This window comes from Lithobates pipiens, unplaced genomic scaffold (genome assembly GCF_037356315.1).
Source record: "Lithobates pipiens isolate NorthernLeopardFrog02 unplaced genomic scaffold, aLitPip1_a1.2 Scaffold_1, whole genome shotgun sequence".
In the NCBI taxonomy this organism is placed as follows: domain Eukaryota; kingdom Metazoa; phylum Chordata; class Amphibia; order Anura; family Ranidae; genus Lithobates; species Lithobates pipiens.
This window is the reverse complement of record NW_027507685.1, coordinates 99,750,100-99,822,188: the sequence shown is the minus strand read 5'-3', so window position 1 is coordinate 99,822,188 and position 72,089 is coordinate 99,750,100. Positions and strand designations below refer to the sequence as shown.

General features: G+C 44.3%; 1 long non-coding RNA gene and 1 pseudogene across 1 annotated transcript; both read left to right on the top strand.

The window, feature by feature from the left end:
• Positions 1-30,569: 30,569 nt before the first annotated feature.
• LOC143958050 (uncharacterized) lies at positions 30,570-42,406 on the top strand. The gene is made up of 3 exons (XR_013270089.1): positions 30,570-30,728; positions 34,264-34,368; positions 39,845-42,406. It is a non-coding gene; the product is annotated as an uncharacterized LOC143958050 (long non-coding RNA).
• Positions 42,407-68,087: 25,681 nt separating this feature from the next.
• Positions 68,088-70,831, top strand: LOC143987290 (coiled-coil domain-containing protein 81-like; annotated as a pseudogene).
• The last annotated feature ends 1,258 nt before the right edge of the window (positions 70,832-72,089 follow it).

Here is a 72,089-nt window from a genome sequence, read left to right as displayed (position 1 = left end):
CACATGTGGTATCGCCATACTCGGGAAGAGTAGCAGAATGTATTTTGGGGTGCAATTTGTTGTATGCATATGCTTGTGTGTGAGAAATAACCTGATAATATGACAATTTTGTAAAAAAAAATAATAATAAAAAAAAAAATCTTCATTTTGCAAAGAATTGTGGAAAAAATTACAACTTAAAAAAACTCATCATGCTACTTACTTAATACCTTGGAATGTCTACTTTGTAAAAAAGGGGTCATTTGGGGGGTATTTGTACTTTCCTGACTTGTTAGTGTCTCAAGAAATGAGATGCACCTGATGTACTGAAGGCCTGATCAGATGTGATCAATTTTCAGTGATTGGCACCATAGTTTGTAGACTCTATAACTTTCACAAAGACCAAATAATATACACTAATGTGGGTTATTTTTACCAAAGATATGTAGCAGTATAAATTTTGGCCAAAATGTATGAAGAAAAATTACTAATTAGCAAAAATTTATGACAGAAACAAAGAAAAAGGCATTTTTTCACAAAATTTACGTTTTATTTTATTTATAGCACAAAAAATAAAAAACTCACTAGTGATTAAATACCACTAAAAGAAAGCTCTATTTGTGTGGAAAAAAGGACGCAAGTTTCATATGGGTACAGTGTTGCATGAAGGGGTAATTGTCATTCAAACTGTGAGAGCGCTGAAAGCTGAAAATTGGTCTGGTCAGGAAGGGGGTGTAACTGCACTGTATTGAGGTGGTTAAAGATAAAAAAAGGGGAGGCACTCACTCATCCCCCCTTTCCTGACCTGCCAGGCTGCATGCTCGGATGAGGGTGTAGTATGGATTTTGGGGGGACCCCATGCCATTTTTTTCTTTTATTTTTGTGTGGGGTTCCCTTCAAATCTAAACCAGACCCAAAGTGTTGAACTCCGCTGACAGCTGATGACTCTTCGGTTGTTAGGGACATGGCAGTCATCTTCCCGGCCTGCTTCTTAATGACCAGCTATTCACAGTTTGTTAAGGACAAAAAAAAGGGGGGGGCACTCACTTGCCCTTTGCCTTTCCTGACCTGCAGGGCTGTATGCTCGGATGAGGGTGTGGTATGGATTTTGAGGGGGGCCCCATGCCATTTTTTTTTTTATTTTTGCGTGGGGTTCCCTTCAAATCTATACCAGACCCAAAGCGTAGAACTCCGCTGACAGCTGATGACTCTTCGGTTGTTAGGGATACGGCGGCCGTCTTCCCAGCTTGCTTCTTAACATCTGGCTATTCACAGTTTGTTAAAGATTTTAAAAAAATGCATGGAAACTGCATGAAAAAATGCATACAATTTGCAAGTTCTAAAACGCAAAGCGTGCCCGGAAAACCCGTCAACCACAACCGCATAGATTTAAACCTAGGGTACGACAATATTTGGTTTTCCTGGACTTCAGCTTTAATCCGGTAACGTTGATTGTTGGCCTAGGACGACATGTACAGTTTCCTATCTCCGCAGCGAAAAATGCGATATATCAGTGAAAGGACGGAGTCTTTAGAAGAACGCGATTTTCTCTATACGGCGAGGAGAAGTGAATACAAATGCCTCTGCCGTTCTCTTGATAAGTATAGAGGAGATTTAAGAAAGGTTAAGCTTGATGGATTTGTGTCCTTTTTCCAAGCGGCAGCTTCACTTCACGGGCTCAACAACCAGAGCCAAGCGTCAATAGATCTGACAAAATAAATATACGGAATATACCGGAGACGCGGAACGCCGCGCATTCATTTTATATATATATAATCTGACACCTTCTCTTTTCATACCTTCACTCCTGGCAAACCTGTTGTTTCTTCAAGTACGTTATCAGTAAAAATTATTTTCCCTGACAAACTGCAGTGAGAACATTATTTTGTACCCTCATGCGGATTACTGCGATATTTTTGCCATCTGGCGTTTACACCTCCCATCTCTCACCCCTCCAATCTGTTGTGAAATCTCTGCTTGGCTTCCCCCTCTTCTCTGGAGCTTAAACTACAAACACGGGTTCAGCATTCCAATACTCACTTTGTATTAGGTGAAAACACCAATCAGCAGGTACAGTCTGTGCTGGGTTTCAATTATCTGCTCTGGAGTACGCTGACTGCGCTGTCCCCGTGAGCGTAGAGCGGGGGGACCAAACAATTCCCAGACAATAGATGGGAAACACACAGCCATGTGTTGTATGGGAAGTCTAATCAGACTGTGCTGGACTGGATTTACAGGAGAGCGAGAAGGAGAGAGAGAGGGAGAGAGGAGAGCGGGAGAGAGGGAGGGGGGGAGAGAGAGAGGAGAGGGTGAGAGAGAGAGGGAGGGGGAGAGGGGACAGAGAGAGGGAGAGAGAAGGGGGGAGAGGGGGTGGAGAGAGGGGACGAGAGAGAGGGGGGAGAGAGAGGGGGAGAGAGAGGGTGGGGGAGAGAGAGAGGGGGAGGGGGAGCAGAAAGAGAGGGAGAGAGAAAGGAGGGAGAGACAGAGGGAGAGAGGAGTGGATAGAGGGGGCGAGAGAGAGGGGGTGGAGAGAGAGAGGGAGAGAGAGAAAGGGGGGAGAGTGAGAGAGAGGGGGGAGAGAGGGGGAGAGATGGGGAGAGAGGGGGGCGGAGAGAGAGGGGGTGAGAGAGAGAGAGAGAGAGAGAGAAAAGGGGAGAGAGGGGGAGAGAGAGAGGGGGAGAGATGGGGCGGAGAGAGAGAGGGGGAGAGAGAGAAAGGGGGGAGAGAGAGGGGCTAAGAGAGAGAGAGGGGGAGAGAGAGAAAGGGGGGGGAGAAAGAGAGGGGGAAGGGAAAGGGAGAGAGACGAGAGGGGGAGAGGGATAGAGAGAAGGGAGAAAGGTGAGAGAGAGAGAGGGGGGTGAGAAAGAGAGAGAGAGAAAAGAAAGATAGAGAGATAAAAAGAGAAGGGTGTGAGATCTTAAGGGGAGAGGAGAGGGGGGGGGGGGGAGAGAGAGATGGGAGAAAAGAGAGAAGGAGAGAGAGAGTGGGGAGAGGGGGGAGAGGGGGAAAGAGGAGGAGAGAGAAAGAGACAAAGAGAAAATGGAGAAAAGGAAGGTAGAGAAGGAGAAAGGGGAGAGAGAGAGGAGAGGGAGAGAGAGAGAGGGGGGAAAAGAAAGAAGGAGAGAGAGGGGGGAGGAAGGGGAGAGAAAAATAGACAGAGAGAAAAGGGAGGTAGAGAAGGAGAAAGGGGAGAGAGAGAGAGAGAGACAGAGAGAGTAGAGGGGGAGAGGGAGAGAGAGTGAGAGAGAGAGAGGGGGAGAGAGAGGGGGAGAGGGAGAGAGAGGAGGGGGGAGAGAGAGAGAGGAGAGAGAGAGAGGAGGGGGAGAGCGAGTGACAGGAGGGGGAGAGAGAGTGAGAAGGGAGAGGGGGAAAAGAGAGAAGGGAGAGAGGGGGTGAGAGCGAGAGAAAAGGGAGGTAGAGAAGGAGAAAAGGGGAGAGAGAGAGAAAGGAGAAGGAGAAAGGGAGGGAGGGGGAAAAGAGAGGAGAATGGGAGTTCAAGAGAGAAGGATAAGTGGAGAGAAGGATGGAGCAGGAGAGACAGAGGAGAAAGAGGGGGCGAGGAGGAGGGAGAAACAGAGAGAGAAGGAGATACACACAGAGAAAGAGAGAAGGAGAAATGGAGAGAAGGGGAGAGCAAGAGAGAGAGAAGGAGAGAGGGAGAAGCAGAGATAAAATGGGGGAGAGAGAAGAGTTAGAGAAAGAAGGGGGAGGGGATAGAGAAGAAGAAATGGAGAGAAGGACAGGACGAGAGAGAGAAAGAGAGTAAAAAAAGAATAAAGGGAGTGAAGGAGAAAAAGGGATATAAAAGGAAAGAGGGAGAGAGACAATGAAGAAAGCGAGGGAGTAAGAGAGGGAGAGAGAGAAGGAAGATTGAGAGGGAAAGAGAGGGAGGGAGTGAGGGAAAAAGAGAGGAGAAAGAAAGAAAGAGTATTTATTTATACTTTCCTATAAACATTACTATGTAATCTGTAGTTATAATATGGACTCTCCATTGGGATACACATGAAGGGATATTATCCCGCATGTCATGCACACCAAAGTGTCCCCATTGTGAGCTCTGCATAGAACTGAAGGAGAGTCTGTGGAGCCGGCACAGCATCGCACAATACAGAGAAAAGAGGTTCCAATGAAATGAGAATATATCACAGCAATTAGCAGTCTGCATATGATTAATGATGTGTTATATGAAAGTGGAACTAAAGTTTAAAGAAAAATGCTGGCAGGCAAAGTTTTTGACACATTAAAATGTGTGTATCTCTTTTTTTTCTCTCCTTTTCTTATCTTTCTGCATTTTTTTTTTTTTTTTTTTTGTAGACTATCTGCGGAGAATGCCACAGGAGTTCTGCATAATGCATCTCCAGCATATGCACACATCATCATTGGACACAATTCCTTCCTTAATGATCCCTATATACTATAAATAGAGATATACCCCTACACCATACACTCACTGGACACTCTATTAGGTCCCCCTTAATTGTCCCAGGTTGGACCCCCTTTTGCCTTCATTCTTGGTGACCTAGATAGAACAAGGCGTTGGAAACATTCCTCAGAGATTTTGCTCCATAGTGACATGATAGCATCACACCGTTGCTGCAGATTTGTCAGCTGCACATCCATGATGCCAATTTCCTGTTCCACCACTTCCCGAAGGTGCTGTATTGGGATGAGATGTGGTGAGTCATCAGAAGATGGGGACACTGTAGTCATACAGGGATGGACATGAGATCTGGTGAGTGTGGAGGCCATTGGCCATTGGAGTCATGAGATGTGGTGATTGTGGAGGCCATTGGAGTACAGTGACCTCATTGTCCATTGGTGAGATGATTGGAGCTTTGTGACATGGTGCATTATCCTGCTGGAAGGATCCATCAGAAGATGGGGACACTGTAGTCATAAAGGGATGGACATGGTCAGCAACAGTACTCAGGTAGACCGTGGTGTTTATACAATGCTCAATTGGTACTAAGGAGCCCGAAGTGTGCCAAGAAAGTATCCCCCCACACGATTACACCACCACCACCAGCCTTAACCGGTGATACAAGGCTGGATGGATCCATGAGCCAAATTCTGACCCCACCATCTGAATGTTGCAGCTGAAATCCTGACTCATCGGACCAGGCAACCTTTTTCTAATCTTCTATTGTCCAATTTTGGTGATCCTGTGTGAATTGTAGCCTCAGTTTCCTGTTCTTAGTGGACAGGAGTGGCACTCGGTGTGGTCTTCTGCTGGTGTAGCCCTTCTGCTTCAAGGCTGGATGTGTTGTGCGTTCAGAGATGGTATTCCGTATACCTTGGGTGTAACGAGTGGTTATATGGGTTACTGTTGCCTTTCTATCATCTGGAACCAGCCTGCCCTTCTCCGCTGACATCAACAAGGCAATTTCCTCCACACAACTGCCACTCACTGGATATTTTCTCTTTCCCCCACCATTTTCTGTAAACCCGAGAGATGGTTGTGTGTGAAAATCCCAGGAATTCTCAGACCAGCCCGTCTGGCACCAACAACCATGCCACCTTCAAAGTCACCTAAATCCCCCTTCTTCCTCATTCTGATGCTCAGTTTGAACTTCAGTAACTCTTCTTTACCACGTCTAGATGCATAAATGCATTGAGTTGCTGCCATGTGATTGGCTGATTAGCCATTTGTGTTACCAAGCAATTGAACAAGTGTTCCTAATAAAGTGTCCGGTCAGTGTGTATATGTACTCTTACGGATACAATTCCTTCTCTAACGATCCCTATATAACGCACACAGAGGAACTCTATATACCTATACCATGCTTCAGTGGCGGCCGCTCATGAAGGACGCAGGGGCAACACCCCCCTAATCCATGCGCCTGGTCCCTAATCTACATGCAGGGCGCCGACACATGGATTCCAATGGGGTTTTGTTTTTGAAGCACATGATTAGAGCCTGAGATTCTAATTGGCATAAAAAAAGGGTGGGCTTTGGGTGCAAAGCACTGCGCCCTGAGCCCACCCAGTTGTGTGACATTAGCTGTGTGACATTAGCGATGAACATTCGCTAATCTCTTCCTGTTTCTCCTCCCGGGTAATCAGGAAGCGGGTCCTGAGAACCGATTGGCCAGAAGTCCTTAGACCCGATTAGCCGCGAGTCCTAAGTCCTCATTGGCCAGGAGGAGAAGCGACCGTCAGGACTCAGGAGGAGACACGGGGGGGGGGGGGGGGCACTGAAGCTGCGACCTGGATGGGGTAAGTGCAGGGCTGAGGGGGAAGCAGCGAGCGAATGCCGGGGTGTCTGGCTGGGCTGAGCACCAGCCGCTACTGCCATGCATATGTACTATTTGAAATACAATTCCATCCCTAATGATCCCTATATACTGCATATAGAAATATACCCCTATACCAGGGATCTCCAAATATCCTAAACAAAGAGCCAGTTTATTGTACTTCAACCTTTATGGCGGCCAGACTGTGGGCCATTGAGAGTAGAAAAGGTCCAGAGGGCAGTGGGAAAAAACAATGCCCCATAATTGGTGTCAGTGGGAGGAATTGTGCCCCATCATTGGTGTCATTGGGAGGAATAATGCCACATCATTGGTATCAGTGGGAGGAATTGTGCCCCATCATTGGTGTCATTGGGAGGAATAGTGCCCCATCATTGGTGTCAGTGGGAGGAATAGTGCCCCATCATTGGTGTCAGTGGGAGGAATAGTGCCCCATCATTGGTATCAGTGGGAGGAATAGTGCCCCATCATTGGTATCAGTGGAAGAATAGGGCCCCATCATTGGTGTCAGTGGGAGGAATAGTGCCCCATCATTGGTATCGGGAGGAATAGTGCCCCATCGCTGGTGTCATTGGGAGGAATAGTGCCCCATCATTGGTGTCAATCGTAGGAATAGTGGCCCATCTTTTGTATCAGTGGGAGGAATAGTGCCCCATCGCTGGTGTCATTAAGAGGAATAGTGCCCTATCATTGGTGTCAATGGTAGGAAAAGTGGCCCATCTTTTGTTCCAGTGGGAGGAATTGTGCCCCATCATTGGTATCAGTGGGAGGAATAGTGCCCCATCGTTGGTGTCATTGCGAGGAATAGTGCCCCATCATTGGTGTCATTGGGAGGAATAGTGCCCCATCATTGGTGTCATTGGGAGGAATAATGCCACATCATTGGTATCAGTGGGAGGAATAGTGCCCCATCATTGGTATCAGTGGGAGGAATAGTGCCCCATCATTGGTATCAGTGGAAGAATAGGGCCCCATCATTGGTGTCAGTGGGAGGAATAGTGCCCCATCATTGGTATCAGGGGAGGAATAGTGCCCCATCGTTGGTGTCATTGGGAGGAATAATGCCCCATCATTGGTGTCAATGGTAGAAATAGTGCCCCATCATTTGTATCAGTGGGAGGAATTGTGCCCCAACATTGGTGTTATTGGGAGGAATAGTGCACCATTATTGGTGTCATTGGGAGGAATAGTGCCCCATCATTGGTATCAGTGGGAGGAATATTGCCCCATCATTGGTGTTATTCGGAGGAATAGTGCCCCATCATTGGTGTCAATGGTAGAAATAGTGCGCCATCATTGGTATCAGTGGGAGGACTAGAGTCCCATCATTGGTGTCAGTGGGAGGAATAGTGCCCCATCATTGGTATCAGGGGAGGAATAGTGCCCCATCGTTGGTGTCATTGGGAGGAATAGTGCCCCATCATTGGTGTCAATGGTAGGAATAGTGCCTCATCATTTGTATCAGTGGGAGGAATTGTGCCCCATCATTGGTATCAGTGGGAGGAATAGTGCCCCATCGTTGGTGTCATTGGAATAGTGCCCCATCATTGGTGTCATTGGGAGGAATAGTGTCCCATCATTGGTGTCATTAGGAGGAATAGTTCCCCATCATTTGTATCAGTGGGAGAAATAGTGCCCCATTGTTGGTGTCATTTGGGAGGAATAGTGCCCCATCATTGTTATCAGTGGGAGGAATAGAGTCCCATCATTGGTGTCAATGGGAGGAATAGTGCCCCATCATTGCTGTCATTAGGAGGAATAGTGCCCCATCATTGTTATCAGTGGGAGGAATAGAGTCCCATCATTGGTGTCATTAGGAGGAATAGTGCCCCATCATTGGTGCCAGTGAGGGGAATTATACTCCATTGCTGGTATCAGTTAATTAAATAATGCTCCAAGGGCCAGATAAAAGCAAGCAAAGGGCCACATCTGGCCCCCCGGGCCGCAGTTTGGAGACCACCGCCCTATACCATACATGTCTACTGCCCCAGAACAGTCCTTCATCTTGACCCTCTGCTGTGTCCATGTCCCGGGATCGCAGCATCTACTTTATTTGAGGTTCTGCACATGCGCGGTAATGAAAGCACTGATTGCAAGAATTGGGGCCACAGGTGGGGTCACCTATTTAAAAGCAAGGTCTGGGTGGGACTTACCTGTAAAGCTGGTAGGTGAAATGCAAACCATGGGTAGAGTTATCATCACCTCAGGATCTATCACATATCCTTCGTCTTTTTTTTTCATCAGATAACGAACTCTAATACCTGTTAGGGAGCCGGGGAGATTGTTCCTTTTTTTATAAGCTAAGCCCAATGGGTTTCTGCACAGTGCCAGCCGGCCTCTTCTTGCACATATTGCTATTCCACTTTCATCTCTTCAATTTGCAGTATTTCCACCGGGAAGTCATGACTTCTAGCCTCCGTTGCCCACAATCCCCCCCGTGACCTTCTAACTGCAATTTACGGTCTCGGCTTCGGCACTATAACATGCCAGTATGGCAGCCGGCTCTGTATTTATAGTCCGAGGCGCCTATCTATATGACCGTTCGGATCCACAGCCTCGGAGCAAAAGCTGAACTCCAAGCAAACAGCTAAAATACATATAAAGGAGATGTTTTACTTGCCAAAGGATTTTCATTTCTGTCCATCCAGTCCTGAAATTGTATTAATTCTCTTGGCATTCCATTTAACATTTCATTCCATTTAACACCAGAAGCCAAAGGAGATACCTTTTCTTATTTTCCTGGTGCTAAATGACTTAGGTGCAAAAGGAAAGGGTAGAGGTGTGGGTCCATAGTGAGGGGCATGGAAGCCAAAGGAAGGGGTAGAGGTGTGGGTCCATAGTGTGGGGCATGGAAGCCAAAGGAAGGGGTAGAGGTGTGGGTCCATAGTGTGGGGCATGGAAGCCAAAGGAAGGGGTAGAGGTGTGGGTCCATAGTGTGGGGCATGGAAGCCAAAGGAAGGGGTAGAGGTGTGGGTCCATAGTGTGGGGCATGGAAGCCAAAGGAAGGGGTAGAGGTGTGGGTCCATAGTGTGGGGCATGGAAGCCAAAGGAAGGGGTAGAGGTGTGGGTCCATAGTGTGGGGCATGGAAGCCAAAGGAAGGGGTAGAGGTGTGGGTCCATAGTGTGAGGCATGGAAGCCAAAGGAAGGGGTAGAGGTGTGGGCCTGTGGTGTGAGGAAATGGAAGCCAAATGATGGGGTATAGGCGTGGGTCTGTGGTGCAGGGCATGGAAGCCAAAGGAAGGAGTAGAGAGAGGATTCGCTTAGAGAGACCTGTGTCTTGGCCTACTGAGATAAAGTCTTGGCCTCCCCAAGCATGGGGCGTGCCCATTGTCTTACCTCCCACAAAGGGAGAAATCCCCAGGAGGGGAGGCATTCATATATCACTGTAGGTTACATCTCTTCTGGCACCAGGCTAGTACTTCACATAGTCCTAGGCTTTGATATCACTCCTGTAATATTAATATGACTGGCAGAGATGTCTAACACCATCAGACAGTGACACCTGATGGTAACCAGGGGAATTGCATTGACAACACTTTTGCACTTCTGCATACTGGCAACCTCTAAGTGGCAAGGATGATTTAGTGCAAGGGACAGCTGCATAGCTATGTCCTTCTTTTGACTTTTGCCAGACATTTATTTTTATATGGAATTCTTCTTTAAGCTTAGACACAGATACTGTACCATTGTCTCAGACAAATCATTGATCGGCAATAGAAAAAAAAAATTTCTTGCAGTACCCACACACAATCATAGCATTAGAGAGATCCCAAATGGCAGATTTTTGATCACTGAAAAAAAAAAACTGCATGAATGTTGACAGTGAAAAATCGCAGCATGCTGTAAACATGCACACCCAAGCAGAGTGGGAAAAAATTGGACAGTGAAGCCTCCATGTGTGTTTTCTTTCCTAGAGCCACAACATCTGCAGTCTGTATCTGTCTACAGCCATAGACAAAAAATTGGTCGGAGCTGCATTAAAGGCACGTGGGTTTATAATCCCATAGCAATGTGTACAGGGGGCGAGATCAATCATGGAAGGTATGACAAAGCGGATAATAAATACATAGGAAATATTTCCATTACTCGCCTGAGATTTCTACATACCTTGCATGTTATTCCATGCTTACAATACAGTATATATCTGTAGTATGCTGTTTTTTTTCTCTCTTTTTACCCTTTTTTTCCTTCTTTTTTCAATTTTTTTCTCTTTTTTCCCCTGTTTTTTCTTTCCTTTTTTTCCTTTTATATTTGTTTCCTTCTTTTTTTCTTTTTTTCCCCCTTTTTTCCTTATTTTTTTCCATTTTTTTCTCTTTTGTTCTCAGTTTTTTTCTTTCCTTTTTTTTCCTTTTATATTCCTTTTATATTTGTTTCCTTCTTTTTTTCTTTTCTTTTTTCCCCATTTTTCATCTTTTTTTTCTTCTTTTTCTTTATTGTTTTTCCTTTTTCTTCCTCTCTCCCCCCCCCCCCCCCCCCCCCTGTTTTGTTTTTCCTGGGTTTTTTTCTATTTAAATTTTTTGCTGTCTTATGTGCTTTTTTTTTTTCCTTTTATAGCTCACTTTATTCACATAATTATTCACATCATTATTTCTGATGCTAGATTATAACAAACTGCCACTACTGGACTGGACTGGGGGGTTACACTCCACAAGCTGACATTCAGCTTTCTAATAAAAGCGATCAAGTGGATGTACAGCCACCCTATAATTTTCTGTGACCTCCGGAGTGTGCCAACCCAGCGCAACCCCCTCTGCCATGCTTTGGGGAATCCACTGTCCACCTACAGGCCCGAGACACCGATTTTTCCTCTTTTTTTCTTTTTTCCTTTTTTTTTCTTTTCTTTTTTATTTTTTTTTTATTTTCTCCTTTTACCCTTTTTTTCCTTTTCTTTGTTTTTCATTTTTTTCTCTTTTTTAAAAAATTTTCCTGTTTTTTTCTTTCCTTTTTTTCAGATTTTTTTTTATTTCTTTTTTTTCTCCCCTTTTATCTTCCTTTTTTCCCATTTTTCCTCCTTTTTTTCCTTTTATCTTCTTTTTCTTTACTCTTTTTCTTTTTCTTCTTCTTGTGTACTTCTCCTTTTTCCCCCCTTTTTTATTTTTCCTATTTCCTTTTTTAGCACACTTTATTCACATAAGCACATCATTATTTCTGATGCTAGATTATAACAAACTGCCACTGCAGCAGGGCGGGGGGGGGGGGGGGGGGGGGGGGGTTACACTCCACAAGCTGACTCTCAGCTTTCTAATAAAAGTGATCAGTCGGATTTACAGCCAACCGATCATTTTCTGTGACCTCCGGAGTGTGCCCACCCAATGCAAACCCCCTCCGCCATGCTTCATGGACTCCGCTGTCCCATCTGCAGGCCAGAGACGCACATGGCAGGTGCCCGGAGGGAGGGAGACCACCAAACATCCATTCACTGATCTCTCCCTAGCTAGAATGAACCTGGAAGTGTCAGCTGTAACATCAGTTCCAGTTTCTGCTATCGCTTTTTCTGGATCTGGTGGCCATGGAAGAAGCAAATGGAGCACAATCTGTGCTCCATTAGCTTCAGTGGAAGGTAGGATGGACCTCAGGGGTCTAAAAGAATAGTAAATAGAAAAGAGAATAGTAGCAACTGGTGCTCTAATGTTTTGGGGTGGGAGGCAGAAAACAAACCCCCCCGCCAGGTCCGCACTTACCCCATCCAGGTCACGGCTTCCCTGGCTTCTCCTCCTGGCTAATCTGGTCTTAAGATCCACCTCCTGTCCTGATTGTCCTGGAGGAGAAGCCAGGAGACAACACAACAGCAAATATTGATTTGCTAATATCACAAGTGGGTGGGTTTGGTGGGGGTGCAGTGCTCTGCGCCCCCGAGCCCAACCTTTTTGAAGCCAATTAGAGCCTCAGGCTCTAATCTTGCTTAAAAACAAAAACAAAAAAAAACTCATAGAAACCTATTAGTCTGGCGCCCCGCATGGAGATTAGGGGTTAGCACATGGAGATGGGGGGGGGGCACCACTGTGCCCCTTTTGGACGCTGAAAGAGAACATGTCTTAAAAACATTTTATCAAAGCCCTCTATGTTTTTGTCCCCATGTAATAATGTAATATAAAATTTTAGTGGAAGTAAAAGAAAAAAAAAAAATAATAAACTCCAAAAATGTGCTTAAAACACCTCCAAAAAATGTTTCAAAGCCTGGGTGGTCTCAGACACAACCTCTGCTTTAGGGTGGAGGTGGGGGGGGGGGGGTTGAATTAACCCCTACCTAAAGGAAACCTGTAAGCATGCCTTAAAACAGATATAAAACCCTTACTAATTGACAATTAGGGGCCTGTTTATTAAAACAGAAACAATTGTGCAAGCTCAACGAAATGTCACCGTAATTTTGCCAAGAGATTAATTTCTGTATCATCCGCTCCATCTGGTGGCCAAAAGCTTAGCTGTTTGCCTGAAAGAATAACCTTCTTCACACAAGCAGTGCTGTCGGAAAGGTTGATTGGATGGCTGTTTGGTTAAGGGGTTGCTTGCAGAGCAACCCCGTTCACTTGAATGGGTCGCGTTTGGCAGACGTCATGCCTGCCGAAAGCAACATGGGGTACAAATGTTGTCGCCAACGCAAAAGAAAGCATCACATCCCTAAAAAGTTTACCTACCCTCATTTCTAGTGTACATAAGGCTTATTCACATGTGTAGCAGGGGGGACAGGAATAACCAGGTGGTGGAGTAGTGATTTTATCGCGCCCGAGCAGCCACCTTAATACTAGCATACAGCGGCTCGTGACTTTTCACATGCCGTGGCAAGCCTTGAACTGCTTTCGGAGGGTGGCCAAAATGGCCAAGCATCAGTCATTCATGTGCAGTAACGTGTGTGCATAGCTCCACTTGACGCGTTTCATCAGAGGTGATGTCAACAGGGATACTCCTGACTTGCCATTTTCCATCCTTGCGTTTGCTACCAGGGACTATTAGAGTGGATATCCGAGCCTTTGCCAGTGAATTTGAATTCTGATTGAGCGCTTATTGACCTCCCTGAGTAAGGACGGTTGCTGATCTTCTGGTAAGCCTCCAGCGTGGAGGTGTCACTTTTGCTGTCCTTGGATCTTTCCTTACTCAGCACGGGATCTTCTATGGGACTTTTCTTTATGGAGACTTTATAAAATAATACACGCATTCATTATTATTTGTTTATATGAATTTATTTTGTTATTAGTTATTTGGCAGATATATAGCGCTGCACTCCGTTTTGTCCAATTAAATGGTTAAATCAGGCGTCGAAGAGGCATCATATCGCCTGCTATCGTGGGAGTAGGAGTCACCTTCCAGAGAAACGGCACAAGAGACCGTGCCCACACAGCCGATCGCTAAACGTGGCACTCTAAGGAGCATGATTACGGTGTATGATGGCGATCTTATGCTGGTTCATCGGTTACCTCCAGCTGTCGTGACCATATGATACAAACATGCACACACACACACAACAACAAAAAAAGCCTGCAATCCGATCTATTCTTCGCCAGGCTTGATAATTGCCTATTTGATCTCAGATAATTGATCGGTGATAAAACAAAAAGGAAAGAATAAATGCATCCTGTTTGTAGTTTGAAAATAAAGTTACATTTAAACGACTGGGATGAAACTATCATGTTTCCTTCGCTAATTGAATCAACCTCCTAACATAAAACCTGTAACGAAAATCAATTAATCTAATAGGATTAAGTCGAATATCACTCGGACAACAGCTGCCGTCCAGTAAAGGTAGAAAATTAGAGGGGGGGGGGAGATCTTTTTTATTATTTCAGAGGGCTGCAGTGACATCTAGTGGCTGTAATATATGTTATAGGGAACATTTTACATATATCCAAGACGGAATTTTTTGTGTTTTTTTTTTTTCATCTCCCTAAAATGACATAAAAAAATATGGTGAATTTTTGTGGGGCTGGTTTACACTGGTAACACCTTGGTTAAAGTGGACTTTAATGCAAGGCTTGCTGAAGATGCAGAATATAGTTGGGCCCTTCATGCTCTGGCGCATCCATTCTTCTCTCCCCCTCCCGTGCTCTGGCTGCCCATTGTTGGCATGAAGGGTGTATTGTTCATGCATGGCCGTTGCTTGCCAAACTGGTTGCTTACCATAGACCTTGAACATGTATACAGTGCTGTACCTCACCCCCCCCAGCTGTGATTGCACTGCACTCGGGGCAGCAGCCTCTCCTGCTCCTCCCTTGCCCCAGCCTTGCTTTCATTCCAAACTGGTTGCTCGCCATAGATCTTGAGCATATATGCAGAGCCATACCCCAACCTCCCAGCCATGATTGCACTGCACTCAAGGCGACAGCCCCTCCTGCCCCTCTCTTGACTCGACCCATCTTCCACGCCAAACTGGTTGCTCACCACAGTTCTTGAGCAATCCCAGCTGTGATTACACTGCACTCAGGGCAGCTGCCCCTCCTGCTTCTCCCTTGACCAGTCCTGCTTCAATGCCAAACTGGTTACTCACCATAGACCTTGAGCATGTATGCAGTGCCATATGCCAACTGACTGGCCATGAGGGCACTGCACTTAAGGCAGCTTCCCCACCTGCCCCTCCTTTGATCTAGCCCTGCTTCCATGCCAAATTGGTTGCTCACCATAGATCTTGAGCATGTATGCAGTGCCATATTCCAACTGACCGGCTGTGAGGGCACTGCACTCAACATGGCTTCCTCTCCTGCCCCTCCCTTAACATGGTCCTTCTTCCATACCAAACTGGTCGCCCACCATAGACCTTGAACATGTATGCAGAGCCGTACCCCATCCTCCCAGCCATGATTTCACTGCATTAAGGGCGACTGCCCCTCCTTACTGCTCCTCCTGCCCCTCCCTTGAACCGGCCCTTCTTCCATGCCAAACCGGTCGCTCACCACAGATCTTGAGCAATGAGCATGTATGCAGTGCCATATCCCAACTTACCGGCCAAGAGAGTGCTGCAGCGGAATTGGAGGCTGAGGCCAAAGTAAGTCTTTTTTTTTTTGGACAATCTCTTTGTCTAAAAATGGCTTCATAAAGCCATTTGCATTGGGGAAGTCAGATGCAGTTTTGATGAGCAAACGTGCTAGCAGAGCTTCCCTATTTGCTTGAATAGGTCCCATTTGATGAGTTTGTAACAGTATGTTGTAGACATTGCAGCTTAAAGGGGAGCAGTTGGAGCTAGTCTGAGCTCTGCTGTACAGGGGATTGTAGTCAAATCCAGATACTTACACTGCTCGCATTTTGAAAAGATACATTTATTAATGTAATAATGGATACATTTGCATCTTTTATATCTGCTTTAAACATTGCATTTCAGCGGCGGCAAATAGCCGCGCCCCTTCTTCTCTTTGAGAACTAGGCCCCCGAGGAGCCATGTACGTGGTCCTCAGGGTATTTCTTTCCCCGGCATGAAATGAAATGATACAAAGGATCTCCGTCCCAGGGGGGGCAACGTATAATCCACTTCTCATCTTTATTTGAGTCATACACTGCGTTTTTGAGCGTACAGAGGCGCGGCAATGAATCATTTTGTTTGTGCGATGCTAAGTATTATTATTTTATTGGATCAGCATATACGGTATTAGCTTTTTATTAAATTTTTTGCAGCATAGCTTTAAAAAACGATGGAGCAGATGGTGCCGTGCTGAACATGCTCCACGATGATGGATCGTTTTTTTTTTTCCTTTTATATTATATTAAATTATATTATTCAATAGAGGGAAACTAGCCGGGAATTTACAAAAATAAAATGTTTTTTCTTTATTGCGTTTGTTTTTTAACCCATTCAGCGCCAGATCAAGGTACCCAAGTCGTGATTTCGAGGTAGGCCAGTCCTGGCGAGGCAGACGCCGAGAGACCTTCCTGAGAGTTGGTGGCGCTTATCAAAATGCAGGAAACTTGTCACTTAATATAATAGGATAAAATATGATGTTTAAATTGCTTTCGCTTATAAACGACATTTCAATATTCGTTGAAAGTGATTTTGTGGTAAATAAAATGGAAGTGGTAGTAAATCTAAAGAAAATGTTATGGCAATAAAGTGATAGATAGACATTAAAATTATATATACAGTACTATATATATATATATATATATATATATATATATATATATATATATACTGTACTGTATGTATATACTGTATAGTATCCACTGGTTGCCACTACACACATATCAGAGAAATATTAAAACATTATATATATATATATATATATATATAGATAGATAGATAGATAGATAGATATTTTCTTTTTTATATTATTTTTATTATCTTTGAGATTATATAACAGTCTTATAAATCTATATACATACATTACAATATATATATATATATATATATATATATATATATATATTTATAGAGAGAGAGAGAGAGAGAGAGAGAGAGAAAGAGGTGTTTTCTATTATCTTTGATTATATAACAGTCTTTGCTGTGCACCCAGACCCATTTCTCTATTATGTGTGCAGTGGCACCCATACTATACCATATATATATATATATATATACACAGTACATTTTATTTAATATTTCCATTGTTATTCATAAATTGTTATGTTTTTTTTTTCTCTCTTCTTTTCTTCTTTACACACCTAAGGCTTTGCATATTTTGTCATTTTATATTTATCGGATATTCTTGTCCTTTTCCTGATGAAGCCGTCCTGGCGAAACGTGTTGAAATAGTAGAACAAGAGAATAACCTGTATGCGACCCCAGTTCTCTCGGCAGTTAAGGTTGAGATGTGTGTTATACCCAGAATGTTGACTGTAACTGTGGTGCCTTCTTTTATCCTGTTTATGTTCAATAAATGATTTATATATTGCTTTTTTACATTTTTGTCTGCCTGTGTATACGGTGTACCTTTAAAATCCCAGTTCTTCAACTCTTTGTGCTTACAGCAAAGACTGTTATATCATCAAAATGTTTTTGTTTTTTGTTTTTTTTGTGGTTGAACTGGATGGACTTGTGTCTTTTTTCAACCTGACTAACTATGTAACTATATATATATATATATATATATATATATATATATATATATACACACACACACACATTGGATACTATACAGTATATACATACAGTCCAGTATATATATATATATATATATAAAATAAAAAGTATGCATCCAGCTATATATATATATATATATATATATATATATATATATATATTGGATATACTGGACTGTATGTATATACTGTATAGTATCCAATACATATATATATATATATATATCTTTTTTTATTTAATTTTTGATTATATAACAGTCTTTGCTGCACGCCCAGGCCCATTTCTCTGATATGTCACCATTGGACGCTAGGGATGGCCCTGTGGTTCGCCCGGCAGTTGGTTCGCTGTGAATTTTGAGTGTTCGCGATTCGCCAAACCAGCGGACTTCTGGCGCTGTTCGCTCGGCGGACATATGCGTTTACATTGTGAAAGAACTTTGGCCCATGATGAAACATCCATCATGGGGTACAGGACAGCCAATTGAGACATTTCAGCACATGGACAATTGGACATTCCCCCTACCTTATAAATAGACCTGATCTGGCGGCCCTTTTTCATTCTGTCTTTTGTCAGTGTAGGGAGAGGTTGCTGTGTGGAGCAGGGACAGACTGTAGTGACACAAATCACTAGCTATTAGGTCCACAAAGATCCTTTTAAGGACTGGTATAGGTGTACAGTATATAGGGTTCTGGTGCACTGCTGTTGACTGCTGTGCTGCTGATTGCTGAGTGCACTGCTGACCGATTCTGCAGCTGTCTTTTGTCAGTGTAGGGACAGGACACTGTGTGGAGCAGGGACAGTCAGTTTAATCACTAGCTATCACTATTAGGTCCACAAAGGTCCTTTTAAGGACTGATATAGGTGTACAGTATATAGGGTTGTACATGTATAATATACTTTCTTTCAAATATAGAAAGCCTATTATACTTGACTGCTGACCGATTCTGCAGCTGTCTTTTATCAGTGTAGGGACTGAAGGACAGTCTGCAAATCACTAGCTACTAGGTCAACAAAGGTCCTTTTAAGGACTGGTATAGGTGTACTATTTGGTGTGCAGTATATAGGGGTGTAATACACGTATAAAATACTTGCACATATAGAAAGCATAGTATAGTGCATTTCCACTGTGCAGCATTGTGACTGCTGAGCGGTTCTGCAGCGATACTACAAAGAGTGACAAACGCAATTAAAAAAAAAAGTATTATAACTGGTGTGATAGACCAGTGGCTCCCCAAAGCGACAGATTGAAGCGGGTGTTATATACCTTCTTCCACAAACATACTGCACTTCTCTAGAGACTTTTGTCACAGGGTTATTTAAAAAATGACAGGCAGAGGAAGAGGCAGGCCCTTCCGCAGGGGTGGTAAGGGTAGGGCAGGAGCAACAGACTTGAGCCAAACTGGCAAATTGCAGAAGATGCATGCGATTACGTCAAAGGACGCACCAGACTTGGTTGAGTGGCTCACTTAGCGTTACTCTTCTGCACCCTCCTCATCCTCTCTATCTGCACCCTCTTCTACACTCTCTGCTATGTGCACCCCCAAAGACACTACCACCAACACCACCATATACCTTCCGCTTGAGTCACAGGAATTATTTTCCGATCCATATCAAGACATTTCTGATGTGCAGCCATTCTTGGCATTGGATCAGGAAGAGGAGGTAGCAACAACAGCCACTCAGCAGTCTGACGACAGTATCCAGATCAGCCCAAGGAGGAGGTTGGTCCCCGCTGTTGCTGCCTACTCCAATATCTCTAATTATAGCGGTGGGGAAAGTGACGTCGATGATGACGTGTCTAGTGATGTCACATGGGTGCCCACAAGAGAGGAAGAGGAGGGGAGTTCAGAGGGAGATATGCATCAGCAGATAGGGAGGAGAAGCAGGCAGAACTTACATAGCACAGGAGGGACAAAGCAGGCTGCTAATGTATCAGGAGCGAGGCATCAACCATGTACGGTCACATATGGCGCTCCCAGGACGCCGACACATGGCTCTGCAGTATGTGCTTTTTTTAAACATGTCCACTGCTGACAATAGTGTTGCCATCTGCAATCTTTGCAGTCAACGCATAAGTCGCGGTAAGCCCAACACTCACCTAGGGATGACCGCCTTAAGAAGGCACATGAGCTGCCATCACCGAGCCCAGGGAACCACACCTCAGGCTCTCACCATCCAGCCTCGTCTTCTACTTCTCCTTCTCCTCTCTCCTCACAATTGTCCTCCACTCCACCTTTCATCATGCCGTCCTCACGTTTTTCTGCAAAAAGGCAGGCTTCCATGGGCCAAATGTTCGAGCGTAAAAAAATGATGACGCCGGATAACCCTTTTGCCCAACGGTTGACCGTTGGCTTGTCAGAACTGATAGCCCGCCAACTACTGCCATATAAACTGGTGGACTCGGAGGCCTTTCGAAAATTTGTGGCCATTGGAACACCACAATGGAAGGTCCCAGGAAAGAAGTATTTCTCACAGAAGGGCAACCCAGAGCTATATGGCCATGTTCAGCGGCAAGTGACTGTATCTCTGGCACACAGTGTCGGTGCCAAGATACATCTGACCGTCTAGCAAACACGGGCAGGGAAGGTATATAACGTTTACTGCCCACTGGGTGAACCTTCTGACGGCTGTCAAGCATGTAACCCGTGGCACCCGCATAGATTTGGTTTTACCGCCACGGATTGCATGTAGGCCTGCCTCTTCTTCTCCTCCTCTGCCGCCCAAGCTCCCCAGAACCTATTCGACATGCCAGGTGAGACGTTGCCATGCTGTGCTGCATCTGTTGTGCCTGGAAGCCAAGAGCCACACTGGTCCTGCACTCCTTTCAGCTTTGCGTTCACAGGTAGATCAGTGGCTAACACCACTCAATTTGGCAGTTGGTAAAGTGGTGTGTGACAAGGGTGACAATCTGCTTAGTGCATTGAAACAGGGCAAAATTACACACGTGCCATGCATGGCACATGTCTTAAACTTCGTCGTGCAGCGATTCGTTGTCCAATACCCTGGGGTCCAGGACATCTTGCGGCAGGCAAGGAAAATCTCGGCCCATTTTAGAAGATCTTACACGGGCAAGGCTCGCCTTGCTGACATTCAACGGCGATGCAATCTGCTGGTCAGATGTCTTATTTGCGATTGCCTGATGCGATGGAACTCAAACTTCTATATGCTTGATAGGCTGCTCCAGCAGAAACGTGCAGTTAACGACTACCTGTATGAACTCTGCGGCAGAACAGGTTCTAGGGAGCTTGGTTTTTTTTCACCGTGTCAGTGGCTGCTCATGCGCGACGCATGCAGACTTCTGCAGCCATTTGATCAGATCACCAAACTGGCCAGTTGCAGCCATGGCACCATCAGTGATATGGTACCTTATGCCTTCTTTATGGAGCATGCATTTTGTCATGTCATTGATCAAGCCGTGGAGGAGCAGGAGCAGGAAGACAAGGAAGTCGCAATGCTGGATGAATTCCCAGGGGGGGCTACTCTATCTGAGACAAGTCAACAACAGGCGTCTGAAGAGGAGTCAGAGGAGGATGGTGCCAGGGCAGATGAGGAGGAGCAAGAAGAGCATGCTTTAAACCTTTCTGGGATCCCTGTTGTTGTGCGTGGATGTGGAGAGGAGAACGAGGAGGACAACATTATCCTGGATGATGAGCAGGAGCCAGGCCACCACACTGCTTCCAGTTTAGTGCAAATGGGGGCCTTCATGCTCCAGTGTTTTAACAAGGACCCCGTATAAAAAGCATAAGGGTCAAGGACCAATACTGGTTGGCAACGTACTTAGACCCCCGGTACAAACACAAAATGGTGGAAATGTTACCACTGTCACAGAGGGCTGTCAGAATGGAGCATTTCCAGGCCTTGCTTCGAAAAAATTCTGCATTCTGCTTTTGCGTGAGCTGGCAGAGGAGGAATTCCCACTCCCAGAGAAAGAGTTGCGGCTACCAATCCAACAGCGCCTGCAAGAAGAGGGCGGTTTGAAGATGTGTTGGTGACTTCTGATATGAGGTCATTCTTTCAGCCGACCCATCGACAGGTCTCATCCGGATCCATCATCAGGGAACACCTAGACCGACAGGTGTTCGACTACATCGGGTTAATGCCCGATGTGGATGCTTTGAGGAGTGATGAACCCCTGGACTACTGGGTGGGCAGGCTTGACCTCTGGCCAGAGCTTGCCCAATTTGCAATGGAACTGTTGGCTTGCCCCTCGTCCAGTGTCCTGTCCGAAAGGACTTTCAGTGCAGCAGGGGGGATCGTGAATGATAAGCGCACTCGCCTAGCTCACGACAGTGTTGACTACCTCACATTTATAAAAATGAATGAGGCACGGATCTCGGAGGAATTCAAAACATGTGACCAGTAGACCATGTATATGCATAACTCTATAAACGATTTACTTAATCGAGCACACAGACCTTTTTTCTACCTTTGGCTCACTTCCTTGTACAAAAAAAGCACACTGTACTATATGCCCGTACCCTCCTGTTTGAAGAGGTTGAGCGGTGTCATATTTTTGGGTTCCGCAGTGAGTTGCTGGTATCAGTGCTGCTGTCAGTGCTCTCTATCTCGGTGCTGGTGTCAGTGCTCTCTCTCTATCTCGGTGCTGGTGTGGGGTCAGTGCTCTCGATCTCGGTGCTGGTGTGGTCTCAGTGCTCTCTATCATGGTGCTGATGTGGTGTCAGTGCTCTCTATCTCGGTGCTGGTGTCAGTGCTCTCTATCTCGGTGCTGGTGTCAGTGCTCTCTATCTCGGTGCTGGTGTCAGTGCTCTCTATCACAGTGCTGGTGTCAGTGCTCTCTATCACGGTGCTGGTGTGGTGTCAGTGCTCTCTATCATGGTGCGGGTGTGGTCTCAGTGCTCTCTATCTCGGTGCTGGTGTCAGCGCTCTCTATCACGGTGCTGGTGTCAGTGCTCTCTATTACCATTGCTGGTGTCAGTGCTCTCTATCTCGGTGCTGGTGTCAGTGCTCCCTATCTCAATGCTGGTGTCAGTGCTCTCAATCACAGTGCTGGTGTCAGTGCTCTCTATCTCGGTGCTGGTGTCAGTGCTTTCTATCACGGTGCTGGTGTCAGTGCTCAGTCTCTATTGCGGTGCTGGTTTTAGACAGTGAGGGAGATAGCAGCGGAGAAGCCAATCAGCAGGCAGTGCCAGTACCATGGCTGAGGATCAGCACTGGACTGGCACCTCCAGATCACCGCAGTGGAGCCCTGCATAGGTGAGGGTAAGGGCCGGGCAGAGGGAGGGGCTCAAGCACAGGTTGGCACACTGGGACACTGGCACAGGACTGTGCTGCCCTGACTGTAGCACTGATCATCTCCTGCACCCCCTTCATAGCCTGCTCTGACCTTGCCTCTCCTCTATGGCCTTCATGCACTCCTGGATTGTCAAAATGTCACAGATAAAAAAAGAATGCTTGTCGTTGTCGATCCCAGATTCACTTAATAATTTTGTTATGTCAGTGTCCATGTTGTGGGACTATGTGTGCACAGCTAGTAAGTATTTTGTGGCTGAAAATATGACCTGGAGGTTTTTAAGGTTCGCCTGCCATTAAAGTCAATGGGGTCCGCCGGGAATTTTGTGGTTTGAGAACTTTTGGACATGTTCACAGGTTGCGAAACGTCCCGTCGGAAGTTCGTCCATCACTATTGGACACTATACAGCATATACAGTGGTGTGAAAAAATGTTTGCCCCCTTCCTCATTTTCTGTTCCTTTGCATGTTTGTCACACTTAAGTGTTTCGAAACACCAAACCAATTTAAACAATAGTCAAGGACAACACAAGTAAACACAAAATGCAATTTGTAATTGAAGGTGTTTATTATTAAAGGTGAAAAAAAATCCAAACCATCATGGCCCTGTGTGAAAAAGTGATTGCCCCCCTTGTTAAAACATACTATAACTGTGGTTGTCCACACCTGAGTTCAATTTCTCTAGCCACACCCAGGCCTGATTATTGCCACACCTGTTCACAATCAAGGCATCACTTAAATAGGAGCTGCTTGACACAGTAAGGTCCACCAGAAGATCCTTAAAAGCTACACATCATGCCGAGACCCAAAGAAATTCAGGAACAATTGAGAAATAAAGTAATTGAGATCTATCAGTCTGGAAAGGGTTATAAAGCCATTTCCAAAGCTTTGGGAATCCAGTGAACCACAGTGAGAGCCATTATCCACAAATGGCGAAGACATGGAACAGTGGTGAACCTTCCCAGGAGTGGCCGGCCGCCCAAAATTACCCCAAGAGCGCAGCGACGACTCATCCAAGAGGTCACAAAAGACCCCACAACAACGTCCAAGGAACTGCAGGCCTCACTTGCCTCAGTTAAGGTCAGCGTTCATGCCTCCACCATCAGGAAAAGACTGGGCAAAAATGGCCTGCATGGCAGAGTTCCAAGGAGAAAACCACTGCTGAGAAAAAAGAACATCAAAACTCATCTCAATTTCTCCACAACACATCTTGATGATCCCCAAGACTTTTGGGACAACATTCTGTGGACCGATGAGACAAAAGTGGAACTCTTTGGAAGGTGTGTGTCCAAGTATATCTGGCGTAGAAGGAACACTGCATTTCATAAAAAGAACATTATACCAACAGTAAAATATGGTGGTGGTAGTGTGATGGTCTGGGGCTGTTTTGCTGCTTCAGGACCTGGAAGACTTGCCGTGATAAAAGGAACTATGAATTCTGCTGTCTACCAAGAGATCTTGAAGGAGAATGTCCGACCATCTGTTCGTGTACTCAAGCTGAAACGAACTTGGGTTCTGCAGCAGGACAATGATCCTAAACACACCAGCAAGTCCACCACCGAATGGCTGAAGAAAAACAAAATGAAGACTTTGGAGTGGCCTAGCCAAAGTCCTGACCTGAATCCTATTGAGATGTTGTGGTATGACCTTAAAAAGGCTGTTCATGCTCGAAAACCCTCTAATGTAACTGAATTAGGACAATTCTGCAAAGATGAGTGGGCCAAAATTCCTCCAGGATGCTGTAAAAGCCTCATTGCACGTTATCGCAAACGCTTGGTTGCAGTTGTTGCTGCTAAGGGTGGCCCAACCAGTTATTAGGTTTAGGGGGCAATCACTTTTTCACACAGGGCCATGATGGTTTGGATTTTTTTTCACCTTTAATAATAAACACCTTCATTTACAAATTGCATTTTGTGTTCACTTGTGTTGTCCTTGACTATTGTTTAAATTGGTTTGATGTTCCGAAACACTTAAGTGTGACAAACATGCAAAGGAACAGGAAATGAGGAAGGGGGCAAACACTTTTTCACACCACTGTACATACAGTACAATATATATAGATGTATCTATATAGATATATGTATTGTAGGGGATCAGAGGGGTGAAGAGCTGGCTCAGAGGCAGTCCAGTAAAATAAAAGTGGCTTTTATTCAGCAAAACAGAAAAAAAAACATAAGACCAGACAGACTTGTCTTATCATACAGATGTGCACACAGGTACAGCTCAAAGTTCATCAGCACATAGGCTTAGAGGTAACAGTTCATGGCTCAAAACAGAGCTACAGTCTTTTTGTGGTTTAAGCTCACCCAACAGATGCACCATCCAGCAATGGACGTTTCCACACAGCGTCCGTCTCTCTCTCTCTCGCTGTCCCTCTCTCAGCTGACCCTCTACAGTATATATATCTATATATATATATATATATATATATATATATATATATATCTATATATATATATATATATATATATCTATATATATATATATATAGATAGATATATATAGATATATATATATATTTCTATTATTTTTGATTATATACACAGAACAGTCTTTACTGCGCACCCAGGTCCATTTCTCTGATATGTGTGCAGTGGCAACCATCGGATACATACATTTTATTTTTATTTTTTTTAATGCAGAAAGGAATGAATCAAATTATAAAAGAAAATATAAAAATAATTATGTAGAAATTTTTCATATACAGTCAAAAAAATAAATAATAATAATTATATATATATATATATATATATATATACAGTGGTGTGAAAAAGTGTTTGCCCCCTTCCTCATTTCCTGTTCCTTTGCATGTTTGTCACACTTAAGTGTTTCGGAACATCAAACCAATTTAAACAATAGTCAAGGACAACACAAGTAAACACAAAATGCAATTTGTAAATGAAGGTGTTTATTATTAAAGGTGAAAAAAAATCCAAACCATCATGGCCCTGTGTGAAAAAGTGATTGCCCCCTAAACCTAATAACTGGTTGGGCCACCCTTAGCAGCAACAACTGCAACCAAGCGTTTGCGATAACGTGCAATGAGGCTTTTACAGCATCCTGGAGGAATTTTGGCCCACTCATCTTTGCAGAATTGTCCTAATTCAGTTACATTAGAGGGTTTTCGAGCATGAACGGCTTTTTTAAGGTCATACCACAACATCTCAATAGGATTCAGGTCAGGACTTTGGCTAGGCCACTCCAAAGTCTTCATTTTGTTTTTCTTCAGCCATTCGGTGGTGGACTTGCTGGTGTGTTTAGGATCATTGTCCTGCTGCAGAACCCAAGTTCGTTTCAGCTTGAGTACACGAACAGATGGTCGGACATTCTCCTTCAGGATCTCTTGGTAGACAGCAGAATTCATAGTTCCTTTTATCACGGCAAGTCTTCCAGGTCCTGAAGCAGCAAAACAGCCCCAGACCATCACACTACCACCACCATATTTTACTGTTGGTATAATGTTCTTTTTATGAAATGCAGTGTTCCTTCTACGCCAGATATACTTGGACACACACCTTCCAAAGAGTTCCACTTTTGTCTCATCGGTCCACAGAATGTTGTCCCAAAAGTCTTGGGGATCATCAAGATGTGTTGTGGAGAAATTGAGACGAGCTTTGATGTTCTTTTTGCTCAGCAGTGGTTTTCTCCTTGGAACTCTGCCATGCAGGCCATTTTTGCCCAGTCTTTTCCTGATGGTGGAGGCATGAACGCTGACCTTAACTGAGGCCAGTGAGGCCTGCAGTTCCTTGGACGTTGTTGTGGGGTCTTTTGTGACCTCTTGGATGAGTCGTCGCTGCGCTCTTGGGGTAATTTTGGGCGGCCGGCCACTCCTGGGAAGGTTCACCACTGTTCCATGTCTTCGCCATTTGTGGATAATGGCTCTCACTGTGGTTCGCTGGATTCCCAAAGCTTTGGAAATGGCTTTATAACCCTTTCCAGACTGATAGATCTCAATTACTTTCTTTCTCAATTGTTCCTGAATTTCTTTGGGTCTCGGCATGATGTGTAGCTTTTAAGGATCTTCTGGTGGACCTTACTGTGTCAAGCAGCTCCTATTTAAGTGATGCCTTGATTGTGAACAGGTGTGGCAATAATCAGGCCTGGGTGTGGCTAGAGAAATTGAACTCAGGTGTGGACAACCACAGTTATAGTATGTTTTAACAAGGGGGGCAATCACTTTTTCACACAGGGCCATGATGGTTTGGATTTTTTTTCACCTTTAATAATAAACACCTTCATTTACAAATTGCATTTTGTGTTTACTTGTGTTGTCCTTGACTATTGTTTAAATTGGTTTGTTATTCCGAAACACTTAAGTGTGACAAACATGCAAAGGAACAGGAAATGAGGAAGGGGGCAAACACTTTTTCACACCACTGTATATATATATTATTTTTTTTATTTCTTTAATACAGAAAGAAATGAAATAAATTATAAAAAAAATATTGAAATAATTATGTAGAAATGTTATGTAATTTAATTTTGATATTTGCATAACTCTTCCCAAGAACCAAGCCACTGCTTGCCTCAGGGCTTTGAGGCGATTCAGTTCACAATTGCAGCGCTATACAAATTTTCATTCATTCACTGAGAGGAGTACTGAGGCACATTACTGTGATGTTTTCCGGAAGCTATGTACAGCACCCTGCTGGCTCCTCCCACCAGCTATCGTCTGTCTCTGCATTGCATAGAGAAGCACAGAGACCCAGTGATGACATCACTGTCTAAAATGAGGTATATAATGAAAATTTAGTCTTTTTTTTTATTATTTCTTCAGCAGGCAGAATATAAGCAGATTCAACCTCACTTTTAGTTTTGAGCATCTAGTTTATTTCCAATATAAATAATTATATATATATATATATATATATATATATATATATATATATATATATATATAATTATCAATAAATATAAATATAACTTAGAAACTTAGGGAAGGATTAGAACCCCTGGCTTTTTTTATGGTCTAGGGGAGATTTCCTCTCACTTCCTTTGATTTCCTGTCACCTTCCGTAACGATGGCCACCAAAACAAATAAAGAGCAGAAATCTACCTAGTCGGGACACGAATAGCGGTAAGAACCCTTGGAGACATAGATTGGTGCTCCTGGAACCCCTGAAGTTCTGTGGAGGTGGTGTGGACCCAGGGCTGGCGACTTCGAATATCTGCGGTCGCAGGATAGGTCAATCTAGAACGCCGTGCCAACCCACAACACTGGTAAAGCACCAAACTATTTTTTTTTTCATTTTCTTAAACCCTTCCTGCCCAGCCCTGGCATCCCTTTGGGGGTGGGGGGAGGATTGGTAAATGACATAACCACTGTGATGTCACAATAGTCACAGGATCGGAAACCGGTCCTGCTGACGCTTGGTATGGACCAAGAACTGTCTTTGACCGATTACAGTGAGCATAGTCAATGGAGACCTCTGCGGCCCATGGATGTTTAAGGTGAAGCATTAAGGCCCACTCCTTTTGCTGTCACTCATATGTGCTATTGCAATATCCTGTACAGCAGAGCTCAGACTGGGTGAAGGAGACACAGCGCAAGAGCCAACCAGCAAATTGGAGAAGGAAAGGAGAGTGGCCAAGACATGAGCTCATCACTCTGCTGCTTCTCTTTTCACTGTCCAGATGTAGGTTGGGGGCTGGTCCGGGATGACTTGGGATCAGAGGAAGTAGGTTGAATCTGTTCATGGGAAGTGTAAGTAAGATGCTGATAGGAGGAGAGAGCAGAGTGACCAAGAGATGGGCTCATCACTGTGCTGCTTCTCTTTTCACTGCCCAGATGTAGGTTGGGGGCTGGTCCGGGATGACTTGGGATTCATAGGAATTAGGTTGAATCTGTTCACAGGAAGTGCACCAAGCATGCTGATAGGTGGAGAGAGCAGAGTGACCAAGAGATGGGCTCATCGCTGTGCTGCTTCTCCTTTCACTGTCCAATCACAGGCTGGGAGAAGGGTCCAATCAATTGTGCAGACGAGCATGCTGATAGAAGCAGAGAAAAAAGTGACCAAGAGATGGACTCATAACTGTGCTGCTTCTCTTTTCACTGTCTAGATATAGGTTGGAGGCTGGTCCAGGATGACTTGGGCTCAGAAGAAGTCGGTTGAATCAGTTCATGTGAAGCGCAAGTAACATGCTGATAGGAGGAGAGAGCAGGGTGACCAAGAGATGGGCTCATCACTGTGCTGCTTCTCCTTTCACTGTCCAGATGTAGGTTGGGGGCTGGTCCGGGATTACTTGGGTTTAAAAGAAGCCGGTTGAATCAGTTCATGTGAAGTGCAAGTAAGATGCTGATAGGAGGAGAGAACAGAGGGACCAAGAGATGGGCTCATCACTGTGCTGCTTCTTTTTTCACTGTCCAGATGTAGGTTGGGGCTGGTCTGGGATGACTTGGGCTCAAAAGAAGCCAGTTGAATCAGTTCATGTCAAGCTCAAGTAAGATGCTGATAGCAGGATAAAGCAGAGTGACAGAGAGATGAGCTCATCACTGTGCTGCTTCTCCTTTCACTGTCCAATCACTGGCTGGGAGAAGGGTCTAATCAATTGTGCAGAAGAACATGTTGATAGAAGCAGAGAACAGAGTGACCAAGAGATGGGCTCATCACTGTGCTGCTTCTCTTTTCACTGTCCAGATGTAGGTTGGGGGCTGGTCCCGGATGACTTGGGTTTAAAAGAAGTCGGTTGAATCAGTTCATGTGAAGTGCAAGTAAGCTGCTCATAGGAGGAGAGAGCAGAGTGACCAAGAGATGGGTTCATCTCTGTGCTGCTTCTCCTTTCACTGTCCAATCACAGACTGGGAGAAGGGTCCAATCAATTGTGCAGAAGAGCATGCTGATAGAAGCAGAGAGCAGAGTGACCAAGAGATGGGCTTATCACTGTGCTGCTTCTCTTTTCACTGTCCAGATGCAGGTTGCGGGCTGGTCCGGGATGACATGGGCTCAGAAGAAGTCGGTTGAATCAGTTCATGTGAAGTGCAGGTAGGATGCTGATAGGAAGAGAGAGCAGAGTGACCAAGAGATGGGCTCATCAGTGTGCTGCTTCTCCTTTCACTGTCCAATCACAGGCTGGGAGAAGGGTCCAATCAATTGTGCAGAAGAGCATGCTGATAGAAGCAGAGAGCAGAGTGACCGAGAGATGGGCTCATAACTGTGTTGCTTCTCTTTTCACTGTCCAGATATAGGTTGGGAGTTGGTCCGGGATGACTTGGGCTCAGAAGAAGTCGGTTGAATCAGTTCATGTGAAGCGCAAGTAAGATGCTGATAGGAGGAGAGAGCAGAGTGACCAAGAGATGAGCTCATCGCTGTGCTGCTTTTCCTTTCACTGTGCAATCACAGGCTGGGAGAAGGGTCCAATCCATTGTGCAGAAGAGCCTGCTGATAGAAGCAGAGAACAGAGTGACAGAGTCTGCAGCATCCTCTTTCACTGCCCAATCACAGGTTGGAGGACAGATCCGATCAGTAGTGCAGCAGTGCTCACGTGCTAACAAAGAGCATGCAGGCAGGAGGAGAGAGCAGAGTGACAGTGAGATGAGGCTTATCAGTCTGCTGCTTCTCCCTGCACTGCCCAGTCACAGACTGCCAGAGGGACAAGACCTGCAAGTGTTACGAAATGACAGCTGAGAAAATCCAGGCCTTCTGTTTTTGGGCAGGTAGGGCATGCGCTGTGTGACAGAGCTGTGTGAATCTAAGGATTGGATGGACAGAAATACTAATCCTTTATGTATTTAATAGTTTGCCTGGAGTTCAGTGTACAGAAAGGAACATAGACGTCTGTGTGCAAAGTGCATTGCAGTTATTTATGGACTGTATATATATTTATATATATATATATATATATATATATATATATATATATATATATATATATATATATATATATATATTGTATATCTGGCATGGACCCAAGAAAACACATCTGTAGGGATGTTCAACGTGCAACATATTTACGACTCTAACATATTCACACACACACACGGTGACTGCGCAAAAAAAAAAATAGAATATTTTCTTCCCATGTGTCCCTCCACCAAGGATGTCATAGTGCCAGATAAACAGGCTAATCATCTCTTGTTTGTTCCCTACTCCAGTCCCTCCCACAGATATCTGACACCTGCCACCCCTAACTAGATACCTGTCACTGCTCTGAGCTGCACTGTCACTCGTACATCGCACTCCCGCACTCAGCAAGGGCCGCTAATGCACAGAGACACCCACCTGGCAAAATGGTCTGATTAATCGTGAGCGGTAAGGGCCGCAGGATTTCACCGAGAATAGGACAAGTATTTTTATCCCTGCGCACACTCACAACTATTTGCATAGCTAGAACAAGAAGTGCAGATAGCTAGAGATGGTTGCACAGGCCGATAAATAATATTTATTATATTTATATATACATGTACATATTTATATTTAATAAAAATGTATTTTTTTAACACATCTCATATTTTTTATATTTATTATACATATTTTAAATATGTTATATCTTTTTTATATATTTCGATTTAATATGGTTTATTTTTTATATTTTTAATATGTAATATATAATTTTTTCATAAAATTATATTTATTATTTGTTTTAGATACAGTATATTTAATTTTTGTTATATAAATATATTTACACTAATAAATATATCTTTATTTTTTATTTTATTTTAAATATTTAATAAACAATTTTATATCTATGTTTTAGATGTAATATATATTTTATATGCTAAATATGATCAATATAATTATCATTATTATCATTATTATTATTAGTTACATTTATATATTTAGGATTTAATATATATTTTATATTTATTTTATATATTTTATACTTATTTAATTTTATATATTATTTATTTTTTCTGTTTAGTGTATATTTTATAATTATATTAGTTGTCATAATTAATACATCATTTTATTTTTTAGATTTAATATATATTTTAGATTTTAAATATTATTATTTATTATATTACTATTATTATTATTATTATTATTATTATATATTTATATATTTAAAATGATGTATACTAAACAGAAAATAGAAATATATATATATATATATATATATATATATATATATATATATATATATATATATATATATATATATATATATATATATATATATATATATATATATATATATATTTTATATTTCTTTTTTTCTGTTTAGTTTATATTTTATATTTATATTAGTTAATATAATTAATATATAATTTTATTTTTTACATTTAATATATATTTTAGATGTTAAATATTACCAATATCATTATTATTATTATTATTATTATTATTATTATTATTATCATTATATACATTTATATACTTAAGATTTGATATATATATATATTTTATATTTATATTAGTATTTTATAATTAATATATATATTTTTTTATATTTAATATATATTTTAGATGTTAAATACTGTAATTTTATACTAATTATATTAACTAATATAAATATAAAATATATACTAAACAGAAAATAGAAATATAAGATATATATATATATATATATATATATATATATATATATATATATATATATATATATATATATATAATATTTCTATTTTCTGTTTAGTATATATCATTTTATATTTATATTGGTTAATATAATTAGTATATAATTACATTTAGTATATTTAATATATATATTTAATATATATTTTATATGCTAAAATATTATGATATACACATAAATATTTAATCTATATATATATTTTTTAAATATTCTATATTTATTTAATTTAATATATGTAATGTGTAATTTATTTAATATTTTTAAAATAAATATATTTTTGTATTATTTATTTTATTTAACATATGTAATTCTCATTTTATATGATACATTTTATATTTATTTAATTTAATATATTTAACATGTATTTTATATATTGTATTATATATTTATTTTGGTTACTATATTTAGATAATCTATTATTTATTTTATTTATTATATTTAATATTTATTTTAACTAATATATTTATTTTGTTTAATACACATTTAAAAATTTTTTTATTTTAATATATTTATTTTTAAAATATTTTACACATCCAAATTTTTAATACGGAACTTAATATATCGCTTCTCAATGAAGTCGCTCCCTAAACCCATAAATTTAAGCGTCCTGGCTTTTGCTTTGATGCACTAACTTAAATTAAACAGGGAGGGAATACATTATGCATGGCTCTGACATTTACAGGGCCTTTTGCTGAACATAGGATGCGTTCATCAATAGTCTGTCTCCATTGGTAATCTTCTTTATTATCGTGTAATGAAATACGATTGCCGGGCTGGTAGAAGTATACAAAGCGATCGTTGCCACTTGCACCATAAAATATGCATCTGTTGCAGGTTTTTTGGGACTTTTTGCTACAGTCCTTTCTGAAAAATGTGTCTTCTAATGAAGACGTAGATTGGTAACGATAACCTGATTACTGAAGAATCATTTTATACTTAAAGCTGAACCGCGGGGAGGGGGGGAATACGAAGTTACCCTGGCCGGCGGGGGTTCTCCTACACGGCAAGGGTTAAAAGCGCATTTTTTTGTCTCGGGTGTCGTTAATAAGCAGTCATACTTATATCTCTTGCTTCTGATAAGTTCCTCTTCTCCAAGCAACTGGTCTCCTGAAGCCACTTCCCTTCAGCACTCCGGCAGTTGCGGGCATTCTGAAGTCATCATCAGGTCTATCAGTCCTGCATTGTAAGTGATGATGCCTGGCCACAAACCTCTGAGAGCTGGAGGGAAGATGAGAGCAATGGCTGCCAAGGGAGCGAAGGGTAAAGTAACTGTTCCTTAATATTTAGGGCCTCATCCCTTGCAACTGGTCTCTTGAAGCTGCTTCCTTTCAGTGCTCCAGCATTCTGATGTCATCATCAGGTACAACGCAAGACCATCAGGAGTAGAAGAGGGAAGAGGAGCGCAATGGCTTGCTACTCGGGTTCTGATAGGTTCCTGTTCTCCAAGTAACTGGTCTCCTGAAGCCGCTTTCCTTTCCCAACCCAGAGCGCCAAAGGTAGAGAAGAGCCATGGCTGCCAGGGGTAGCGAAGGGTAAAGTAACTGCTCTTTAATATTTAGGGCCTTATCCCTTGCTACTGATAGGTTCCTGCTCTCCAAGTAACTGGTCTCGTGAAGCCTCTTCCCTTCAGCGCTTCGGCATTCTGACACTATCGTCAGGTAAAATGCAAGACCATCAGTGGGGATGCGAAGGGCCTGGCCACAACCCAGAGTGCCGAAGGAAAGAGGAGAGCAATGCCTGCCAGGGAGGGGTGAAGGATAAAGTAACTGCTCTTTAATATGGTAGGGCCTTATCTCTTGCTCCTGCTCCATCTCTCCAAAGAACTGGTCTCCTGATGCCACTTCCCTTCATCGCTCCGGCATTCTGGAGAGTAAAATAACTATTGTTTAAAATGTAGGGCCTAATCCTCTCCTCCTGATGATCTAATGTGCTCACATGATCAGGAGTCAGTCCCGTCGGCTCCTGATCATCTGTGCTGAGAGCGCGCTCAATGCTCATCCACCCATAGACACACGTGCGTAGCATGTGGGCATTAAAGCCCACCCTCTTTTGCCGCCGCACATATGCCCTACTTGGGCAACAAAGGGTTCAACTAAAAGTTTAATCGGTTATTAAAAGGAAGTATCAATTATGTCGCCACGTACATAACAAAATATCTATTTATAGGTCTTAATAAATTTATTTTAACTTATTATATTATAATATTTAATAGTGATTGGCCTGCTAGGGGGGCGCTATATTCATTATCTTTCCCATCGTATCCCTTCCCAGCTTGCAGTTATGTGGCGGTGAAAATCGGTGGCTTGTGCCGAAAGAAGGAAGAAGATGAAGCCCCGGTTCCATTCTCCTGTCCAATAACAGCAAAGCCAAAATCCAGTAAGTAATTTTGAGAAAGAACTTTTGGAGCTTCGGGCGTTTGGCTTCAGATGACTTGGAGTGGAGATGAATCATCAACCAACCAACCATCAACCAACCAACCAAACATCAACCAATCAACCATCAACCAACCAACCATCTATAGATTTTTTTCTCCTCAGCTGTGCATGTTTCCCTATGAGACTGTGTAGAGCAGGGGTCTCCAAACTTCCTACGCAAAGGGAAACTTCATTGTCCTTCAGTGTTTGGGAGGGGCCATACTGTGGCCAGTGGGCATAAACGATGCCCCATCATTGGTTTTAATGGGTGGAAGAAGGCACCATTGTTGGTATCCATCTAATAGTGCCATCAATGGTGTCAGTTGGAGAACTGGTGTCCCCTCATTGTGTCAGTTGGTGGAATAGTGTCCCAAGGACCAAATAAAGGCAAGCAAAGGGCCACGTCAAGCAGTTTGGAGACCACAGATGTAGAGAGGAGTGCAGTGCCTAGACAAGGTCATCTAGAGCCCTGGGGCAAACATGTCAAATTGTGCCCAGCCCCCCCCCCCGAAGATGTATGATCATTATGTGTCAGCAAAAATCCCCTACCCTATAAAAATCGATCACCAACCTGCATGCAGAAATATTCCCCCCCCCCCCCCCAGCTAAAATCCTCCCTCCCCATATGCCCCAAGTACAGTAAAAATCCCCCACAAAATTTTTTTCACCCTCCTGGCACAAATCTTTTACCCCTCAAATGTCCTCTCCAAGCACAATTCCTCCACTCCAAAAAAACATACATTTCCCCCTCCTAGCACAAATCTTCTACCCTTCAAATGTCCTCACCAAGCACAATTCCTCCACTCCAATACCCCTTCACTCCAAATCCCACCAGTACAAATCCCCCCCCCCCCAAAAAAACATAAATTTCCCCCTCCTAGCACAAATCTTCCACCCTTCAAATGTCCTCTCCAAGAACAATTCTCCACTCCAATACCCCCTCCACTCCAAATCCCCCCAGTACAACCCCCCCCCCAAAAAAAATACATACATTTCACCCTCTCCAAGCACAATTCCTCCACTCCAATACCCCCTTCACTCCAAATCCCCCCCCAAAAAAACTTTCCCCCTCCTAGCACAAATCTTCTACCCCTCAAATATCCTCTCCGAGCACAATTCATCAACAAATTTTCCTTCCTAGAACGAATCCCTCCCCCCCAAAGTTCCCCTCTGAGTACAAATACCCCCCATCATCGTTAATAGCACAAATTCCCCCTCCCCTCCACACACAAAATTCCCCTCCTAGCACAAATCCCTTCCCTCTTCTACCATATCACGTTTTCCACTACAAATCCCCTCTCCTAGCACAAGTCCTGTTCCCCCCTTCCATCACAAATTCTCCCCATATCACCACTCCTAGAACACTTCCCCAAATTTCTCCTTCCCCTCCTAGAACTATTCTTACCTTCTGCCGCACCCCCCTCCCCCCTAATTTCCTCCTCCCAACACATCACCTAAATCACCACTACTAGACTACTACCCCGAATTTCCCCTCCTAGAACTATTCTTACCTTCTGCCACCCCCCCCCCCCCAATTTCCTCCTCCCAACACAAATCCCACCAAATCCCAACTCCTAGCACACCTCCTCAAATCTCCACTCCTAGAACCATTCTTACCGTCTGCCCCCCCCCCCCCCCCATATCCTCCTGCCAACACAAATACCTCCAAATTAACACCCCTAGAACACTACCGCAAATTTTCCCTCTTAGAACTATTCTTACCTTCTGCTGCTCGCCCCCCCACCCACCAGTTACCTCCTCCCAACACAAATCCCCTCCCCCCAATCTTCTTGTGGTGCTCCCTCCCAACTTACATGACGCTACAGTGCCTCTCCTGCCCATCCCTTGTCCCGGCCTTGGAGGACCATATCTATTCCTTCCACTCAGGTTTCAGATTACACTCAGCTCCCTGCTTGATTCTGTATAAGGGTTTACAACCAATTTAATGGATATTTATCATTCCAATGTGTATACGGCACACAATTCTGATCGACAATCCCCATTACCATGTTGTATCTTACATGACAAATTTTGCAAACGCCTCTCCAACCCCCCCACCAGTACATCATGAGCCGCCCATTGGTTTATCCCGACTTTAACTGAGCCAGCAGAAAAAAAAGTTCAAAGTAAACAAAAATTCTAAAGTCTATTTTTTCTTCGGAGGATACTTTGTTATCTGTGTTTAACGTGTCAGTTGCAAACTTCTTATAATCATTTGTCAATGTCATGGAAAGAGTCTGCAGAGATGTTGGTGATGGAGCTCATTAATTTCCAAGGCCTTTCCTAGACGAGGGGATGGATCTAAGTATAGAAGGTTTACTATAACCTTGTTTTTTTTATGTTTGGATTCATAACTCTTCTCTGAAGAGATCCCTATAGATGAGAATTGTTTTACTAATTATTATTATACAGAATTATTATTATTATTGTTATTATTATTATAATACAAAATTATTATTATTATTATACAGGAGTATTTTTTTATGCTTATTATTATTATACAGGATTATTTTATTTTTATTTATTATTATTATTATTATTATTTTAAAGCCCAGCTATGGAACTGATTACATTGCCAAAATGGAAAAACTGCCATTAAATAAAAAAAATTATAATCTGATTAGATACGGCACTGCGCTACTTTAACTGGCAATTGCGCGGTCGCAGCGCTGTACCCAAAAAAAATGTATATAATTTTTTTACACAAATAGAGCATTCTTTTGGTGTTTTTTTTTATTTTTTATTGTTTGTGAGATAAACGGAAAAAAAAAAACATTTTGAAAAAAAACTATATTTTTTACTTTCTGATACAAATTATATCCAATAACAAATGTAAAAAAATTCTTCATGAATGTTATCTTTACTAAAAAACAAACAAAAAAAAACAATAAGAGTATATTGATTCGTTTGCGTGAAAGTTATAGCATCTACAAACAATGGTATATACGGTATTTTCGAATTTGTATTTATTTATTGATTTTTTATACTACTAATAATGGTGATTAACGACTTATAGTTTGGTGGGAAATCTGACAGTTACTGACACTTTGTGGGAACTGACACTAATACAGTGATCAGTGATAATACTATACACTGTCACTGTACTAATGACACTGGCTGGGAAAGGGTTAACATCTTGGGGTAATCAAGGGGTTAAACATGTGCCTAACAATGTGTGCAATATGTGCTGCTTTTTACTAAAGATCTCTTTGTTTCTCATCCCTTTGCAGGGAGAAGAAACAAAATAATCATTCCCTGTGAACAGAGCTCTGTGTTGATTGTCAACACAGGGCTCTGGGCTGTGATTGGATGCTGCCAATCAGCAGGTCCCAGCCTTGAATCATTGGCCAGAACCTGCTGACAAACTCCCACTGTGAGTTGGCTGGGGGGGCTACACAAGTGCACGCCCTAAAACCGGAAGCATTCCCAGGCGTTGACCTTTATACCCCAAGGAAGAAATGGAATGTCAACATTTTAGTTGGGTTGCTCCACTCTGCTGATGGAAGTCAGGAAATGGCACAACAGTCACATCACTTCCACATACATTCCGGAGTCACTTGGTACTACATAGTCAATCAGATTTAGTGGACGTGGTCCACAGCAGTCACACGTGAAAGCATATGTAGGACTTTAAGCAGCCATCTCCTTCAAAAAGTCTCTCCTTCCACCCATGGTACTCACAGGGCTGAGTTCTCTGTAGGCATCTCCTCGATAGGTACACCTCTGCCGGGACCCTCCAGAGATATAGTCTCACTCAGGGAACTCTTAGCCCTTGTACACAGGGTCGGACATTCTGACGGAAAATGTTCCGCTCGGACCGTGTTGTCGGATAATCCGACTGTGTGTGGGCTTCATCAGACTTTTTCAGTCAGAAAGTACGACCAACAAAGTTTGAGAGCTGGATATAAAAATTCAGACAACATATACCGATCGGACTTAGTCTGATCGTTTGTAGAGAATTCCGATTGGACAAAGTGCCACGCATGCTCAGATCAAATTCCTAGACCAAAGCTATTGGCTACTAGCCTGAATGTAGTCCCGTCGTAACTAAATAACGGCATCACGTTACGAACGATCGCATTTTCCGACAACTTTGTCCGACCGTGTGTATGCAACACCAGTTTCGGACAAAATCAGTCAGACAAAATCCGACAGATTTTGTTTTTTCGGAATGTCCGACCGTGTGTACAAGGGCTTAGTTTTGCCTAAAAGGTCTTTTTTGAAACCCACCCAAGCCCCATAAGGGTCAGAAAGTCTACAGGCGGCTCTCCTGGGTGCAGGTCTACTCCTCCCTGGCCTCCAGCCCTGTCCAGGGGCTCCACATGCTGGTTAAATCTGTACTGATGTGGACTGTTGGCTCCAATGCCCCAACTGCCCTAGGGCTTCTCCCAATCTGGCTTATATGTGGGCACTGACTCACCTATGACATCACTGCAGGAGGGCTCTGACTAAAAGGTACCAAGCACCACATGACACTATTTTCCGCAACTGGACACTATTTTGGAACAGATCCACCTTGTGGCAGAGTAGCAAACTGCACCTGCCCACACAAGGAAGGTCCAAGTTCTGTCTCCTGTAGCCCGTCTCCACTCACAATCGGAAGTAAAAACATACATAGCATGCTCTACTTGCCATATTTACTTAAACAATCAGCAAAATGACTCTATACATAGTATCGTCACCCAAAACTACTTTTCTGTGGCGCGTGTCACCACTTCTGGCTTTTTAACAAGTCAGGAGTGGTGAAACATGTAAAGAAAGTGTGGTTTTGGGTGGGAGATACTATGTATGCAGTCATTTTGCTGATGGTTTAAATAAATACGGCAAGAAGAGCTTGTTAGAGTGCAGCTTTCATCTTTTTACTTCTTTTGTTTCTTTGTCTACCTACAGGCGGCTCCTGGCAATTTGTGGCCTCCTCAATACTTTGGTTAACCAGCATGCTGTTGCAGAGTGGTTGGGTGCCGCCACTATGCACTTAAATAGGTTGTGTTTCCAAAACATGACAGGTGGTATAATTTTGGCCACTCTGCAACCACGGCAATGTGTTCCAACATTGCCATCAGCCATCTTAACCTCTTGCCGGACATATAATGCCACAAAGAAAGTGGGTTTAATGCCCATGTGCCATACATATGTGCCCTTGGGCGGCTGAAGTTTCTGTACTAAGAGCACAATCACTGCACACTCCCAGCACAGTGACCAAACTGTCTCGGTCTCTAGAACGTATTGTAAGCTGGTAGGACCTAGTGATCCAGGCAGTGTGTTACTGGGTAACTAGCTGAGAAAAATGAAAAAGAAAACGAATTCAGCCACTAAATCCAAGGACTGGTAACCTGAAATATATTAAATTTTTTTGCTGGGTTTAGATATGCTTTATAGAATGCCCCATGTAGTCCTTACAGTGATCGCCACTCAAGCTGCTTTATTTTATTTTCCAGATGGATTCTCCGAACAGATAACAACAGTGAATTCAGAAACCCAAAAACAAACTGTCCCCAAAGCAGCTCCACCAGCTAAGCAATGCAGATCCTGAGGGTAGTGGAACCCAGTCACAAAGGCTGGGCAAGAAGAACACTTTAACCTCCTAAATTTGCATCCATGCTCCTCAATCCTCCATCCTCTGTTTCAGTTCAGAACCTGGTGGCTTTGGAAAAATTAATCTTCTATGTTAGCGATGGTACCTGTTGCTCAATTTTTAGAATGTAGGTTCCCTTTTCTGACCTTTTGAGCTTGAAATTTTGACAATGCTCCCAGAGATGTCAATTAATCCCATGTCACTGGTGAGATAATAATCATTGCCTTCAAAATATTTCAAAAACAAAATGTCCCCAAAGAAAATTTACCAGTCAAGCCATGCAGATCCTGAGGATAATGGGACTAAGTCACCAGGACTGGGAAAGAAGAACACTTTAACCTCTTAAATTTGGAACCATGTTCCTCCATCTCCATCCTTTGCGCCAATTTAGAACCCAATGGCTTCAGAAACGTCCCTTTCTCTGCTGGTGATGGTACCTGTTGCTCCATTTTGAGAATTTTAGATTACTTCTTCTGATCTTTTCCAACTTGAAATTTAGCAACTCTCCCAGCGACGTCAATTAATCCCATGTCACTGGTGAGATAATGATCATTGCCTTCAAGATATTTCCCCTAAGACCTTAGGGTAGTGGGACCGGGTCACTAGGGCTAGGAAAGAACACTTGAACCTCCTGAAGTTGGATCCATGCTCCTGAATCTCTGTCCTTTGTTCAAGTTTAGAACCTGATGGCTTTGGAAAATTCACATTCTCTGTTGGTGACGGTACCAATAGCTCAATTTTTAGAACTTTAGGTTACCTTTTCTGACCTTTTCCAACTTTCAGTAATTCAGCAACGCTCCCGGAAACATCAATGAATCCCATGTCACCAGTTAGTTCATGATCATTGCCTTCAAGATATTTCAAGACCTGAGGGTAATGGGACTGGGGCACTAGGGGTGAGAAAGAAGAACACTTTAATCTCCTACATTTTGTAATCTTCAACCTCTGTCCTTTGTTCCAGGTTAAGACCTGCTGGCTTCAGGAAATCCAATTTCTATGCTGGTCACGGTACTTGTTGCTCCATTTGTAGAACTTTAGGTTACCTTTTTCGACCTTTTCCAGCTTGAAATTCAGCAAAGCTCCCAGAGACATCAAATAATCCCGTCATCGGTGAGAAAAATAATCATTGCCTACAAGATATTTCAAGACCTGAGAGTAGTGGAACCGGGTCACTAGGCCTCGGTAAGAAGAACACTTTAACCTCCTAAATTTTGTAATCCTCAACCTTCGTCCTTTGTTCCAGGTTAAAACCTGGTTGGCTTTGGAAAAAAAAAAATTCTGCTGATGACAGTTCCTGTGGCTCCATTTTTAGAACTTTAGGTTACCTTTTTCGACTTTTTCCAGCTTTAAATTCAGCAACGCTCCCATAGAGGTCAAATAATCCCCTGTCATCAGTGAGAAAAATTATCATTGCCTCCAAGATATTTCAAGACCTGAGGGTAGTAGACCGGGTCATTAGGGTGAGGAAAGAAGAACATTTTAACCTCCAGTTTAGAACCTGGTTGCTTATGAAAATTACATTTCTCTGTTAGGGACAGTACCTGTTGCTCCACTTTTAAAACTTTAGGTTACCTTTTCTGACCTTTACAGCTTGAAATTCGGCAACACTCCCAGAGACATTAATTAATCCCCTTTCACCGGTGAGATAATAATCATTGTCTTTAAGATATTTCAAGACCTGAGTGTAGTGGGACCAAGTCACTAGGGCTGAGAAAGAAGAACACTTTAACATCCTAAATTTGGATCCATGCTCCTCAATCTCTGTCCTTTATTCCAGTTTATAACCAGGTGGCTTCAGAAAATCCACTTTCTCTGTTGGTGACAGTACCTGTTGCTCCATTTTTAGAACTTTAGGTTACCTTTTTCGACCTTTTCCAGCTTGAAATTCGGCAACGCTCCCGGAAACGTCAATTAATCCCCTGTCACGGGTGAGATAGTGATCGTCGCCTTCAAGATATTTCAAGACATTTTCTCTTTATAACAAGTTTGCTGAAATAGAAGAGAAGCTAGAGTAAAGGACACGATTGTTATCTCACTGGTACTGATAATAGAAGCTTATAGAATTGAGGTTTCACTGTACCCTGCAGTATATGTAAACCTTTTTTACTTTAGAGCTTAAATTGTATACAACACTTAAATGTCATAAAATACAATATCATTCTTACAAAAATTAAAGGAGAAAGGAGAGAGCATGGAGGTAACTCTGAGGATTTGCCAACTAACTGGAAAAGACAAGTATTTTGTCAACACCGCCATTGAGGTTAATTGTGGGACACGGCCAGTACAGAGATGGATGACAGCCGCATCCAAAACCTCCTTCCCAGGAGGAAGATGTTGCTTGAAATTAACCTGTGCTGTTGACCTCAATGAAAAAGATCCTGTGTTTAATCACGGTCTTTAATAAAATAAATCAATCAGACCCTGACAGCTTCTGTTCTTTTCTTTTTTTTTTTTTATTGTTATCTGGAAAACAATTAAACATCCTCAACACTGGTGCTACAGACGAGGACATATTGTACTACTGTTGTTTTATTTGTTACAAGAATAGCGTAATAGATTTTTGTTCAGCATATGGTGAGGCCAACTTAAAGCCCAACTCCCGGCTACATTTTTATTTAAAAAAAATTGGATCCGCCAGGAATTAGATGGGTTTAAAACCTGCATCTCTGAGGTGGAAAATAGGGTCTCCATGCTGGAAGACTCTACTCGGGCTTTACAGATACTGGTTAGACGGTTGCAGGAAAAAGCTATCGATACCGAAAACCGCCTTAGACGGAATAATATTTGCATCTTGGGTCTACCTGAAAGGGCTGAGCAGACTAAATCAACTGAATTTGCTGAGCAATTACTTACCTCTGTTTTGGGCCTAGGCAGTGTGCTGTTCACCTTTGTGGTGGAGCGGGCACATAGGGTTCCACCAATACCACCTAAACCTGGGGCTCCCCCTAGGCCTTTTCTGTTATGATTATTGAATTCTCAAGACAGGGATAGGTTTTTGGCAGCTGCCAGAGCTAAACAAGATATACCTTTTGAAAATACTAAATGATTCTCAAGAAGTCCTATATGGAGATCCTTAAGAGACTACTAGAAAAGAGTATACAGTTCAGTCTTCTTTTTCTTAGCAGATTGTGCATTATAGATGGTGGACATACATTTTTATTTGACACCCCGGCTGCTGCTTCCATCTTGCTAGATGGACGTTCCAACCAGCGCTTCTTGGACCTCTCCTAGACACCCCCAGTATCAACTACAGCTTCCTCCTCCTGCCTCGGAGTGAAGATCTGGGGTGGTGGGAGGGAACTGTTTTATGGGGGCACCTCTTCTTGCCTTCCCCCTCCCCTCTGCCACCCACCCCCCCCCACCCCCCTTTATAGGACAAGTAGATTATAGTTGCCTATTTTTGATACATTTTGGGATAAGGCCTTCTCCACGCCTCCTTGTTTTTTGTTTTTTGAGGATAGCATTGGAGAAAGGTAGGAAGGGAGTATTAATGCCCGTGGGGTGTGTTTTCTTAAATGTTTATGCACATTGTTTAATTTTTATTATTGTTTTTTTTTTATTTGTTCATTCAGATGTTTGTTGTTTCTAAGGTCCATCACATATTCGAAAAGTTATCTTCCACGTATAGTGTTACTTAAAGAAACTCACCTTATGTGGAGCAAGCTTTTGGCCCTTAAGAAGCCTTGGGTACAGAAGGCTTACCATGCTACGTATGCCACGTTTTCTAGAGGGGTTTCGATATTGATTAGTAGATGCTAAAAGACTCAATAGAAAGAGTTGCTAACCAAAGACCAAACAGAACAAAGGGTCCCAAGAGGACGCAGAATGACCATACCCCTGATTTCTCTGAGGACCAAGAATACTGTACAGATATTGGGACCATAAATCTTTTGAATCCATGAATTTGATAATTGTCAGAAGAAAAAAACGAACTAAATTGAACTTGGAGATATCCTTAGTCAAATCAAAATACTCCCATACAGAGAATCACCATATTTAAAAAAAAAAAAAAACCTAGATGAATATACAACTGGCAAATTATAAACGTTGGAAGAGGAGACCCTTTTCCCCAAAACACATTGGCTCCATTTGTACCCTGTGAACTGCGAGCTTCAATAAATACGTTGTATATAAGCCTTAAGTGTGACGTCCCTGCCTGTCTCATATACACTTACCCTGATTTTAGGACAAGAACTGAGCTTTGAGTTGGCCTTAAATTGATTTCTGATGGTTTATGAAGAAGTCCCTGCAAAGGAACATAGCTAATACTGCCCTATCTCACTTCTGATCTTCATTCTCTACAGCTTCCAAACAATCTTCTTCATGTGACACATATCTGAGAGGGTCACTTGCCCACTTCAATGCTATACACTGCAGTTTCTTCTGCATCACCATTGTGTCCTGTGACAAAGTACGGGTTGGCAGGAAGAAACCACAGAGCACAGAGGGAGCAAGAAACTGACACTCCTGGAAGTGTTGGATGAAGAAGATACTTCCAGCAGCGACATGCCTTCAAAAGAACGAACATCAGTAGCATAGGTAGCAGGAAAGATAGGTATTAAAAAGGATATTCACCCACCACCCCTATTTATTTTTACCTAATGCTGAGTTTTACTCAATTCACATATTCAAGTGTAGACAGGTAGATGAGGGTAAGACCCCTTTAAAGGTTGCTCTGCCAAAATGGAGGATAAATGGAGAAGAGTGGGACAGACGGAAAGAGAAGAAGACAAGGCTGTGCTGCTATTGCTCTCCTCTAAATGTGGAAGAGCGAGGCTCTTTGGGGGTATCTTTCTGGACACTGGGGACAAAGTAGAGCCTAGCCATGGTAGAGCTAAACATAAAAAAGGGAAAAAGAGTAAGAAGGACTTGGTCCCTTCCTTGGCTTTCCACTTTAGGGAGAAGAAGGTTAGTGGAGATCTGAAGGAAGCAGACTAATTAATTCTACCCCGGATCAGAGACACAAGTATCTCTTAACCTGAACCAGTTTAACACTACCTTTCAAGGTTGAGAGAATTAGATGGATTGCCCAAACTTGTTCTGTTATAATAGCTAATCAACTTTAACAGTAAAGGAAGTTGTTACTGAAGCTTGGCCTTCCTGTAAATGTTTGGGCAAAAGATGCCATCCACAGCCAAAGCCTGGAGAAATGTGATGGTAAGTGTTTCGGTGTAAATCTGCTTGTTGAGTCTGGGAAGGAATGAGGGGCCAACATGAAAGTGAGGGAGTGAAGCAGGTGCAACCAGGAGTTTGGAAGAGTCTGGTTCCCAGCCACCATCCTCACAGGGAAGTGTAGAATGGGGCAAGAATCACATAAGACCTGGAGCCGGTGTGTGATATGGGAGGGGGAGCCCAGCTGCCCTTTATGGCCATGCATGAGGCAGTTCGGGCCTCATTTACACACCCACCCAGGATTGTCCCACTGGGATTTCTGTTGCCGCGAACGAGGTCCAGCATGGCCATCTTCTTTCATTAATTCATTGGTAGTCATTGTTTCTTCTGGGTCCAGCAGTTGGCACCCACTGATGTGCTTCCATGCCCACCCTCCTCCGACATCCGCTGAATGGTAGGATATGCCTCTTGGGATATGTGACGTACCATCATTTTAACCACTTTCAGGCCGGACCATTTTGCTGGTCAATGACCAGAGGTCTTTTTACAATTTGGCACTGCGCTGCTTTAACTGGTAATTGCACGGTCATGCAATGTTGTACCCAAACAAAATTTGCGTCCTTTTTTTCCCACAAATAGAGCTTTCTTTTAAAGGTATTTGACTGACTCTGCGATTTTTATTTTTTGCGATATAAACGTAAAAAGACCGCAAATTTTGAAAAAAAATGATATTTTCTACTTTTTGTTATTAGAAAAATCCAATAAACTCAATTTTAGTCATACATTTAGGCCAAAATGTATTCAGCCACATGTCTTTGGTAAAAAAAAAGTCAATAACTGTATATTTATTGGTTTGCGCAAAAGTTGTCACATCTACAAACTAAGGTAAGTTTTCTGGAATTTACGCAGCTTTTAGTTTATGACTGCCTATCTCATTTCTTGAGGTGCTAAAATGGCAGGGCAGTACAAAACCCCCCCAAATGACCCCATTTTGGAAAGTAGACACCCTAAGGAAATTGATAAGAGGCATGTTGAGCCCATTGAATATTTTATTTTTTTGTCTCAAGCGATTGAATAATGACACAAAGTTATCACTAAATTATATATTGCTCACACATGCCATGGTTATATGTGGAATTGTACCCCAAAATACATTCTGCTGCTTCTCCTGAGTACGGGGATACCACATGTGGTCGACTTTTTGGAAGCCTAGCCGCGTACGGGGCCCCAAAAACCAAGCACTGCCTTCAGGATTTCTAAGGGCGTACATTTGTAAATTCACTCCTCACTACCTATCACAGTTTTGAAGGCCATAAAATGCCAAGATGGCACAAAACACCCACAAATGACCCCATTTTAGAAAGTAAACACCCCAAGCTATTTGCTGAGAGGCATGTTGAGTCCATGGAATATTTTATATTTTGCCACAAGTTGCGGGAAAATTACAAACTTTTTTTTTTTTTTCACAAAGTTGTCACTAAATGATATATTGCTCACACATGCTATGGGCATATGTGAAATGACACCCCAAAATAAATTCTGCTGCTTCTCCGGAGTACGGGGATACCACATGTGTGAGATTTTTTGGGAGCCTAGCTGCGTACGGGGCCCCGAAAGCCAAGAACCGCCTTCAGGCTTTCTAAGGGCGTAAATTTTTGAGTTCACTCCTCACTACCTGTTACAGTTTTGAAGGCCATAAAATGCCAAGATGGCACAAAACCCCCACAAATGACCCCATTTTAGAAAGTAGACACCCCAAGCTATTTGCTGAGAGGCATGTTGAGTCCATGGAATATTTTATATTTTGCCGCAAGTTGCGGGAAAATTACAAACTTTTATTTTTTTATTTATTTTTTCACAAAGTTGTCACTAAATGATATATTGCTCACGCATGCCATGGGCATATGTGAAATGACACAACAAAATAAATTCTGCTGCTACTCCTGAGTATGGGGATACCACATATGTGGGACTTTTTGGGAGCCTAGCCGCGTACGGGGCCCCGAAAACCAAGCACCGCCTTCAGGCTTTCTAAGGGCGTACATTTTTGACTTCACTCCTCACTACCTATTACAGTTTTGAAGGCCATAAAATGCCAAGATGGCACAAACCCCCCCCCCCAAATGACCCCATTTTGGAAAGTAGACACCCCTAAATTTAGGGGTACACTAGTGAGACTCACAGGTAAAAAAGCACCTAGGCTGTCAGCGACTGTATCAAAACGCTACAAAAAAAAACTGTTAGCCATCGCAGGGATCAGGCCTGACTCTGCGAACGCTGCAGTTATGTGTGTTGTGTTTTGTAAGTGACAGTGATCGATCGATACTGCACTTGGGTGGGCTGGGCTGGGCTGGGCTTGGCGGAGGGGCTAAATGCAGGTGCTAGCAGGTATCTGGGCTGATCCCGCTATCAATGCGTTTTGGGAAACCTAAACTGCTGGCGACACTAATATAGATCTGATCAGATACTATATTACTAAGGGAGGTGTATGCTTTGCGCGTGGGTGTTAGTGGTACTGGCACTAACCTGACGCTGCCTGGGGCGACGCAGACCTTATCTGACCCTCAAACTTATATCACCCGCCGGTTGATCAGGGGGTTAAACCTTTATTAGGTAATAATGGCGGGTGCCCTGAAACTATAAAAAAATAACTAACCAACCAGCGTCACCTGTAACAGTTATATGGTGATCACTGGTGAAAGGGTTAACTAGGGGGCAATCAGGGGGCTTTATGCGGTAGTATATGAGGGTCCCTGGCGCTATAAAAAGCTGCGGCGAACCTAAATACCTACCTGCCTAACTAGCGTCACCTGTGACACTAATACAGCGATCAGAAAAACGATCGCTTATTAGGCTGGGTTCACACTGGAGCGATGCGGGAACGCCACAAATCTGCGGCGGGTTCCTGCATCACACTGCCCTATGCGAACTGCTGGGAGTGTCAGTGAAACGTTAATGACACCCCCAGATCAGTTCGCATATCGCAGTGCGATCTGCAAACTCGGACAGGAATCGGATCGCATGGTGTGAACACCCATGCGATCCGATTCTGCTGCGGACCAAAAAAAGGGTCCCGTGCGAGTTTGCAGCGGGTGCGGCGGGTGCGACGCGAATTCAGCCATACTATCTGTATGGCTGAACTCGAATCGCACAGAGATCGGATGTGATTTGCACTGCAGTGCGGTGCGAATCACATCCGTTCTCATAAACCGCTGCAATGTGAACCCAGCCTTAGTGACACTGGCGACGGGGGGTGATCACGGGGTTAAACCTTTATTGGGGGGGTTAGGGGGGTACCTTAGAACTAAAGGGGGCTAACCCTAACTGCCCTAACAGTTATTACAGTCACAAATGACACCAATGTAAAAAAAAAAAAAAAATGCAATTGGTGTCACTGTGACTGGGGGTGCAGGGGTGATTGGGGGGGTGATCGGGGGGTGAAGGGGGGGTGAGAGTGTGCCTGGCATGTTCTACTGTATTGTGTAGTGTTGGTGCAACTCACCGATCCTCTCTCCTCGGTGCCGGAATGAAAAATATCGACACGGAGGAGAGATTACATCACTTCCTCTGCCTGTGTTTACATTACAGGAGAGGAAGTGATGTCACACTTCACTTCCATTCGTCAGGAGCGATCGCGAGGGGGTGGCCATGAACGAATGGCCACCCCCTCATCCCGGATCGCTCCTGAACGGATACCGACCGCCGCTGGCACCGATCGGGCCCCCCACCCGCGGGAAGGCAGGGACGTACATGTACTCCCATATGCCTGCCCGTGCCATTCTGTCGACGTACATCGTTGTGCGGCGGTCGGCAAGTGGTTAATCAGAGGGTGTGTATATGTCATCACTTCCACCACAAGTCCAAGGTGTTTTAAAAGTCCTTCGGGAAAGACCATACTTTTAAAGAAGAAAAATAGTTGTAGGAACTCCTCCTTTCTGAGTCACTCCTTGACTCCACTCCCTACCGCCCTCCGAGCACCATTCACTGGTTCCAACTCTTATCCACCTCCCATCACCACCCCTTTTAGAGAATACAGAACCAAGTCTCATTTTGTGTGGTGCTAAGTATTTTGCATGGATTTTGTTAATGATAACAAGATAGGCAGTAAAATAGATCTAGCAACAATGAACACCCCAGCAACAATAGATCCACCCCAGCAACAATGGACTCTCAACAGCCAGCATCAATAGACCCCCCAGCAGCCAGCAAAATGAGACCATTAGACCCCTCCCTCAACAGTAGATCCCTCCCTGCAATGATTGACCCCCTGAAACATAAGACCCACCCACAGCAACAAAAGACCTTCCCGGCAACAATAGACCCCCCATGCAAAATAGATCCCCTTCAGCAACAATAGATTTCCCAGCAGCCAGCATCAATAGACCCTCCAGTAGCCAGCAACAAAGACCCCTTCCCTCAACAGTATATCCTTCTAAAAAACAATTGACCCCCCCCAGCAACATAAGACCCAACCCCAGCAACAATAAATCTCCCTGTAGCAACAACAGACCCCCTTCCTCCGGAAAATGCGATTCTCTCCAGCAACAACAGGTTCCCTAGCAGCCAGCATCAATAGACCCTCTAGCACACCCCAGCACCCCTTGCCATTCCATACATTCAGTTCCAGAGGTGCTATAAAAAAGCCCTAAGTGTCACCATTAACATTAAAAGAGTGAAAACTGGGAAACTGGAACTCAGAAACATTTAAAATTATATGTGCAAATATACTTTTTATTATACAAAAATTATAAGATAATAAAAAAAATCACAGTTGCATAATATACTTTAATGGCCATCACACTACTGCAGGGTATCCACATTCTCCAACAGCCACTTCCTAAAGTGTATTTTCAATTAAATACAACAATCATACAACTGTTCATATTTAACATTATAAATCCTATGGCCGTCGATAACATTCATGGTTGATGCTTCTGCAATAAAAAGTCCCTTATTATTATTATTATTATTATTATTATTATTTATGGCACATATATAACACAACAATAGTAATTGAATCTATGTTTGTATGTCCACCATTGCTTCCTCAATTTTGGTGATAACGATCACAGCATATATGAGGAAAGCATATTTCTCATCTCACATAACTGTCAGCAATTTTTCCTATGCAGATAAGATCTGAATACCGGAGATGGTGAGATCTATGGATACAAAGTACATATGAGGTTGCAAAGAAGACAGAATTCCGACATGGGAAGATTGCAGTTTATTAAATAAGAAATCAATGAAGGATACATGCATACCACCACTGTACAGTAAGGTTGAGGTTGGGGCTTTGTGAAGGACACTTGACTTCCTCCACAATCTAATTGATCAGACCATGTTTTTATTGAGCTGGTTTTGTGCACAGGGGCACAGTCCTGCTGGTACAGAAAAGAGTCTTCACCAAGCTGTTACCACAAAGTTAGAAGAGCACAACTGTCTACAATGACTTTGTATGATGTAGTATTAACACAACCCTTCAGTAGGGTTGAGGTCAGGACTTTATGTGGGACACTTGAGTTTTTCCACACCAGACTGGTCCAACCATGTCTTTATGGAGCTGGCTTTGTACTCAGAGGCACTTACGTTGGAACAGAAAAAGGTCTTCCCCAAACCATTACCATATATTTGGAAGAGCACAATTGTCTACAATGTCTTTGTATGATGTAGTATTAACACAACCTTTTAGTAGGGTTGAGGTCAGGGCTCTGTGTAGGACACTCAAGTTCGTCCACATCAAACTGGTCCAACTATGTATTTATGGAGCTGGTAGACTAGGTCCGTCGGAATCAGTCCGTCGGACAATCCCATTGTGTGTGGGCTAATCCGATCGTTTTTCATAAAAAAATCTGACGGACCTAGAAATAGAACATGTTTCAAATCTGTCCGATGGACTCAATTCCTATGCTGGTCGGACAGACCAAATACGACGCAAGGGGAGCTATTGGCTACTGGCTATTGAACTTCCTTTTTTAGTCCCATCTTACGTCATCATGTTTAAAACGAATGGACTTTCGAACGGACTTCCGTTCGTGTGTGGCCAAGTCTGTTTGTGTGGAAGTCTGTCGGAACTCCACCAAAAAGTCAGTATGGAAGACCTAGTCTGCTGGAAAGTCCAGTCGTGTGTACACGGCATTAGGTTTTCCCCATACTTCTAGCCATGTAGTATACGTCATGGAAACTTTCCAAACAATCTAAAAACATTTTGCATTTCATGAAACACTCTATGGTGTGAGGTCGGCTAGGTCATGTAATTACAAGTATATTGCTCTTGTCCTAAGGTAGCATGATGGCTACAAACCAATATACCCAAACCCCTAATCCTACGGGAGCCCTGAGCTGCTACAGCTCAGCTATCTGCTCCATTACTCACCTTAAACATGTATTTAACAAGAGCTATTCTGGTTCTTTGCTGATTTATTAAGCAGACATGAGTTGGTTTTATAGGTAATTTGAAAAATCCTGTAGACCACATTGATTTGTGCATTTCCATTACTTCATAGCCAGGATCAGTACATTTGGATTTGTGGATTCAATTTTACATCTGTATACACGGTACCAATCCCGGCTATGGAGGGGTATTTCTTCCAGATCTGTGCAGTAATCCAGTGTGAGACTTTTCCTCCCTGTAATAAAGACTGCTCCCTGCTGCTCTCTCTCCTTGTGCAAGGGGACTGGTCTTGTCTCCGCCCCTTCCTGTAGTATTCAACAGGCAGCCTGTAGTGGGTGGGGCCCGCTGGCCCCTCCCACAGCTCTTCTCTCTTTTGTTTGGCAGGGGGACTGGTCTTGTCTCCGCCCCCTCCTGTAGTTTTCTACAGGCAGCCTATAGTGGGTGAGGATTGCTGGGACCCTCCTACAGCTCAGATCTCTGCACAGGCTACGTAAAACAGCGTGATGACGTCACTGCTGCTTTTACAAGGTAATATTTAGGTTTGAAAAGGCATTAGTTGCACATAAAGTTGATTTATATCCATTTTTGGCTAATGAGGAAAATATTTTTGTGCCTGGAGTTCAGCTTTTAAAGAGGAAGTAAACCCTAATGGGTTTATTTCCTCTTTGTCTCCCTGCAAAGGTAAAGCATAATGGGCTACTGTGCATCGCATAGTAGCCCATTATGTGTCACTTACCTGACACAGGAGCCAGAGATGTCACCGTTGTCCCCTGTAGTCCGGAGCGTCCATCTTCTTCCGGGTATCGCTGCTCCGGCCACTCACAGCGCCGAAGCAGCGATGACGTCACTCCCGCGTATGGGAGCGGACACTAACGGCATTTCGCTGTTAGCAGCGGCATGCTGCTAACGGTGATAGTGCGCCTGCGTGCTGCTGTCTACGGCGCATGCGCCGTAGACAGCTCTCACTGTCTTTTAGTAAATATCTCCTAAACCGTGTATTTATTGGACCTACAGATAAGCCTTAATCTAGGCTTACCTGTGGGTCAAAGTGGTTTGTAAGGGTTTACAACCACTTTAAATGACGTCATATTTACTTCCATAAAGGTCGAAATATGTTCTTTTTTTTTTTAATTCAGGTCTTTCTTAAAAAAAAAAAAAAATATATATATATATATATATATATATATATATATATATATATATATATATATATATATATATATATATATATTATATATAGAAGATAAAATAAATATTGAACACGTCACCATTTTCAAGATAAATAATATTTATTTATATATATATATAGTATATAGCAGATAAGATAAGTATTGAACACGTCCCCCTTTTTCAAGATAAATAATATTTCTAAAGGTGCTATTGACTTGTAATGCTCACCACATGTTGGTAACAACCCATGCAATCCATACATACAAAGACACCAAAACAAATACATTCAGAAATGAAGTTCTGTGTAGTAAAATAAAATGACACAGGGAAAAGTATTGAACACATGAAGATAGGGAGGTGCACAAGGGCATGGAAAGCCAAGGCACCAGCTGAAATCTATCAGTAATTAGAAAGCAACTCTACCCCTTGTCAGTGCAAATTAATATCAGCCGTTTCAGTCTCAACTGGTTTCCTATAAGAAGGTGTCTCATTACCAAGGTGTCACACAAGAAACATCTCATGATGGGTAAAAGAAAAGAGTTCTCTCAAGACCTTCACAGCCTTATTGTTGCAAAACATACTGAAGGCATTGGTTACAGAAGGATTTCTAAACTTCTGAATGTTCCTGTGAGCACTGTTGGGGCGATAATCCGAAAGTGTAAAGAACATCATTTCATCCTAAACCGGCCACGACCAAGCGCTCCTCGCAAGATTTCTGACAGAGGAATGAAAATAATTATCAGAAGAGTTGTCCAAGAGCCATGGACCACTAGTGGAGAGCTTCAGAAAGACCTGGAATTAGCAGGTAGACAATAAGTAGTGCACTCACCCGCCATGGCCTGTATGCACGCTCACCACGCAAGACTCCATTGTTGAAGAAAAAAGCATGTTGAAGCTCGTTTAAAGTTTGCTGCACAACATTTAGACAAGCCTGTGAAATACTGGGAGAATACTGTATAGTCTGGTCAGATGAGACCAAAATACCATATTATACACCATGTTTGGAGGTCAAATGGCACACCACCCCAAAAACACCCCCAATACCAACAGTGAGGTTTGGAGGTGAGAATATCATGGAGCGGGTGGGGCTGTTTTTCAGCATACGGCACTGGCAAACTTCATTTTATTGAAGGAAAGATGAATGGTGATAAAAATCTGATGCCAACCTACCATTAATGAAGATGAAACGAGGGCGGCATTTCAGCAAGACAATGATCCCAAACACAAAGCCAAGGAAACTCTCAATTGGTTTCAAAGGAAGAAAATTAAGCAGCTAGAATGGCCCAACCAATTACATGACTTGATTCCAATAGAAAATTTATGAAAAGAACTAAAGATCAGAGTTCATAGAAGAAGCCCACGGAGCCTTCAATATTTGAAGACTGTTTGTGTGGAAGAATGGGCCAAAATCACACCTGAGCAACGCATGCGACTAGTTTCTCCATACAGGAGAATGCGTCTTGAAACCGTCATTACCAACAAAGGATTATGTACCAAGTATTAAATGAAACAAAAAACTTAATTTCTGAACTTATTTGTTTTGGTGTCTTTGTATGTATGGATTGCATGGGTTGTTACCGACCTGTGGGGAAAATTTCATGTCAATATCACCTTTACCACTATATTTACCTAGAAAAATGGTGACGTGTTCAACACTTATTTTACCCGCTGTATATACAGTATCTCACAAAAGTGAGTACACCCCTCACATTTTTGTAAATATTTTATTATATCTTTTTATGTGACAAGACTGAGGAAATTACACTTTGCTACAATGTAAAGTAGTGAGTGTACAGTTTGTATAACTGTAAATTTGTTGTCCCCTCAAAATAACTCAGCACACAGCCATTAATGTCTAAACCGCTGGCAACAAAAGTGAGTAGACCCCTAAGTGAAAATGTCCAAATTGGGCTCAAAGTGTCAATATCTTGTGTGGCCACCATTATTTTCCAGCACTGCCTTAACCCTCTTGGGCATGGAGTTCACCAGAGCTTCACATGTTGCCACTGGAGTCCTCTTTCCACTCCTCCATGACCACATCACGGAGATGGTGGATGTTGGAGACCTTGTTCTCCTCCACCTTCCATTTGAGGATGCCCCACAGATGCTCAATAGGGTTTAGGTCTGGAGACATGCTTAGCCAGTCCATCACCTTTACCCTCAGTTTCTTTAGCAAGGCAGTGATCCTCTTTGAGGTGTGTGTCGGGGTCATTATCATGTTGGAATACTACCCTGTGGTGCAGTCTCTGAAAGGAGAGGATCATGCTGTGCTTCAGTATGTCACCGTACATGTTGGCATTCATGGTTCCCTCAATGAACTGTATGACCATGACACTCCCACCACCATGCTTGACTGTAGGCAAGACACACTTGTCTTTGAACTCCTCACCTGGTTGCCGCTGCACATGCTTGACACCATCTGAACCAAATACATTTATCTTGGTCTCATCGGACCACAGGACATGGTTCTAGTAATCCATGTCCTTAATCTGCTTGTCTTCAGCAAACTGTTTGTGGCCTTTCTTGTGCATAAGCTTTAGAAGAGGCTTCCTTCTGGGACGACAGCCATGCAGACCAATTTGATGCAGTGTGTGGCGTATGGTCTGAGCACTGACAGGCTGACCCCCCACCCAGTGCCGGGACAAGGTCACCCAGAGCCCAGGGCAAACACGCCAAACTGCACCCCCCGCCCCCAATGTGTATGAGCATTATGTGTCATCAAAAATCCCCCCCCCCCAAAAAAACAGAGCACTAATCTTTTTTTTTTTTTTTTTTTTTTTTAAATCTTTATTTAAGGAATGCGGTACAAATAATGCAGTTTCATAACAAATTGTTCACCAACAAAAATTTTTTTCGTGCCAAACCAAAGAGACAGTAGATCATCGACGTCCGTAATTAATACTTAATAAGACCAATATTCACAGGGCTATCAACCCTATGTGGCAACCGGAAGTCGGACATGTTCATTTCCCTCCCCTTATACATTTTTGTAATAAATCCAGGCCCTTTTCACACCCCCCCCCCCCAAAAAAAAGGGGGGGGGCCCGCCGGGCCCACGTCGAATGGTAGAGTGGGACATGAAAAAAGGGGGGGTAGACCTTTTGCCAATCAAGGCGGTACCGTGCCCTTGTGGTAGGCCACTACTCATCATTACTTGTGGGCTTGTATTTCAGAAAATGCACCCGACGTGGTACTTAGTCCATCGGATTGGGATCGCGGTGTAATGCCCTAGATTTCCCGGGTGGGTGGGGGACAGACTTCGTCAGGGCCCGCAGCCCCGGCCATGATCAGACCCTCAGATGTAAGATTTGTATTCGTCAGAGTATCGGAACATATCCCAGTGTGTCCAACGTGCATTGTGTTCTTCCTCACGCTGTATATCGCACACTCTGGTGAACCACAAAGATACCGTAGGTGGAGACTGTTGCTTCCATACACTGGGAATGCAAGCCCGTGCCGCGCTCAGCAGATGCCTCAATAAGGATTTGCTGTACTGCTTACATGACATTGGGGTTAGGTTTAAGAATATAGCTGCTGGATTATCCTGTAAGGAGATATCTGTGATTTTGTGAATGATCTGCAAGACCTGTCCCCAGAACTGGGCTAGATCTGGACACTCCCAGAAAATGTGGAGCAGTGTGCCATTGTGGGTGTTACATCTCCAACATAGGGGGCTAAGGCCTGGAAATATGGACGCCAGAACTGATGGGGTCCTGTACCAACGCGTCAGAATCTTGTAGGTTATCTCCTGATATTTGCTACACAAGGATGATTTGTGCGCAAACAGGAGAATACGTTTTTTTTGATCCTCCGTGAATGTGGTATGGAGATCCCTTTCCCACTTCCTCAAGTATGGAGGGTCAGCTTGCGACGCGTGAGCGAGTAAAATATTATAGGAGTAGGAAAGAGACCCCCTTATGGGCCCTTCTCCCGAACATAAGCCCTCAAAGGGAGTCAATTGTCTGCGAAAGCAGCCGCTGTCTGGGAGGGATCGGAGGAAGTGTGCAAGTTGTGTAATCTTCCATTTCCCCAAAATTGAAGAATTAAGGACAGGATATACGCTTGCCGGGTCAACCCACCCCGAGGGGCCGAGAAAAGTAGAGGCTCTGACCAAACTCTGATCCGATTGGAGTCTAAATGATCTGTCCGATACTCCTGGTTGGAAGTCCGGGTGTCCTATTATGGGCGTCTCCTGCTCTAGTCGTACCCCCAATTTTTGGGGAGAATATCTGCACCAGTCCACAACTCTATTCATATGGACTGCTGTGTGATACAGGGCAGGGTCAGGAAGCCCAACCCCCCCTCTAAGTTTCGGTCTCTGTAATAGCGAACCCTTAAGCCGCGCCGGCCCACCCTGCCAGATGTACTTAATAAAGAGCGAACGTAGCTTGCCAAAGAAGCTACGCGGAATCCCCACTGGCAATGTCTGTAAGAGGTAGAGCAATCGCGGCATAACGTTCATCTTTAAGACATTGCATCTACCAAACCAAGAAACCGGTTCCTCCATCTGTCTAAATCCAGAGAAATACTATTTATTAAAGGCTGAAAGTTGAGTTGGTAGATAAGTCTCTGATCTGAGGGAATTTTGGTACCTAAATACTTGATTGCTTGGGGGGCCCTGCGAAAGGGAAAGTTGCCACTAAGGCGATTCCAGTGGCTAGGAGGGAGGGAGACATTAAGTGCCTCTGATTTTTGAAGGTTGATTTTGAAGTCCGATAGATCGCCATATCGGTGAATCTCCGATAGGAGGATCGGGAGAGAGGTATGTGGATCGGAAATATAGAACAAAAGGTCGTCCGCATACGCAGCGATTTTATGGTGGTATGTGCTTGTTTCCAGCCCCCTGATGTCAGGGTTAAGCCGAATATGTTGCAATAGGGGTTCCAACGAGAGTATGAAAAGAAGCGGGGAGAGTGGACATCCCTGCCTCGTTCCATTGTGTATATTAAAGGATTTTGAGGTGACCCCATTTACCCTGACCGAAGCTGTAGGGGTAGAGTAAATCGCAGAGATCCAGGACAGAATGGGGCCCGGCATCCCAAGGCGTCTCAGAGTGGCTAGGAGAAAAGTCCAGTTCACCCTGTCGAATGCCTTTTCGGCATCCGTAGACAAAAGGATGAATGGAGTGTTTAGTTGTTTGGCTCTAGCAATAACATTTATTGTCCTGACCGTATTGTCCCGGGCCTCCCTATTGCGTATAAAGCCCACCTGGTCCAGGGGGACTATACGCTGTAGGACTGTCCCTAGCCTTGTGGCCAAAATTTTTGTGAACAACTTCAGGTCACAATTCAGTAGCGAGATAGGCCTATAACTCGCACAAAGAAGTGGATCCTTCTCTGGCTTGGGGATCACAGTGATGCTAGCCTGTAAAAGATCTTGTGGCATGTGATGACCATCCAGTATAGCATTGAAGGCGGCCACAAAGTGAGACGCCACCTGTGCTTGAAAGGTTTTGTAATATGCAATTGTGAACCCGTCAGGGCCTGGTGCTTTTCCCTTCGGGGATCCCGCTAGGGCACCTGCAAGTTCTTCCACCGTTACAGGCTGCGAGAGACGGTCCACCTCTTCCGCATTGAGGGAAGGTAAATTAGCTGCCTCAAGGTAGGCGTCTAGCGCCGCTCCCCTATCCTGAGTCCGAGCACTCAACGGGGAAGAGTGAAGATTATACAGCGCTTCGTAAAAAGAGCGGAAAGACTCCGCCATAGCCACCGAATCGTGAATTCTGTGCCCTGTGGGGGAGGACAAAGCCGATATGTATGACAAATTGCGTTGAGTTCTAATGGCATTCGCTAAAGTTCTGCTACATTTGTCCCCAAATTCGTAGAACGTTCTGCAGGTTTTCATAAGCTTAAGCTTGGATTGGAATAAGGAGTGTTCCCTTATTTGTTCCCGAAGTTCAGTAACTTCAGCTTCTAGGGCTCGGTTTGGTTGTGCTTTATGACGTTTTTCGCAATCGTGCAGCTTTGAAAGCAGCTCAGACAGCACTTTCACTCTGGCCACTTTAAGTCTGTGGCCGTGTTTAATAAGCATTCCTCTAATGTAACACTTGTGCGCCGACCATATAGAAAGGGGATTAGGGACCGAATCCTTGTTGAGATCAAAGAAGAGTTCTAGGTGGCGCAATATATCCGCCTTCACCTCAGGGTCCTGGATGAGCGAATCATTTAGTCGCCATGTAGTGGAACTATGTGTCCGATTATGTAATGCTAGAACCATAGATATCGGCGCGTGATCCGACAACGCGATGTGACCGATCAGGGCATTAGTTACTAATGGGATCGTGGCGTGAGAGACTAGAAAGAGATCAATTCTGGAATATGATCCATGCACCGCTGAGAAAAAGGAGTAGTCCTTCTCCTGCGGGTGAAGGATACGCCAAATATCGACTAGCCGATGGGAGTGTAACAGCTCCTTAACTTGAATTCGGGTTCTCTGGGATAAGGCCGAGCTCCCCGATGAGGAATCCCTCCGAGGGTCGATGGTTAAATTGAAGTCCCCCCCCCCACCAGAGTACCTTCAGCAAAAGAAGCCAGAGCGGATAGGCAGGAATCCAGGGCTGAAAGCTGGTCCACATTTGGTAAATATAAGTTAGCCAGAGTGTACGTTTGCGAGTGTGGCTTTCCCTTAATGAAAAGGTATCTACCCTCCTGATCTGTATGAATGTCTATCAGCTGCCAAGGCACAGTTTTTGCCAGGAGGATACACGTGCCCTTTGATTTTGATGTAGGGGACACACTGTGATACGCTACCGGGAAATGCTTACTGTTCAGTTTTGGAATCCTATCGGCCCGGAAGTGGGTCTCTTGTAGAAACACCACTTGGGGTCTTTGCCTCCATAGTTCTGCTAGACAACTGGACCGTTTTTCGGGAACATTTAAGCCCCGCACGTTCCATGATACAAACTTCAGTGACATGTTAACCACGTGAGGCCGGGCTGTCAGACCCTAACGTAATCAGAGACAGATATTAGGATGGGGAAGGGGAAGGCGGGGAGAGGAGGGAGGTTGGAAAGATCAGGGGAGAAGGAGAACAGAAAGGGAAAAAGGGATACAGAGAGAAAAAGAGAAACGATAAATACAGGGAAAGAGAACTAAGCTCCGTGTGGAGAACTACTGCCTGATCGGGCAGTTCGGGCCTATTGGGGGAAGAAGTAGGACACTTCAAGAGTGGAGCTCCCGAAGCGCGAGCCCCCCAACAGCCCCCCTTGTAAGGCGGTCCCTTTTTGGAGCCGCTATGCCAGGTTAAGCTTCTCAATTTAACAAAATAAACATATCTATTACATCAATGCAACGAATACAAGGAGTGTTAACTAAATATAAAACAATAGTATGTCATCAAACACTAACATAATCACACCGGATGTGTCTCCAGCAGGGGAACTCTCCCCCCCCCCGCGCGACACCCCGGTTCATGGGAACAGACCCCGACTTTCAAATGGTGCCCCAGCACCGGTATCCCACCCCCAGGCCAGCGGCCAACAGTAAACCCAGGACAACCATTGTATTAATATGATGGTGGCAAGAGGAGATCCCCCGGAGGCCAGCCTTCGGCACAGCGCCCTGTATATTATAAATAGGGCTAATACCACCCCCCCCCCCCCCCCCCGCCCCTGAGCTCAACAGAATATTACCGGAGTAAAATGCAATAACAAAAAAAAAAAAAAACCCACCCCCCCCTCCCCAAAACCATGATCCGGAGCAAGGACAACAGTTGAGCCAGACTTGCGGCACACAAGAAGTAGATGAGCGTATCGCCCAGGTGTCTGACCCTTGTTCTCCTCTCTCGTACAGTCTGTGGTAGCACCCCGTGTCGGGTCCCACTTCTACCCCGGCTACCTTGCACAGGTGTGCACTAACTTAGAGTCTGGTTGTCCTCAGGATGGCTCATAATCCCTGGTAGTTCAAGCCTGAGCCACTGACTCCTCAAGGTTTCCTTCCAGAACGATTAATGTCCCTGAACCGAGGCCATCAACCAGGTGGGATACAGATGGTTCCAGGAACAACCTGCAAGTCTATGCAACTGAGGTAGGGGGAAGCAACAGAAACAGAGTCAAGCCAAAACAGTACTTACGCTCATGAGGAGCCCGTTCAGTCCGTTGAAAAGCCCTTCAGGGCCCATGAGGCCACAGGAACCTACGGCTCGCTGTCTTGCGGGGCCTGCGGTCTTCTGTTTCGGGGTCCCCGATTGCATCGGGATCTCTGCGGCCCTCCCGCCGAGTGAGCCACTGGGATGGTGCCAGTTGGAGGAGAATCCACTGACAGCCAATTGGGTAGCGACACCGAGGGCAGTTCCAGTGAGTTAAGGAAAGCAGGGACCTCCGCCGGGTGTCGCAGGGTGTACGAGCGGCCGCCCCTCCTCGCAATAAGGTGGAAAGGGTGGCCCCACTTGTACATGATCCCGTGTTCGGTGAGCTTCTCCAAAAGTGGTTTCATACATCATCGCATCTGAAGGGTCCTCCGGGAGACGTCGGGCAAAAGAGTGATTTGTGCTCCGTCAAAATCCAATTGTCCTTTGTGCCAGGCCCGTTGTAATATGCTTTCTTTGAGGGAGTAGTTATGCAAGCAACATAAAACGTCTCTGGGCCTGTCTGCAGCTGGCGTTCTGGCACCCAGGGTCCTATGCACCCTGTCAATTTCAATGGATGTTTCCGATGGGCGCTCCAGGTAATTATTAAATATGGCAGTAACGGTCGCTTTGAGGTCCGCCTGGTGGGTGGCTTCTGGCAGGCCACGAATTCTTATGTTACGCCTGCGATTATGGTTCTCCAAGTCATCTACCAGGAGATGCAGCTGTGCGACTTGATCTACCACCTCCCTTCTCATGGTGACATCTTGGCGGAGGGTGGCGGCCTCAGCCTCAACTGAGGAGACCCGCGTGGACACATCAGAAACCTCCTGTTTGATGCAGGCAAGCTCTCCACGAAGTGCCACCTCCATTCTGGACGCCAACAAGTCCAGATCATCTCTAGTGGGGAGCTTTTGTAATAATGCCCATAAGGTCTGTTCATTAAGTAGAGTGGCGGAGGGGCCTCTTGGGGTTTCTAACAGGGGAGTGGCAGTGCCAGGGCCCCGCTCCACAAGCTGCTGCGAGTCTCTGGTGGAGGCCTGGTAATGGGAGGCATGTGTGTCTCTGGAAGTCCACTGCATGGAGCCTCCCATGTCCCCTCCAGGGCTGCCCAGAGATGCTAGCGATAGTGACCGTGGGAGGCATGGGGAAAGGTCACTGGCCGGGGAGAACAGGGGCATATCATTGCCTCCCTCGTACCTCTCACTGCTGGTAGGCGCTGACATAGCGAGCTCCGTCCTCGCGGCAGGCGCCGCCGCCATCTTGGACGGGTCCGGGGTTGAGGCGGCCGGCTGAATCGGCACGAGGAACCGCTCCATGCGGACAAAACCGGGGCCCCGGGGCAAGCGAATCTCCTCCCAGGCTGCGTGCACGGAGTTGAGAAGCCCGAATGTGCGGTAGTCTGTGCGGGGTAGGCTGCTAGGGAGCCGCGGCCCGGGAGCTCAGGGATATCACGTCCTCACGCTTCCATGCCGAGACCACGCCCCCCGCACTAATCTTTTTCACCCCCCCAAGCATAAATTCCCCCTCCTCCCAGTGCAAATCTGTTCCCCTGCTGAAATCCCCCCTCCCAGCACAAATCTTACCCCACAAATCCCCCCCAAGTGCCCACCCAAAAAAAAAATCACTCCTCATAGCACATATTATCTACCCCTAAAATTGACCCTCCCAATAACCCTACTGCAAATCCCTCCTTCCAGCACAAATCATCTTCCCCCCATTCCTTCTCCCTCTAAATTTTAGCATACCCCCAAATTTCCTCTCCTAGAACAATACTTACTCCCTGCTGCCCCCCAAATCCCCCTTTCCAACAAAAATCCCCTCCTCCAATTTCCTTGTGGTGCCCCCCCCCACCTCACATGATACCACAGTGCCCAGGGCAGCCGGCCCTCCTGCCCACCCATTGTCCCGGCCCTGCCCCCACCCCTTCAACCTCTGCAGCAATGCTGGCAGCACTCATACTTCTATTTCCCAAAGACAACCTCTGGATATGACGCTGAGCACGTGCACTCAACTTCCTTGGTAGACCATGGCGAAGCCTGTTCTGAGTGGAACCTGTCCTGTTATACCACTGTATGGTCTTGGCCACCATGCTGCAGCTCAGTTTCAGGGTCTTGGCAATCTTCTTATAGTCTAGACCATCTTTATATAGAGCAAAAATGATTTTTTTCAGATCCTCAGGGAGTTCTTTGCCATGAGGTGCCATGTTAAACTTCCAGTAACCAGTATGAGAGAGTGAGAGCGATGACACCAAATTTAACACACCTGCTCCCCATTCAGACCTGAGACCTTGTAGCACTAATGAGTCACATGACACCGGGAGGAAAAATGGCTAATTGGGCCCAATTTGGACATTTTCACTTAAGGGTGTACTCACTTTTGTTGCCAGCGGTTTAGACATTACTGGCTGTGTGTTGAGTTATTTTGAGGGGACAGCAAATTTACACCGTTATACAAGCTGTACACTCACTACTTTACATTGTAGACAAGTATCACTTCTTCAGTGTTGTCACATGAAAAGATAGAAGAACTACACTGGGCTGGGTGGCACAGTGGTATAGTGGTTAGCACTCTCATCCTAGCAGTAAGAAGAGTTGCTGGTTTGAATCCCAACCATGACACTACCTGCCTGGAGTTTGCATGTTCTCCCTGTGCCTGTGTGGGTTTCCTCCAGGTACTCTGGCTTCCCCCCACAATCCAAAGACATCCAGGTAGGTTAATTGGTTTCTGTCCAAAATTGGCCCTAGTATATGAATGGGGATCTTGGATTGTGGGCTCCTTGAGGATAGGGACCAATGTGAGTGTGCAATTTACAGGGATAGGGACTATTGTAGACACTCACTCAGGTTGAACTGGATGGACTGGTGTCTTTGTTCAACCTTACTAACTATGAAACTATGAAGAAAATATTTACAAAATTGTTAGGGGCTTACTCATTTTTGTGAGATATTTCACACATATATATATATATATATATATATATATATATATATATTTTTTTTTTTTTTTTTACGGCAGATGTCAGGCACTTTACCTCTAGCAAAATTATTAATGATTAATAGACATTAGTAACTACAACAATTCATAAAATACATTTCCTAAGCTAAGCAGGACTGGGCCTAATAACCATAACTACGCAGGCACAGTTTAATGAATGCCATCTGCTGCGCGGAGCTGATGCAATTACACAGCTGTTACCTCTCCTTGGGTATTTCAGGCACACAGTCTGGTAACACAGGCTGTAAGCTAGTAATTTTACCAGATAATAGTCATCTGTATTGTTTTGCTTTAGTATCTAAACATTATGCCCAGGAACAGCAAGAAAACCGGCACCATATATTTTCTTCCTTTTTCTATATTTTATGGTGACTAACTTAAAAGTGCCTGTGCTTTAATGTCTATCTGGACATTGGGGCAGTACTAGTATAGAAAAGCCATGAATAATAAATAATTGTCAAGAATCGCAATGGCCCTCCATGCTACATCATTACATTTTTAAAGGGGCTTTCTGGGTAAAGTAGATGTAGACCCAATCCCCAAAATCTCATATAAGCTCTAATATAAGTTATTTCCAATGCTTTACATCTGCAGATTTCATTAAATTAATATCTGTTGGTTCTGCCCTGAAGGTCCTTCTGCAGGCACATCCTTTTAAGACAACAATCCATCCCTGTCTATGTCAGGGCCCCTCTCAAATGTTCTCCTGCATTGTCACCCTGTCAAATGGCTTCCAGGGGAGACTTCAATGAGGATTTTCTATGCAATACAGGCATATGACCTTAATCTTGGACTTCCATTAAGGAGAAGGCCAATCACAAGAGTAAGAAAGAAGCTGGAGCTGGAGAGTGGGTCATACACTAGGAGCAGCCAATGGAAAATTTGCATTAAGGAGAAAAGATACAAACAACCCCAAGGATAAACCGAGGAAAAAACCAAGCTTTAGGCTGGGTTCACACTGCTGCAGTGATGAGATCGTATGTGATTCGCACCGCACTGCAGTGCAAATCACATCCGATCTCTTGTGCGATGCGAGTTCAGCCATACAGATAGTATGGCTGAATTCGCATTGCACCCGGCCCAAACTCGCACAGTACCCTTTTTTTGGTCCGCAGCAGAATCGGATCGCATGGGTGTTCACACCATGCGATCCGATTCATGTCTGAGTTTGCAGATCGCACTGCGATATGCGAACTGATCTGGGGGTGTCATTAACTTTTCACTGACACTCCCAGCCGTCCGCATAGGGCAGTGTGAACTGCCGCCGGGAGGCATGTGATGCGGGAACCCGCAGCGGATTTGCAGCGTTCCTGCATCGCTGCAAAGTGAACCCAGCCTTAAGGAGAAAAGCAGTCACAAGTAGGGATGAGCCGAACACCCCCCGGTTCGGTTCGCACCAGAACTTGCGAACGACCCCCGCGTTCGGTACGAACGTTAGAACCCCATTGAAGTCTATGGGACTCGAACGTTCGAATTGGAAAGTGCTAATTTTAACGGCTAATATGCAAGATAGTGTCCTAAAAAGGGTTTGGGGACCTGCCTCCTGCCTCAGGGGACATGGGTCACTGCAAAAAAAAGTTTTAAAAACTGCCGTTTTGGCGGGAGCACTGATTTTAATGACGATTAAAGTGAAAAAATGGTGCCTGGGGGGTGTCTGTAGTATGCCTGTGAAGTGCCACGTGTTTCCCGTGTTTAGAACAGTCCCTGCACAAAATGACATTAAACGGAAATAACACCATTTAAAACTGCTTGCGGTTTTAATGTTATATCTGGTTCCTGCAATATGGTTGAAAATCATTGAGAAACATGGCATGGGTAGCCCTCCCTGCCCATTACCAGCCTATTTGGGTCTTGTACGCATATTAAGGGGAACCCCGTACCCATATTAAAAAAAGGAAATGCGTGTGGCCCCCAGGCCCTATATACTCAGAACAGCAGTATACAGGCGGTGCAAACAAGACAGGGACTGTGTAAGTTTGTTGTGTTAAGTTGAATCTGTTTGTCATTTTCAACTGGTACATTTTTAAAGTGTAGCTCCAGTCAAAAAATCTTTAAGCTTTTTGGAAAACATAGGGAAGGGTTATCACCCCTGTATAATTTGTTTTGTCGTCCATCTTTTTTCATCTCACTTGCTGCTGTCTCCTTGCGTTTGCAAGTAGGAGATGTTTGTAAGTTGGATGTTTGAAAGTAGGGGCCTGCCCTATATTATAGCGGTATGTACTGGGTACAGAGCACGCAGACAGCACGCACTATCTCCTAACACTACTGACTGCAAGCTCTATTATTAACCACTTGTTAGCCCAATGTTTGCATAAAGTGAAAGATGAAGTTATGCTGAGTAAATAGATATCAAACATGTCACTCTTCAAAATTGCACATGCCCGTGGAATGGCGCCAAACGTCGCTACTTAAAAAATCCCCATAGGCGACGCTTTAATTTTTTTTTTTACTGGTTTCATGTTTTGAGTTGCAGAGGAGGTCTAGGACTAGAATTATTGCTCTCGCTCTAACATTCTCGGCGATACCTCACATGTGTGGCACATGCGAGCACATGGGGACATGGGCGCTTTAATTTTAATTTTATTTTTTTTATTGTTCATTTTACTTTATTTATGTTAGTTTGACATTTTTTTCCCCAAAAATATATTTTTGATCACTTTTATTCCTATTACAAGAAATGTAAACATCCCTTGTAATAGGAATATGGGGTGACAGGTCCTCTTTACAGTGAAATCTGGGGGGTCAATATGACCCCACATCTTACCTCTAGGCTGGGAAGCCTGAAATAAAAAATAAAAAAAAGATTCTGGCTTTGATCGTACTGGCGAGTTGGTAGAAGCACCGGAGGGCGGTGAGGGGTGGGGGGCGTCTATGGCTGGGTATTTCAGGGTATCACCGAGTATGGCTGGGTATCTCTGAGTATGGCTGGGTATGGCAATTTATGGCAGGGTATTACAGAGTATTGGCGGGGTACTACAGAGTAATAGCAGGGTACTGCAGAGTATTGGGGGGTACTACAGAGTAATGGCAGGGTACTGCAGAGTATTGGGGGTACTGCAGAGTAATGGCAGTGTACTGCACTGCAGAGTAATGGCAGGGTACTGCAGAGTATTGGGGGTACTGCAGAGTAATGGCAGGGTACTGCAGAGTATTGGGGGTACTGCAGAGTAATGGCAGGGTACTGCACTGCAGAGTAATGGCAGGGTACTGCAGAGTATTGGGGGTACTGCAGAGTAATGGCGGGTACTGCAGAGTAATGGCGGGTACTGCAGAGTATTGGGGGGTACTGCAGAGTAATGGGGGTTACTGCAGAGTAATGGGGGTACTGCAGAGTAATGGCAGGGTACTGCACTGCAGAGTAATGGCAGGGTACTGCACTGCAGAGTAATGGCGGGGTACTGCAGAGTAATGGCAGGGTACTGCAGAGTATGCACTGGTATTGCAGAGTATTGGCAGGGAATTGAGGGGTTAAATTCGGTGAGCAGCGATGTGGGCACTGCAGATGCAGCCCACATCGCTGCTGACACCGATCTCTTTCCCCTCCGCTGTACCGATCGGTACAGAGAGGGGAGGGAGGAACAGGCGTCATAACATGACGCCGGTTTGTTTCCAAGTGATCACTCCGTCATTTGACGGAGCAATCACGTGGTAAACGGCCGCTATGAGCGGCTGTTTACCGTGATCCGTGATGCGACCCGGCGGTCACGGATGCTCTCGAGTGCGCACACCTCGGGGCACGCGAGAGCAGAATTCTGGGAGGCCGTTAATTAACGGCCTCTCAGAGTTAAACAACCGCCCTGAAGCCGTTATTCGGCAATGGGCAGTTGTTAAGTGGTTAAAGCTAGATCACTAGCTATATAGGTGAGGTGAATATAGTGGTGTATACTGCAGTCAGGGCACAGACAACAACCACTACACAGCAGCAAGATAGGAAATCAGCCAAAAACGATTGGTGTGTACTGTGTTGAAGGTACACAGAACACCCACTGCTTCAGATGCTAAGTAACACACTACACGAAGCCGCCTCAAAGGCGGCCTTATATAGTGTGGGGCGTGCACTACACAGCCTGAGCTATTATGTCCACAGGCAGGATGCCTGTGGCCAATCATGGCTCTCCTCGCTGCCGGCGCTGCGATTAGCCAAGCATGCGGGGTCACAGTGCATGCTTGGCCAATCATGGGGCAGCAATGCACTGCGCCACCGCAGTGCATTGTGGTCCGCGCGCGCGTCACTCGAATTTTGACGCGAACGGCCCAAACGTTCGGAATTCGCCGAACGGCCGAACAGCCAATGTTCGAGTCGAACGTACGTTCGACTCGAACACGAAGCTCATCCCTAGTCACAAGCATAAAAAAGAACACACCAACCATGGGTCTACAGAAGTCTCAAACAAAACACCTGCAAAGTAAACATTCCCAGAAGAGAATGTTGAGCCAAAGAGGGGGAAGAGCAGCCAATGGAAATTGTGCATTAAGGAGAAAAGCCAATCACAAGCATAAGAAAGAACACACCAACAAAATGTCTGCTGGAGTCTCAGATAAACCAACTGCCATGGAGACAACCCCAGAAGAGAATGTGGAGCTGGAGAATGGAAAGGACCCTATTGCCGCGTACACATAATCAGACTATCCGGCAGATTTGGACAATCCGCCCGTGTGTGGGCTCCGGCGGATTTTTTTCCCCCTAAAGTCCGGCGGACTTAGAAAGTAGTTTTGACTCAAAAATTGTCCGGTGGACAATGCGGCCGTCTGTGCGCTAGTCCGCCGGATTTTTGAAATGAACGGACTTTCCCGCACACGGAGAAAAGTCAGTTCATTTTAAACGGACACGTCGCTGGCCCCGTCACCTGGTATGGACATAAAGGGGAAGCCCTACGCCAAAAAAATGGCGTGGGGGTCCCCCCCAGGGTCCATATAAGACCCTTTTCTCCGAGCACGCAACCCGGCCGGTCAGGAAAGGGGGTGGGGACAAGCGAGTGCCCCCCTTCCTGAGGCATACCAGGCCACGTGCCCTCAACATAGGGGGTGCTTTGGGGAAAGGGGGGGCCATGTGTCCCCCACCACCTCAAAGCACCTTGCCCCCAAGTTGATGAGGACAAGGGCCTCTTCCGGACAACCCTGGCTGTTGGTTGTCGGGGTCTGCGGGCGGGGGGTTTATCGAAATCTTTAATAAGGGGGCCCCCAGATACTGGCCCCCCACCCTATGTGAATGAGTATGAGGTACAATGTACCCCTACCCATTCACCTGGTGAAAAAAATGTAAATAAAACACAACACAAGGTTTCAAAATAATTTATTGCACAGCACCGGGGGTCTTCGTCCGCCTTGGGGGTCTTCTCGCCGGACTCCTTTGCTATCTTCTGCTATCTCTTTTACTAGCGGAGGAGCCTGGCTTTCTTCTTCGTCGCCACCCGGGGGTCTTCTTCCGACTTCGGGAGTCTTGTCCCCCTCTTCGGGGGTCTTGTCCCCCTCTTCGGTTCTTCTTGCCGGGCCTCCGCTTTCTTCCTTTAGCTCTTTTACTAGAAGTGGACGGTCTTCTGTCGCCGCTGCCTCTTCTTCAGACTTCGGGGGTCTTGCCCCCTCTTCGGTTCTTCTTGCCGGGCCTCCGCTCCTTCTTCCAGCACTTTTACTAGCGGTAGCCCGGTCTTCTGTCACCGCTGCCACCTTCTCTTCTCTTCTCCACTTCTTCTTCTTTTTTCCTTCCCGGGCCATGGACTCCAGCTCTGTGACTGGCACGGCGCGCTGCTGAAGAAAGGGCATGAGTGTGCATACGCCAATGACATTGGCGCAAGCGTACATGGCAAATATCTCCTAAACTGTGCAGGTTTAGGAGATATTTCCAGTACCTACAGGTAAGCCTTATTATAGGTTTACCTGTAGGTAAAAGTGGAATGTAAGGGTTTACATCCACTTTAATAAAAATATATATATATAGTATTGGAAGTGAAAATATTGCAGTGTATTTCCCAAAAGAGAGAAAACCGAAAGAAAAGAAAAGTAGGAGACAATATTACAGCAATACTAGCACATGAAAGACCAAGAGGCCATGCTGACGTCCCAGATGAAATCTTGGGAAATGTGAGTACAAAGTCAAAAAGACACAGCATACACCATGGGGGCTGCAGAGGCCATTGGGAATGAATGCAATGCCAGGAACACAGAGTTCTATAGATCATACATTTTTCAAAAGAGGCCTCGGATCCCTCCAGCATTAATAAAACAGGAGTAATATTACCAGTCGTTAACTAGGCATCTGCGGTGGACAGATGAGAGAATGAGTAAAATAGAGAAGCGGGATCAGAAATTGCAGGGCAGACTGGAATAGATTCAACTCAGACAAAGAGATGATTGAGTTGATGCGGTCCTTCAAGAGCACCCTGGACACACAAATTAAACCAAGCTTTCCTGCAGCTTCTGACCTGAAATGATAGAGCGGGTATTTGGATGGAATGATATGACCAACAAAAAAGCCGGCAGAAAGAAAATGGTGGGCCCAGGAGGTCTCTAAGTACCAGCTGCAAGATGCTGCTGGACTCAATAAACAGGTGCAATGGAGGCATCTTGCAGTCTACTAAAGCGCTATTATTGTCTGAGAAAGCAGCACATTTTGACAAGATGCAGAGAATACAGAAAGGGTTGGAGGGCAATTGAGCCTAGAACCTAAGGAGGATGAGAAAGAGCACTTCGTCCAGGCTGCTAGTCACCTCCTTACAGATCAGAGGAAGACGTATCACTGTTGGCTTCGCTGCCAGCAGTGAATTTCAAATCTTGGAGAGCTCAACATTTTCTGTGGGTCATGCTATATCCCTGGACCCCCACATGATGGTTTGAGCACCACTGCGTGTTTTGTAGTTAATTATGTTTCACTGCTAAATGCCAAAAGGTTGGAAAGCTGGGTTGTGTGGTCTCCTTCCCACTGGAGGTGGAGGTGGGAGTGAGTGAGCACCTGAGTCACCCTTAAAAAAGTCTATAGTGTTCCTGCTCAAGTTCTTATTCAAATGGAAGTATGTTGAATGAATGGTCATTAAAACTTGAGTAAAGTCTTGTTTTGTTCTTCTAAGGAATAAGCAACTAAATTCATATCCCGGTGGTTTGGACATTCCAATTCTTTGAAACATTGTTGAAAGAAGATGAGAACATGGGGTTGGTCCATCTCCTCTAGAAAGGATTAAAAGCTGTCTCCTCAGGAGCTGAGCAAAGAAATTAGCTAACTTACCCAGATGTGCCAGCTACAATGGAACTTCTTCTTAAAGCATTGGTAGTACCTGTGATTGCACCTCTGGATGAGGACAAGGACTGTTGGTCTGGAGGATACAGCTAATGCTTCATCGGATTCTACATTTCGGAGACCTAGTCTCATCTGCAGAGCTTTCTAGGGAGGAGAGTTCTTCCTATAAAAGACATCAATCTAGGCTCGCCAGAAGTTCTGGACTTCTTCATCTCTTTTACCTCCTGACAGCTTGGCTTCAGGTCTGCTTTATGTATCCCAGGTATCTAATATGTCACTAGGCCCAATTATACCTAGCTAATGGAAATAAATGGGTAAAAGAACATCCTCTCAATGTGATAAACACACATGTGACTGAAGACAAACTACGCACATACTGTATATTGCACAGGGCAAGTGGTCCAGACCCATACAGGAAACCTGCCAAAAAGACCAGGATAGCAGGCAAAACATTAACTCCAACCCTCCCAGCCAGGACAGCACCCAATGACCACTTCTGGTACAATGTTTTTTATTGAAATATGAAAAAGGGAAAACCAGATAACAAATACACACACAGGGGATATGGACATAAAACATAAGAAAGAGGTTCACATAAAATACATTATAAAATGTATATTATGAGGGTATAGATTATAAACGGACTTGACCCACCAGCTAGGGCCAGGGGTCAGTGCGTTATGCCCAAGCCTTGAGACCCAGGGTCTAAGGCAGACAAGGGGGGCAGGGTTGTCCACAGAATGGGGAAGAGAAAACCAATTAAAAAAAACAAAAAACCCAAAAAAATAAAAAACACATGCAGTGGGGGGGGGGGGGGGGGATGTGTTGGATGGCGGAGGGGGATGATAGGTCTAGAACAGAGTGGCAAGCAAGCAAGAGGCCCAGCGACAGAGAAGAAGTGGGAAAGAGAAAGGGGGGTCCTCCATGCTGGAGACAGGGTCAAATTGAATTTAGAGTCCTACATTAGTCAGATTTAGATTAGGGAGTGCGTAGGACCACCACAGGACCCACACCTTACACACCTTGCATGGGAGTCGTGGAGGATACTAGACATTTTTTCGTGGATCATAAGGGTCGTCAAGGTATTCTTTACCTCTGTGAATGAGACAGAAGGTTTTTTCCAAGCCCTCGCTATTGTTCGTT